Genomic DNA, 72,089 nt, shown 5'->3' with positions numbered 1-72,089 from the left:
AATCTCATGATACATTTGAAAAGTAATTCCACAGATCTCAGAACTGAGAGCCAGGATTCCATGTCATGGTCTTCAACTTGAATAGCCATTGGTCAAACCACTAGGCTGCCGCGTCTAATAGATACTTTATATTCATCCATCAAGCATTCAGAAACACCATAGCGCTCGTTGCTGTTCGTCGCTACACCAAGTAAATATCCCAGGCACCCATACAACACCCGGGTGTGACCCCACCCGGCCGGTTATGCCCGGTTGGCACACGCCGTCGTTTCAACGCACCTGCTCCACGCATTATAGCACATGGCGTGTAAATTTCTACGTTGGCCATTTTCCAAATCATTTGTGTTAAGCTTACAAGAGAGTGATAAGTCGTTTGTTAATATTGAAAGCATATTGCTTAAATAAAACAGTGCGAAGGGTTTTCTACCTTTTCGCATAATTATTTTTTCCCAAATGTTTTCATTCACCAACTGTTTTATTTCCCAAGTCATGATTTTCTGAGAAACCATATTATTTTCGGAACTTTCATCAAACAAAAACCTAACTTTACTGTGGTTTATAAAACCATAACCAACTGAAATATTTACACTGAGTTTTTTTTGGTTTCGGAGAAAATTGAGAGTTGGAAAATGAAACATTTGGCATACAATAGTTGTGCCAAAAGGCAGGATAGCCAGTGGGAAAAGTTTCGCTCGGGCTTAAAACTCGAAAATACGCGTCTTCCACAAAAAATACCAAGCTAGATTGATTGTGCGCCCCTGAAAACCTCTACATGGCGAATTTTATCGCAATCGTTAGATCCGTTTCTGACATCACCGAGATCTTGACCTTGATCTTATCATCATCATCATCTCAGCCGCAGACCTTCAGTTGCAGTTGGCAGCGGCCTGCATCCACCGTGGTCAGTTATCCAGGTCATCCGTCCATCTCGTGGTGGACGTACGTCCTACGCTTCGCTTGCCGATCCACTGTCTCCACTCGAGAACTTTTCGGCCCCAACGGCCATCTGTTCTCCGTGCTATATGTCCTGCCCATTACACATTAGTACATTACATTGATCTCATTCTTTTTAAATAATATAAATCTTAAAAATAATGTATAATACTTTTACAGTCGAAAAAACTATGATTGTGCTACTAATGTCATGTTGACATCTAATATTCATCATCCCAGCCTATATACGTCCCACTGCTGGGCACAGGCCTCCTCTCAGAACAAGAGAGCTTGGGCCATAGTTCCCACGCGGGCCCAGTGCGGATTGGGAGCTTCACACGCACCATTGAATTGCTTCGCAGGTTTGTGCAGGTTTCCTCACGATGTTTTCCTTCACCGCAAAGCTCGTTGTAAATTTCAAATGTAATTCCGCACATGAATTTAATGAACACAATACATATTAGAATCATAGTGGAATTGATTATTAAAAGGTGCCCTGGTACATGAACCAGTTTGTTTAACTCATCATCATCATCACACTCACACTTATTTACAAGGAAAACGTTTTTCAAACTATTGAAGATACCTTGATGTTTATACATCGACGAAAGAACTCCGATGAACTAATATTAAGACTTGTTGCAAGGGAATCGTTTTGTCAACCACTTGAGGCATGGCACTGATGTTAAAGGTTCACAGAAGTTACAGAAATTTCCGACAACTTACTTCTACTTGTTACTTAGTGCTAGTGCTTAGTGCTTGTGCTAAGTTTATGGTGACGAGAATAAAAGCAGAGTACTAACAATTCCGTTAAGTTTTTTTTTTAATAGTGCCTTGATGCTGGATTGGCAAATGGCTCCCATTCTTTCTGCCACTCTTATCTGTTAATTGCTGCTTCTGCCAGTCGATTGCATTACTTATTTTTTATTGATGTATCATCGTAAACCCGGATTGTTGAGTCACTCGCGTCTGTTAATAATTTAGGCGAGTTATTAAACAAACTCGAAGTAAATGTTGTCAATAATAAACCATAGCCAAATTACGCACAATTAGTGGTAAGTGGCTTAACGATCGTCGTCGTCGTCGTCCTGCCATCCCTTTTACATTTTCATGGTATCCTTTCATCATCATCATCATGTCAGCCGAAAGACGTCCACTGCTAGACAAGCCCAACCCAAGGCTCTCCACTCAGAGGGTATCCTTTATGTAAAGGATATTACTTCAAACTGTCTAGATCCTCTCTTTCTTCATATGTGACTAAACTCTTGACAGAGTGGTATTGACCTTCGATTTAGGATCGATAGTGAATCTTCATAATGACTTTCTTGAAAAAATAGGGGTTGGTTCCCTTTGCCTTCCACAACTCTGACGAGTTCGGGGTTCGCAGTGAGCAATAGAGAGAACTGCCCACCTCACATATGGTCCCTCAGTCGCCTTTTATGGTATCTACGGGAAGAGATATATATTACGATATTCTTCTTCTTCTGAAAGTGCCACTCCATTACTGGAGGTTGGCCGTTAGCTACGAAAATATTTTGATTACGAAAAAGAACAACCCGTTGGTGGCCGAGTTGTTCCAACTTACTTGAGGCATCCCTGATTTTATTTTACTTATTATTATTTCATTGTTATTATTATTATTATTTAATTTCTTGTTACTATTTTATTTTAAACCATCTTGTACAAATTTTCACGCATATATATGTTTATAGTTATTTCATTATTTTTATTTATATAGATATTTTTGATATATAATATAGTTACTGTTTTATTTCCTTTCCCGCAATAATTGCGCGTTCGGTTACATGGGTGCACACTCACCGGGGTTCAGCTGAAAACCAGCGCTGCAGCCCTGGTCACAGGGCTACGGCACATGCTGAGCTGAGTCCTTTTGGCATCACACTACAGCACAACGTCTCTAATTTTTCTCTCTTCTTCTATTTATGTTTTTACTGTGTCTTTGTTGTGATGTAGTGTGTTTTTATGTCAATAAATGTTGTGAGTTTGAGTTTGAAGTCATTCTCTATCTTGAGCCATCCGGAACAATTACTCAGCATTGCTGATCCCGGTCCATTCCCTAATACTCCTCAGCCATGATTTTTTCCGCCTTCCAGGGCGCCGCTTCCCCTGTGTTTTGCCCATCAATATTATTTGCAGCAGCTGATATCTGTCATGGCACAAAACATGTCTTCGATTTTGCGCTTTTTGACAGTTTGCTTTTTTCGGGTCATACCAGCACGCCGAAGCATCTTCTCGTTACTAATACGCCATATTCTTAGAAATAAATAAATGATGATGATGATGATGGGCCCGTCCTATTCACAATACAAACAATCCGTGTAGCAGAATAGTCAAGTTTTTGTTGTTTCAATATCTGGAAACGGTGTTTTTTTACGAGTATGTCGTATTCGTAATCAGGTAAAGACAAAACGTAACAAAAAAACTGGTCCCGTTTCATACAAAAAAATAACAGTAGCACAATCTCAATAAATCAAATGTCTAACGGTTAACCTCACTAAGATTTATTTCTCCACACTTTTGAAACAAAAACTTGATTTATACGCCTTTGAAATCATTAACATACAAATCACTGTATCAAACACGGTGTCCATAGTATCCATCAATCATCACCCACACTTAGAACTGACCGCACAATTGTGGCCTATTGTAACATTGTTGTGGTTAAATTGAGCCTTATTGAACTAAGTCTAAATTTGGAAATAAACGTGGGAAGGTCTAAGGCCAAATTCTGTTAATGTCGCTGCATTGTCCATTTGTCCGTTTGTTCGTAAGTTTGTCACAGAGTTGAATCTCAAGAAATGTCTAAATATTGTACATTTTATGATTACTTTCTTTTCACCAGGTTTATGTAGGTATTATTTATTTTAGAAAAAGTTCACTCTTTGTCAGTCCCTAATAAGTGCTTCTCACGACCGCTCAACGATTGACTAGTATGGATCCCTTCAAGGTATATATGTAGGACCGGGAATGCACAAATAAGACCTCGGATGCTCGATAAATCGAATTTTATTAATTTTTTCACAAAATACAGTAAATTGCACATGCAGCTCGTTGGCGCGTGCACACCCATCTGCCCATCTCGCTTTCTCGCTCTTTCATTCATCTCTCTCACACATTTCCTTACGTTCCGAATCACGCTTCCAATCCCACATTCGGTCATCCTGCAAACAGTCTGTCCTCAGACTTAATAACAGCAGAAACAAACTAATAAGTAAGTAATTAAAAGTATAGGAAGTATTAGGTACAACTCCAAGAGTTCTCTACCTATTCCCAGAGGCATGGGAGTGCATGTCCCCTGGCGACGGTGACATAAGTATACGTAAGGGTGGATAGGAACCACCAGAATACCTATGCATAGTTCACTACTACTACTAGTGCTACTAGTTCCTCCAACACTTACATGTGGAGCAATTTACATTAAGGTAGTGAAAATAGGGACATTATCTTAGCACATATGCTATAATAAGAATAAGTACTGTAAGTGACTTAGATATGATCTAACTCACTAAAAGGCATTTTGTTGTTATATAGAGTACATAAACCACCCAAATAACAAGACCAGTTCTGAGCTCAGAGATTGGACACTGCCCAGTGGAATACAGTCAGAAAGACCCATATCAACCTACAACAACAGCAGTTAGGACAACACTATGCAAATGGTCATGGAACACATGTGTGGTGTTACCAACAGTTATTGAGAAGAACAGGTGCGAACAAACAAACCTCAGTCGCTACCAGAGTCGTCATTTGTCGGCCAGGGCTTCATGGAGTCTGCAGCAGAGCTGGTCCTCAGAGGGCCGTCCTGCAGGCTGTCCAGTTTCTCGACTTCATACCGATCGCAGCCTTTTACGGCGACAATCTGGTAGGGTCCTAGGTATTTAGGTTTAATTTTTGTACATACCCCATATTGAGTTTTTCTAATAGCGACGACGTCTCCAACCGCGTAGATTCGACTCGCTTTCCGGTTCCTGTTGTAAGTCTTGGTGTTTTCATCTTGAATTCTCAATATTTCTTGTTTGGCTTTCATCCGCAGCTCCTCTCTGTCTGTCATAAAGTTTTCCACCATCTCCTGCTCCAATAGATTATATATCTCTATATCTTCTCTACACTTCATCTTGGTACCAGTGAGTAGTTCAAATGGTGACATTTTGATGCTCCGGTGGTATGTACTGTTAAGGGCTCGCTGAACACGACTCACATGTCTGTACCAGAGGGTTGGATTTTCAATGCACATCTTAGTAAGTATAGAGACAATATTCTTTTGAATCCGCTCTACCTGGCCGTTACCCCTCGGAATGCCTGTAGTTATCTTGACATGCGATATGCCTTCCTGTTGGCAATATTCTTTAAATTCCTGGCTTGTGAATGCTGTCCCTCTGTCCGAAATTATTCTGGCAGGATTCCCAAAGTGTTGTTGGTGAACTTTCAATTTCTCTATAGCTTCTTTGCTTGTAGTGCTCTTAGTAGGGAAAATCCACGTAAACTTGGTGAAAGCATCCACTACAGTAAAGATGTAATTATACTGCTTTTTCGTCTCTGTCATAGGTCCAACATGGTCAATATGTAGTGTGTGCAGCGGCGTGTCCTGTTTATCTATAGGGTGGAGATATCCTTCTTGCTTTCCTTCTTTTCTGGTTGCCAACAAACATGGAATACAGGTAAGTATGAAATTTTCAACTTTCTTTTCTAAGTGTGGTATATAAAAATCCTTGCTGATGATCTGCATCATTTTTTTCTTGGAGAAGTGGCCATTATCATGAGCTCGTTTAATGATTTCAGTTTCTAGTGTCTTTGGAATAACTAACCGCTTCTCAAACCCTTTGTACAGCAGTCCATTGTCAAGGACATAGTCTTCAAAACTGTTTTCTTTCATTATTTCCTTTATAGCCTTTAAACCATCGTCACAGTCCTGTGAATACCTTATGCCATCATGTAGATCTGCAAATACTGCACCCACATATGAGTACCTGCTCAATGCATCGACATGTCGCATTTTTGACCCTTCACGGTGTTCCACTTCAAAATCATAGTCTTGTAGCAGTATGATCCATCTAGCAACTCTAGTCGACATAGCCAGATCTTTCTTCTTTAATGTCATTTCAAATGCCTTACAGTCTGTCACAATTTTGAAATGAAATCCAAACAAATAATGGCGAAATTTCTTAACACCTTCCACAATGGCTAATGCTTCCAGTTCGTAGCTGCTGTATTTGCTTTGGGCTTCACTAGTCTTACGGCTGAAGTAGTGTATGGGGTGCAAGTCTCCATCTTCAATGCATTGTTGCAGTAGAATAGCAGAGTATGCCACACTAGATGCATCTGTATGCAGCTCTGTTTTCAGTCTGGGATTAAATATTGTTAGGACTGGGCCTGAAGTCAGTTTTTCTTTCAAAATGTTGAAGCTTTTCCTGTGTTCATCGTTAAACTGAAAGACTTCATTCTTTTTTAGCAAGTCTGTCAATGGTTTTGCTATGAGTGCAAAATTCTGAATGAACTTTCGGAAATAAGAGCAGAGTCCAATGAAACTATGTAATTGTTTAACATCTTTTGGTTCTGGATAACGTGAGACTGCTTCAGTTTTTCCTGTTGATGGCCTGATCTCTCCATTTTCGATAAGATGTCCCAAGTATTCCACTCTCCGTACCATTAATTGGCTTTTCTTCCAGTTAATATTTAGGCCATAGTCAGATGCAGTCTGCAGAACCTCATTAAGTTTTTCTAGTGCTTCTTGTTCAGTCTCCGCTGGAATCAACAAATCATCGATAAATATAATGACACTACCTTTAGCAATTAAGTCTCTAAATATTATTGAAATGAACCGGGTAAACACTTTAGGACAGATGGCTATTCCAAATGGAGCCCTCAAAAATTCATATTGGCCTGTCATAGTGACAAATGAAGTATACTGAATGGAGTCCTCATGAACTCGTAGATGAAAATATCCATTTTTCAAATCGAGGGCAGTAAATATCTTGGCATTCTGGCATCTGTCAATGTGGCTGTCAATGAGCGGCAGGGGATACTGATCTTTCACCATTTTTTGATTTAACTTTCTATAGTCTACACAAACACGTAAACTGCCATTTTTTTTCCTAACCAGCACTATAGGGCTCGAATATTCAGAAGTACTCACCCGAATAATGCCTTCCTCCAGCCACTGTTTTATTTGTGCATCTACTTCCTGCTGTTCCTTGAGTGCGAGCCGCCGAGGCCTCTGGGCGACTGGCACATCGTCCTTGAGATGAATTTGAAGCACAATCGGTGCCTCCTTTGTTTTGACGGGCACGTACGACGTCATCATACGCCTCACAAGTTGCTGCGTGGCTGGGCTAATCTCACCACCTATAATATCAAGATCAGACACAAAGCACATAACGTTTCGGAACCATTCTTCATTAGCGGGTAACAAAAACACCTTATTGTTATCCATGACCATTACAGTGTGTTGTAAGAAATTCTGACCAATTATTATCGGGTACGGCATTACATCTTTGGATACTATATGAAAACTAGTGTCTTTAAATGTTTGGCCATCAACACGCACTGTCGCGGTACACAATCCCAAAGCACAAACCTTTTTAGCGCCAAGTCCTGTCAACACAACGTCCGATTTTACACTTTTGGGCGACCCTAAACTACGATAGCACTCAACTGACATTAGATTAACGTCACTGCCCGAATCAACTAAAGCGTCAATGGTTTTTCCGCATATTTCCAGTGATTTAATCGGTTTCTTGTGAAACTTTCCTCCAATGTTTACATTCAATACGTCAGCCGGGTCAGTGTCGTAGACGTCGCGGGCGCCGCCATCTTGAGAATTACCGCCAGTGCTGCCATCTGCCCCATTCGTCGGCGTACGTTCCGTTTCAGAATCGCATTCGCAGCAAAACGTTGCCGAAGTCTGCTTGCTAGGGATGCGCGCAGATGCAGAGTTCGATCGCGCCCTGTTGCCATCTTGCATCCGGCGGAAGTACGGCTTATGTTGACTTGTAGTCGCTGCAACGTCGCTGCGATCGCCGCTCCCTCCTTGTCGCACACCACACTGCGAGGCAAGATGTCCGAAAGTATTGCAATTAAAACACTTCGCACCTTTGTTTCTATGCGGGCATTCTGCCGAAATATGCTTGTTTTCTCCACAATTATAGCATTTTCTCGCTTCGACTTGGGATCATGTTTGCGTGTTTGAGCTTGCTACGTTGCGCTGCCGTTGCCCTTCGACCTCATGCTTCATTTTTTCTTTAATTGCTTCATAAATCTTCAATTTTTCTTTTAAATCACTGTAACTAGTTACGCCGTACAGCATTATTTTGTTTTGTTCCCTGTCCATGATTCCGTCCACGATGTATTTGATAGCCACGTAATCCGCCATTTTACCACGTCTGCCCAGCTCCTTCATGACGAGCATATAATCTAGACACGACTCGTCACGTTGTTTTTTTCTAGCACTCATCATCTCGTGGATCGTCTTCGCATCCATGGAATCTGTGAATTCTTTGATGAGAGCCGCCTTAAGCTCCAACCATGATTTATGCGGTCGCTCCGCGCGTAACCACAATGCCGCGGTCCCCGTTAGCGCTCGCCTCGCCACCAGCAACTGCTGCAGCGGGGTCCATCCGAAAATTTCAGCATGATCTTCAACGTCCTCTATCCATCTAGTGACCGCATAAGTTTTATCACGCCCGCTGAACGCCGGGATTAGGTCCGCCGTCATATGCAACATCGCGCGTCCACTAGATTCACTCTCGGGTTCCTCTGGGTCGTCTTGCCGACTCTGCCGTCGATTTTCCTTCCCCATAATTCGTCGTCTCGTCGTATAAATCCGTCTTTAATTTGTGCGTCGTTCAGATGGGCGTCGGCGTGGCACATGTACCGTTAGGTTAACCGCCGCTGTCGTTCGTCTTCGTCGCGTCGTCGGATGTCTTATTTTGCGAATCCCGGACGAGCCCCCAAAATGTAGGACCGGGAATGCACAAATAAGACCTCGGATGCTCGATAAATCGAATTTTATTAATTTTCACAAAATACAGTAAATTGCACATGCAGCTCGTTGGCGCGTGCACACCCATCTACCCATCTCGCTTTCTCGCTCTTTCATTCATCTCTCTCACACATTTCCTTACGTTCCGAATCACGCTTCCAATCCCACATATATGTACATTTTTGTACATTCTACATTGTACTTTGTACAACTTAAGGAATGTCATTGAGTTTCTTTCTTTATTTCTTTTACTGCAAACTTAGAGCAGATAGTTTCCCTTATTTAAAATCTTCTATCAGGGCAGAACTACCTCAATAACAGTTTAAAAGCAAGGACTCAGTGACAAAACGAACTAATAGATAAACAGACAACAGAGTCTTATAGGATCCAGTAATCTCCACACCACGACCATGGAAACTGGCAACTTACCAACTTTCATCCATATTTAACAAGACACAATTCCTCAGAACAAGCTGTTGTAATCTGGAAAGCCTGGCTTTGTTCACAATCCCCGTCTTTAATATAACCTGGAGTTTGTGAAAATAGAAAACGTAATAAAATGAAGTGGGATTAACTAAAGTTTAGTTTGATGCTGGAGGTGCTGAAGACGTTTTTAGAGTTCCGTTGTCTTGGAAGGAATCCTCATAGTATCTGACCATCTGTCCCACTGTCAGTCCGCGGCTTAGCTTGTTAAATTTGGCAGAAATAGAGTTTAGCAGATTATTTCTTAATAGGGAAATTATTTGTATAATATACAAAAAAAAAAACTTTTTTGAACATGAATAAAAAAATCCTCTATGAGCGATGATAGAGCTATGCCAGGAGTTTCTTTGTGCGATAGAATCCGAAATACGGATTTTTTCCGCAGAACTAAAGTCATCGATATATAGCTCGAAGAATATGCAAGTAGAAGTCTCACGAACCAAAGAATCACGAACCGAAAGATGAAGCGTTAGAAGGGCTGCCCTTAGGTGGATTGACGACTTTGTGAGAGTTGCGGGCATCCGGTGTATGCAAATGGCGAGATGTTATTCATTCTGACGTTTTAATAATGACCAAAATTTGAACAGAAAATTATTTTTGACAGCCCAGACAATCATCAAGCAACTTTAATAGACATTGATATAGTTGATGGGAATTCCCATTAAAAATTTTGACGACCAGATGGCCTAGTGGTTAGAGAACCTGACTACGAAGCTTGAGGTCCCGGGTTCGATTCCCGTGTCGGGGCAGATATTTGTATGAAAAATACGAATGTTTGTTCTCATTTCTTGGGTGTTTACTATGTATTTAAGTATGTATCTATCTATATAATTATATTTATCCGTTGCTTAGTACCCATAACACAAGCTTTGCTAAGCTTACTTTGGGACTAGGTCAGTTGGTGTGAATTGTACCGTGATATTTATTTATTAAAATTGTTAAATACTGAAACTAATAGTTTCCACGAACAGAACCGCAGGTAAAGGCCAGATTGAACATAAAATAACCACTTTACCTCTTGCTTTTGCATACGATAATGCTCAACGATTATCCTTAAGGTGCAACTCCAAAATCCTCACACAAATTCCCGAGCAATTTTATCCCAAGAAACAATCACGAAATAGGAAATCCCAAGCCAGCTCCCGGGAAGTTTTCGCTTCTATTTTTAACTTAATACCAAGATTAATGTCATTAGGATTAACAGGACCTTTTTCTGTAATCTTCTTAACGTCGAGAATCTCGGCTACAGTCAGCGTTGAATATTTCGAGCCTTGTAATAAAAATGTTCTTAAAAAAATCTTGCGTTCTCTTTATCCTCTCTAGAGTCATCATCATCATCAGCCAAAAGACGTCCAATGCTGAACAAAGGCCTCTCCCTTCGAACGCCACAATGAACGACAACTAGCGTCCGTCCATATAGTGGGAGTTCTGGTTCATGGTGCCACTCGAGGACTTTTCTTCCCCAATTATCTGTTATCTGTTCTTTGCGCGATGTGGGCCGTCCATTGCCACTTCAACTTTTGTATTATTCGAGCTATGTCGATGATTTCAGTTTTTAGGCAAATTTCGGTATTCCGGATTCTATCGCGCAAAGAAAAAAGTAACTGCATCCTAAGTTGGACATGCTTCTCCAATTTTCTTCCACTTGGCCCTATTTGCAATTAATCTTATCCAAATTGATCCCACAACCGAACTGATTTCACCCGACCGCCTTTCTAGGGTCTTTATTGTCACTATGGTCGCCCAAAACACGTTTGCCCCTTCTTTAATCATTTTGGGACCACATTATGTCATACGCAGGCTCATAATTAGTTTTAAAAATTGATAAAAATGCAACAACAAAAACAGCATGGTAAAAGAAATACGTAAATTATTACTCTTACCGAGTTTTCTTAGTTATGTTCACCACAAAGTATATATTATGCCTAGCATGTTATATCCTCAAGAATCTTAGAGAGGCGATGTAATTTAATAAGAGCGGTGCTTGGAGCTGGCGTCGTATCCTTTGTTGTCGGCCCTTAAGAGGGATATAGTGGTGTTTCAAATATTATATGTATACTAGCTTTTATCCGCGTCTTTTCTGGCATGAATTTGACAGTTAAATTGGATTTTCCGTAGTACAAAAAACAGCCGAGCAAAATTTTACTTCTCTTAACTTTTTTTTAACACATTGTGTTATTCTAGAGATACCCTAAATATACGAAAAATCTAATATGATGCGTGTGAAGCCGCAGGCAAAAGCTAGTAAGTAATAAAAATAATACGCCTTGTTATTATTTTAACGGTATTTCTAAAATCCCGAAATCTCAATGTTTACTTACACACATGAAACCTTGCACGTTTGTTTCTCATACAACTTCAATGAAGACAATGCAATAAAATTTTGAAATTTTAATTTGATATAATTTGTATTAAACAAAGTAATTAATTCACTCTCAAACAGAGGGTCGTGAGTTCAAACCCCGGCTCGCACCTCTGAGTTTTTCGAAATTCATGTGCGGAATTACATTTGAAATTTACCACGAGCTTTGCGGCGAAGGAAAACATCGTGAGGAAACCTGCACAAACCTGCGAAGAAATTCAATGGTGCGTGTGAAGTTCCCAATCCGCACTGGGCCCGCGTGGGAACTATGGCCAAGCCCTCTTGTTCTGAGAGGAGGCCTGTGCCCAGCAGTGGGACGTATATAGGCTGGATGATGATGATGAATTAATTAACTGTATGTTTCAAGCAATTGTAGCCACTCAATAGTTAGTTACACAGCGATGGGTGGGTCATTTAAGATACCTAACGCAGTTCTCTTAGAAATTGCCATGTACACGAATGTTATAAAATAAACTTAACCTTAATATAATTATCTAAAGATGACGCGGTCATTAAAGTTTATATAATCAATAGTTTCGCTTAAGTCATTTGACCATTATGCATTTCGTAAATTATTTGAACTTTATTTATTTTGACACCTTCCTCACAGCGACACATAGATTACTGTTGGTATAATCATGTTATTTGATACTGGTTTTTATAGTCACTACTGGAGTTGATAGGTCTAAATAATTCAGTAGTCAAAAACATGCTACTTGAGATCATAAAGTCTTGTTCTTTATAGAACGGAAATACCAATGACTCCCAGCTACCTGATGTAAAACAAAATCATCTTTACCACCGGCACTGATGCTCTTTACACGTTTTTTGTATTAAACGACAGTTTGTTATCGTTTTTCCAGCAGTAGTGATAAGTTTGTAACGAATTCCGTTATTCTGTGATGCTCATGTTCTTTTTTATGATTATAAAGTGTGCTGCAATGTTTCTTAGAATTGGTAATGAAATGAATAAGTTTATTATTCTTGGAAAAGTTAAAGTTCTGAGTTAAATTTGCTCTTTATATTGATATGATTGTTTTTATTGTTATTAAATTATTTTCCATGATGGATTTGTTTTGGCACTTGTGCAGTACAACGGTTAAAAATGTACCATCATCCAAGTAAGTGGTCTATTAATTTTAAAACAAGTTCCTATCAAATTGGTTGCTAAAGACGAACTTTCAAGTTGACAGATAGGTAGGTACCTTACGTCTATTGGCATTATTGTTTTGTGGTATGCAAACGATTATCAACTTTATTTGGCAACCACATATTTGGCTGATGGTACATACTTAAGTAATCAGAGCATAAACATGTGTTTGGCCTTCACAGTAAAAATGTCGGATTCATAGTTGATTCATTATTTCGTCATTATTCAGTATGTGTTTGGATATGTATTGAGGGACACAAACAAAAATCATTATCATTTAAAAGCTACCAGATATAACAATAATGCAGTTATAATTATCAATGAAATTCTTTACGAACCCAAAGTTTTAATTCAAAAGCGTTTACTCCTTCTATTATAATAAAATTATACAGATTATCTGTTCTTTTGCTGTTTTTAACACATTTAAAGCGGATTATTAGTATTGCAGATAGCTCGAATGCGTAAATATTACCGGAATTTAATTTTTGCTGGAGTTCCGTCTTGCGATACCATCATCTAAAATTATACTACCAGTTTATACAATGTCACCGAACTTACATTAAACGCAGCCAATTTCAACTAAATGGAACATCAAAAAGTGGTCGAAATTAAGTTTACAAATTTTGAAACCATACCTTGAAAACTTATCTTACATCCAAATGTTACCAGTTATATAGAAGCTTTGAACGAGTAATTCTTGTATATTATTTTATTCATATCAAGGATCTCAAGAAGATGATTATTTGCTTTGTTGGGGTTTTAGGGGGCAATCAATCGATCTGGATCGGTCCTGTCTCTGGGAAAATGACTGTTTTCGAATGTTGTTGTTTTTTTTCTTGATTAAATTTCACGTCCATTAAGATCGGTAGGTAATTTAAATGTCATCAAAGTCAAAGTCAAAGTCAGAATATCTTTATTCAATTTAGGCTATAACAAGCACTCAGCATCAGTGTAGTGTTTCTGCGTTATAGTGTCGGACTTGTCAGCAGGACGTCTAGAGTTCAAATCTAGGTCAGATACCTACATCTTAAATTTGATTTATGATTTTTGTTTAGTTTATATTTCACTTTTGAAGCTTATTTAAATACGTACCTTCTCCAAAAAAAAAACAACGATTAAAAGTTAAAAACAGCAAAGGTACTGATAAAACTCAACCATCGACTGAATTATTCTAAAAATAGTTTGTGATTTTCCACTAATATTCGCATGCGATAGTTTTCAAGCCTGCAAACAAACTAACAAACAGGTTACACTTTTAAACCGCTGAACCGATTTAGATAAAATTCAGTATACAGATATTTTGAGTCCCAGGGAAGGATATAAAATAGTTTTTTATCCTGGAACATTGCGTAATTCCCGCTGGTTAGGTACTGAAATACGAATTCTATGCGCACGGAGTCGCGGGCAATACCTAGTATTTCAAATTTATCTTTTTATAAACTGTTAAACCGGATGCTGTGGTCAAAATTAAAAGTATAATGATCTTTCGTAGTATTTTGCGGTGACGTGATGATTTGGTCAGATGATGACGAAAACCAGGGTGATTCAGAGTTTCGTATGCGTGCGACCATCAACAATCATCAATCATTTGTGACCTTCAACTATTTTGGTAGCAAACTCCAGTTACTTTAGTATCCACGCGTTTGATAGATGCTTCAGTTGGCGACACTAAAGCCGAATTCTCACCATTCATTCATTCTGACGTGTTGTGTTGCGATGGTACCTCTCTCTCTCTCTCTCCCCGTCACAACACACTGCATCAGATAAATGTGAACGCAACCATATAAAATGTATGAAACCGATACCGTTCTGGTGCGTCACAACACAACACTCTTCTCGAGGTCAAACTTCCACAGTGATAACCCTTTGCGTAAAGTTAACAAGTATTTGCATATGAAGAAAAAGTACCACCTTAGGCGCACATGGCTCCGTATTTTACTTCAGTGACTGTAAAAATGAAGATTGGATTTTGGAGTCTTTGTATTTTTTATTTATGTTGTTAGCATCTATGTTTTTTAGCTCTCATCGAGATACGTCAACACTCCCTCGGAACTAACCGCTCACCCGGACAAGAGATGTCGCTATTAAGCAATCAAAATAAAATTGGTTATTGGAGTGCTGAGGACCGTTTACCTTTACTTGCCCGAATTTCATTTGCCCGAATTTCACTTGCCATACCAACGTTTGCCATAAAATATATAGAACTGTGCTGTTTTCAGGATTTTTTAAAATGTCATCATATATAATGCATAGTCAAAATACCATAAACGGGACTTATCACGCGATTTTTACACGAGTAATATTTATGTAGACGAGTCTACTCGTGACCACGGCAACTGTAACGTTGCCGAAACGTCGAGGTAAATATTACTCGTGTAAAAATAACCGTGAAAAGTCCCGTTTATGGTATGTTTTACTTATAAAAATTTATATTTTTCAATTATATTAAAAATGTTAACAAATAAACCACACTCAAGCACCTGCGTTCGGTCTGGGAGACCACGTATGAATATTACGCAACCACCTACCTACGGTCTCTGTTGTCGCCAGTATTATGCTCACTTAATTCAAAGGAATACAATTACTTTATGGCATTGATTGAAAAAGGTACAAGGTCACTAGAAGTTTGTGCGCCGCGATTGCATCGAATTATTATCATTTTTAAATCTGCTAAGGTCTGAGAGACCGCACGTAGGTGGTTATGGGTTAAGCAATCAAAATAAAATTGGTTATTGGAGTGCTGAGGACCGTTTACCTTTACTTGCCCGAATTTCATTTGCCCGAATTTCACTTGCCATAAAATATATAAAACCGTGCTGTTTTCAGGATTTTTTTAAATGTCATCTATGGTAGGTTAGTTGATCTCTTACCATCAGAAAGAACTGCCAACGATACATTCGGGCATATGAAATTCGGGCTAACGATAGAGAACCGCTGAGGATCCGGGTTCGATTGCCAGCGCTGGTTTCTTTTTCTGGGTTTTTTCTGTGCATCCGTGTTTGTGTTTGTAGTTTGTATTTTCGTAGGATAGAAATGGTCATAACTCAAAATCAAAACAAAAACGAATCGACATATACCCGGCAACCCTTATATAACACACCGTTATGGCCCTCTGAGGTACTTTTCACATACTGGTGAAAATAAAAAAATCACGTCCATCCTTCACTCGTCCAATTTAAGGGTCCCATTCTCGCGCTTGTTTCAATCCGTCTGTCATATTTCATATCGCATGCGACTATTTGTCACCTGTTGGCGGAATTTTCCGGGCACTGCGTCGAGTGATCGATAAACCCCATTCGTAAATAGGTGCGTGCGGGAGAATGGGCGGGAATTCGGAGTCTCACAACACACGTGTTGTTATTTTATATTACAAGCTTTACAAAGTACCTATAGGGGAGGCAAATAAGATTTTCCAGTCTTTCTAGCGTCAATCTCACTAATATAATAAATGCGGAAAATTGTGAGTCACCTGCCAAAACTGCCCCCCCCCCTAGGTCAAAGTCAAAGTCAAAATATCTTTATTCAATTTAGGCTATAACAAGCACTTATGAATGTCAAAAAAAAACTACCACCGGTTCGGAAATACCTCTGTTGAAAAGAATCCGGTAAGAAACTCAACGAGGTATATTTTTTTAAACAGATTTACAATATTATTAAATGATATGTATACATCACAAGTATTTAACACAAATTTATTTTTAGGTATGGGCCCCCCTAGGTGCGGGGCCCCCTCCTTAGTCCGCCACTGCTTACGAAATTTTCTGGTAAAATTCAATACAAAACAAATATAATATAAGTAAATAATTATGTAGGCAAATATGTATGTGTATGTATAAGTTAAGTATATTTGTGTATCAATCCGAGTCACAGACGTTCTGACAGAAAATCAGCGCTAATGGTGATTTTCCACCGGCGAGCCGAGACGAGAATTGAAACGTGTAGGCATTCTCGCGCGCCCGCCGCGAGCCGCCGCGGGCGCCGCCATACAAATTTCAATTCTCGTCTCGCCTCGCCGGTGAAAAATCACCTTAATGCCGAGCCAGCGGCCGTTTCACTTTTGCGGGGACACACACAATCGTGTATGTATTTTCATGTTTTTGTTATTTTTAAAATTTATTGTATTTGTCTTCTTTCTTTCTTTATTTCTTTATTTTTATGTACTACAGCCTGTACTTCAGCAATAATGGTAAATTTAGACGCAGTGTATGTTCAAACGACACACAATCCTAAACCAACGCTTCAGTAGGCTGGCCCTCAAATTACAATGTGGGTGATACAATTTGTTGCGCTTTTTATGTTTGATTTTGTAATAGAGTTCCAACCCACACACGGATAATTACAAGTGCGTAGGCTTCATCTGGATGATGTATTCTATCAAGATAATTGATAGCACTATATTTAATCGATCCAATCACCCATCTTGCCTGCATTGGAAACAATGAATTTGTCAATAAATCGAAATTTGTTACTTTTACGGCCATCCCGTGAATTCCAATGAAAATACAAACTGAAACATAGATGCACAGAAAAAACCGACAAAAAGAGACCAGCGCTGGGAATCGAACCTTTTCGTTGAATAAATACATGCTCCGTACCAAGTAGCACGGCACATAGAGAGAGAGAGAGAGAGAGAGAGAGATTTACAAATATTCGATATACAGAAAGCTAGAAGATTTTTTATCTTCGATTTCGTTAAGCGAACATACCTACTCTTGATAAAAACAAATAAAACATAATTTTGACACTAATTAATACGCACACTCATACGCATTACCCGTGGAGAGATCGCAGAAAAAGCAGTGTAAGGGTACCTTTAAGTACCTGATCCAATAATAAAGATTAAATTAAATTTAAGAGAAGGCCGGCAGAAAATAAAGCATCTCATCTCACTTGAGGCATAGGTTTCTCTCAAAGGGAGAGCGAGTAGGACGTACTTCCCACGCGAGTCAAGCGAGAATTTTTTCGCAGATGTGTCCAGTGTTCCTTCTATTTTCCTAAATGCACCGTAAAGTTCCTGATATAAATTCCATTATACTCAGAGGCGCAAACCCAGGCTCAAACCCTTCTGCTTAAGATCTCCAACCACTAGGCTACCAAATCTTTTAATGGATGGATATACTATACTTCCGTAATCTAACAGTGAATCTAATCAAACATAACCTAAACAACAAAAAGTTAGAAAACTCCCGACTTTGAAATAGAAATAGAAATAGAAAACGTTTATTCGCATTTCGCAAATTACATAAACACAAAATAAACAAGTATAAAGTAATTATTAATGAAAGTATTTGCGAAATCGCGAAACGGTCTCAGCTCAGCATAGTGCTGGCCGTAGAGGCCAACGCTGGTCTTCCGCTGTGACCGCTTGGCGACTTTACGGAAGGCGACATAAATTCAAAAAAGTAAATCTACAAAGAAACAAACAGAAAGTAATATAATTTAGATAAAATAATAACAATAATGAAAACTAACAGAACACAAAACCAGACAAATGACTCGTGTGCAATAATAAATTATAAATAACACAGTAAAAGAGTCTACACACCACTCAACCATCCAAAGACCACAGACGTCGATATGCACAATCTGTCAATTGTCATGTCATATCTCATCTGCGGCCTATGCCTATGTCACTGTGTCAGTGTCACTGAACAGAACTGGATACTGCTGCTTTGTCACTTCAAAGTTTAATATCTCAAAAACGGCTGAACCGAACCATCGCTAAAAATTCCATTTCGTTTAAAAAAAAAACCGCATTCAAATCGGTACACTCGTTTCAGCGCTACGGTGCCAAAGACAGACACACAGACAGATAGACACACATAGGGGTCAAACATATATAACACCCCTTTTTTGCGGCGGGGGTTAAAAAAGAGAAACAGAAGGTAGACTACCGTTGGTCAATAAAAACTGCAGCTTTCATCAGTATACAATTAACCTTTCTATTTCATGGCTCTTTGAAATCGATCCTGCATCGACTAACTTTGAAACGGTATCGGCCGAACCTTTCGTAATTATTTCCTGTAATTATTTTAAAATCTTCCCCCTTCGTAATTTAATTTTCTAACTTCAGACGACAAAACTTCGAAGTCAGCCATTGTGCAGAATCGAATTACGGATTATAAATTTCAAATAAGGAGCAGAGTTTGCTGAAAATCAAAGAGACGATGCTCAAAGGGACATGCAACCGTTTGAACAGCCTTGAACTTTGCAACAGTATTCGTAAAGCTAAGTTTTCAGTCAGAAATTGCGTTGCATCACATCTTATTTTGAGTAATTTCCTACCATGTTTTAGCATGTAAAAAATGCGTAGTTTCCGCAAACTTTATGTCTAAACTGAGCTTTTCACTCAACCGAGATTAGGCCAATGTTAAATAAAACCTTCGAATATAGTGACTGCTAAAGCCGTAAGAACGAAATCTATAAAACAATAAAGCCGACTGCAACATAATTAATGTTGCTCGGGAAAGTTTTTAAAGCATCAAAAGTTTGCACCGCGGATTATTCACAGTACCTTTGATCGAAAAAAAGGAGAATTATTAATATCTATTAAAAGGAACGAACTAAAGGAACTACTGCAAGTAACCCTGCACCGCCACTTCGTAGGATAATTTTTAAAGCGCGCAGAACCTTTTTTTATTTACACACAAAATACTATTATTTACAATGCTATGCTTAAGATATTTATATTTTATTACAAAGCTGATCAAAAACCGCAACGAAGGCCGTATTACCTTACGTTTCTGATGCTAGCGATCGCAATCAAATGACAGATTTCTCATAAAAAAGCTGTCATTTGATAGCAGTCGCGAGCGTCACTATCGTTAGGGTAATACGGCTTCTTGTTACATGGCTACATCAACAAAAAAATCAAGTCTGCCGCCGACAGGTGCCTTTTTTTACGAGCCAAAGCGCAAGGCAAAAGGACTTGCGTTAATCAGCCACTGACAATCAAAGAGGAAGCAAAGTTCAAAAAAATATTCTGCATTCAAAATACTTGCAAACGAATAGTTGAAAAGTTCTTACCTTATTAAACACCATACGTCAAACACCATACGTAATATCGATGTTGTCGTTGTATTGTCTTTGTCTATTATCGTAATACGACCAGCGTAGGCAATGTGTACATTATCTTCTGTTTTATATTCAAAGCTTTTTTTAAGTCTTCATAATTCTCCAGCATCTTAAATTTCAAAGGTTGTTCCAGCAATCGTGCTAAATTGAAACAAACAACCTAAATTAGAATGAGTCTGCCATTTTCAAGTGGAGGGGTTACCCGCTTCGTCGCATTTTGCTGGCTTAATAAAAACTGACCCGGCTCCTGATAATCCTTCTGCAATTTTTCACTCTTACCTAGTAAAATGTTTTCAATAGAAAGGGTGGGTTAATTGGCCCTTATGATCAAAATAACGAGCGATATGTCACCTGATAAGTTATTCTAAGCTGTTTAGTAATACCCTGGTAGGTAGTCCCAAATTTTGTGTGATAAAAAATTATCGCGCGCCGCGTAGTGTATAGGCTTTTTTTTCGATACTAAGTTCCTGTGTCGCAGATAATGAATGATTTCTAGCTAATTGTTGACGAATTGTACTGAAAAAAAAAGAAAAATACAATTGACAATTCTTTGAGACGCTTGTACAAAAGTGGACTATCCCTTTTATTCTATTTCTGATGTTTTTTTTCTGTCATTCATTATTTTTTTTACACTGAGATTTGACCACATTCATCTACATTACTCTTAAATTTAAAAAGTAAACTTAACTTCAAAATTGGGAATTTTTGAGCAAATCATGATTTTGAATGAGTCCTGATAACTGAAGTTCAATTTACTTAACATTGTTCTAATACTACTTAACCTTTTCTGCTCCTTAGTTTTTGTTTGAAGTTTTTTTAATTGAGAACATGTTTAACAATCTATTCACCATCTTTACCAACCAATAGCTGAACTATAACTTGGCTCTTATAAAATATTCTTCTAACTAAAGGCTACGGCCATAAATCACAAGGTCGCCCTTCGTTACAACCGGTATAACAAAAATATCGGTCGTGGCAATTTTCAGCAGTGCTCATTTCCTTTTGTTCGGGTCACACTATGTGATTTCTGTTAGGTTCTCGTTATTTATTGAGCTTTGCTGTTAGTACAAAAATGTGGGTTGCTGGCTGGATGTTGATATTTTTAGTGCTCACCGTCAATTAGAAAAATTAAACGGTTCAATTCAGGATTATGAGTCAGGACGGTACGAGCGTTTCGATCTTTTTGGAAATCCTTTTTCAATTTTAACCAGTAGATGTGGAGAAAAATTTCACTAAGTAATTAAGTGTTCTACATGCAAGGTAAAATGAGAAAATTATATAATTTCTCAAAAATTTCCACGGGAATTTTGTTAAACCCTGTTAATTTAATTATCTAACTAAATGTTAACGCGTGCAAAATCGCGGCTAAGGTAAGAGTGAAATTAAAAATATCTGTTGTTTTTCTTTAAACATTTCATATAATGTGAATCTGTGTTACATGGGTAACAATCTATAGCTATGAATAGAACAATGTAGGTCAGCATTATAAAGAGTAGCACCTACTGCCTACAAACACCTAAATCAACAATAGTCGAACAATTGGGTGAGCTTTGCTTTTTTTGGATTCCGTACCATAACAGGAATAAAGAAACCGCTTTTGATAATTTCATTGTTGGTCTACTTATTGTCTCTTTTAATCCCCCTTTTTAAGGGAGACGTGAAGGTATCATCCTGATTTAGAACTAGGTAAGGCCTGTGCCCAGCAGTGGGACGAATATAGGCTGGGATGGATGGAATGGAACTACTTTAATTTATGACCTATATTTTCCCATAAACGCTCTCTTCTACCAACTACAAACCCCAGACTCCAGCAGTGCGGTATGGAACGCAGAAGTAGAAACCATCACTATTTTTCGAAGATTGGTCATCATGAAGATTAAAGACTGAAACCATATTGTCTAATGCGCTGACGTTTGCGATCGCAATCAAAATCTCTTACTGCCCTCGTCTTAACCGTGTGACAGAAAGAAGTGGTAACAACTAACTTAACCAACCAAAAGTTGGAAAACCCCCGACTTTGAACCGATTTTGATAAAACATGTCTAAGAACCATCACTAGAAAACCTGCTTTCAATTAAAAAAAACCGCATTCAAATCGGTCCACCCGTTTAAGAGCTACGGTGCCACAGGCAGACAGACAGACAGACACACACACAAACACACAGACATACAGACACACATAGCGGTCAAACTTATAACACCCCTCTTTTTGCGTCGGGGGTTAAAAACGATTGTGATTATAAGTGTGTTATACAATGAGCCCAATCTTCATCTGACAATCACCACCACTCTATCAGGAGTGTATGTATAGCCTTATAACCTAACCTACAAAAAGTTGAAAACCCCCCGACTTTGTCACTTCAAAGTTCAATATCTCAAAAACGGCTAAACCGATTTCGATAAAACATATCTAAGAACCATCGCTAGAAAACCTGCTTTCAAATAAAAAAAACCTCATTCATATCGGTCCACCCGTTTAAGAGCTACGGTGCCACAGACAGATACACAGACACACATAGCGGTCAAACTTATAACACGGGGGGTTAAAAAGAAGAAAAGCCAAGTGACATTACCAAGGAATTATAACCAACCGCAATATTCCGCAAATGACAATATTTGCCCAGTTGGCGTGCGAACACCCAATATTCGTGACGATGTAAAGAAAACTTTTTCCTAGTTATAAAGCAGTATGAGAAATTCCGTGTCGTGTGTGATTGCCTTTATAATGGTTATTCCCGGAACATGAAAAGGCCCCTTAAATGTATACATCGAAGTAGATTTAAGTGGCTAAATAAGAAACAACACAAGCTGAGATATGAGGTGCATAGGAGAAATTAGTGTCTGTATAGTTGTCCAGCGATGGTGTAGCGGTATAGCACACGGCACGGAATGCCGAGGGCCTGGGTTCGATTCCCAGCGCTGGTTTCTTTTTCTTGTTTTGCTGTGCATCCATGTCTCAGTTTGTATTTTCGATAAAATTCATACACCCTGTTATTTTTCAATTTAAGTAGGATTGATAATTAGACGTCGTGGTAACCCACTGACTACACATCTCTGGTTGAGTTTGAAACACGTCAGTGTAGTGTGGTGGTGGTGATGAATGGGTTTGTACGATTTGTGTGTGTTCTTACATAAACAAAGCTATCATAAGGTCGCGGATGAGCAAAGTAATTGCTTTAGTTAATTAAAACTATGGGATTATGATGATAATCAAACGTACCCCTCAAAGTCACCCCTTAACGGGGGGTTTTTAGAATGAACCACAGATGCTGCGACCTTATGTACAAAGGATCCGGAGTAAGCGTACTGACGGTTGAAATCTATTTTAGCGATTGGAAATCTTCTTTGCCGTACCACTAACGAGAATTCAAAGGGATTGTACAAATAACTTTACTGTTTGATTTAAGTGTGTAAGGCAAATAAGACATAGGTGCTGTTTAATTTTGGTCTGTACATGTTAATTAAAAGGAAGGCTGTCCTAGCTTGGATGTATACACCGAGTATTTTTGCTGTAACTACAAAATTTAAGGCTAAAGATCCCAGAGAGAAATTGTAGTTGGTAAAGATCCTAATAATCATAGGTTTATATGTGTAATATTAAAAGCACGGTTATCTTCTTTATCAAATATTTTTTTATCTTTCTTTCTTTCTTTCTATTGCTGATTACTAACTCCTGCACTAGGGTGTGGAAGGCAAGAGGAAAGAGACCAGTGTCTAGTCTCCGTTGGGTTAGATGCGTATTTGCAGGTGGTAGGAGTTCAAACCTAGACTGTCCTTACTCGCCAAGGTGTAGCAATTAACCACTGGAGACATTTTGATACAAGAGAAACATTTATTATTCGTGACAACGTGAAAAAAATGATCATGTCGCATAATGGTCCCAAATTAGCAAAGTGCTGATTAAATTAACTTTCAATGTTATAAATGGATGTTTATCGACTGGTCGAAAATTGTTAGTCATAATGTAATGTTTGTCAATGTAATTTATTTATGTAAGAACCAACAGCTAAAAACACAATATAGGTACCTAGTAGGAATAGCAACACAGAGCCATAGTTTATTATGTTTAAGCTTAACTTAAACGAGGTGACGCGCACCATATCAGACGTCACACCATGCCAAACAAAACACCACAGAACTCCAAACGGAATTACTACACTCCTCAACACATAGTACTTATTTCCTTTAAATAAATATGCAACAAAGTTAAATATGATAGATCCGCAGGTTGTATCAAAAATTTACATTAGGTTATCACTGCACTAGTTACCCAAAAAGAGAGTATACCAAGACTTAAGCTTAAGGATTAAGCTTTACGGTGCGCTCAATCAAAGAACCTGGTCGCCAATCTTCACCTCACAGATGGAATATTGCAGTTAAATATGTCAATGTCCATCTCTTTCATCAGATTATTTAAATTACCGCTCGCTCGATTGAGCTCGAGAGAGTAATGTTTGACAAACTCGTAACTCTTATTTTCTCGGAAACAATTTAATTTTCAGAATTGTAATAAAACCAACCTAACCTAACCTATAGACCATTTAAAAATTAATGAAAAATGAATGGTTTCAGCGGAAAAAAAATGACAAACAATAAGATTGGTTTTTGGAATCTTTTTGTATTTTTTATTACAACTCCAAAGTTTTGTTACTTTTACGGGCATCCCGTAAAACCCATATCGAAAATACAAACTGAAATATAGATGCACAGAAAAACCAGAAACAATAATTATGACTAACAATAATTATGACAAATAATACAATAATAATAATATAATAATTATTATAACTTATAAAACTATGGCAGTCGAAAGGATTCCGTTATAAATCTTTGTTTCCTTGTTGCAGTACCAACGTCCGACGTCCAAGGAGTGCTTGGGAAGAAGGCCTCGTTGCCCTGCGACATACAGCCTCTGCGGTCAGACGACGCCGTCGTTATGGTGCTTTGGTTCAAAGAGTCCGATGGGGAGCCACTTTACAGGTATTACACGACACAAAACATCACCAAACTTTCTGGTCACATCACTTTATTATTTTTATGTTTTTGTTCCGTATCTATTATTTATAAGTGTGTGTCCGAATAAATCTTTTACTTTTCATTTCAAATCATCAACACACAAATTTTACCATGAGGTGAGGCAGGGGTCAATCACAGCCAGGTTTATGTAAAAAAAAAACAAAAAAAAAAAAAAAAAAAAAAATTCAAATAATTAAATAAATAAATTTTTATTTTTGTAAATTCTATTTCATTTCATTTTATTTTCATTTCATTTCATTTCATTTCATTTAAACATACTGAGCTACGTCACTGTCTTTTTTTTTATACAGCAATAGGCTTGCATTTGACCGCAATCATGCCTGATGGCCGTGAAGCCGTGGTGGCCGAGTGGTTTGACCTATGGCCTCTCAAGCAGAGGATCGTGGGTTCAAACCCCGGCTTGCATCTCTGAGTTTTTCGGAATTCATGTGCGGAATTACATTTGAAATTTACCACGAGCTTTACGGTGAAAGAAAACATCGTGTGGAAACCTGTGCCCTAAGTGTAAGTTTTCGGTTACAAAATACGTACATACATATAAGAACAGCGCCTCTAGCGGAATGTTTGCGATGTTCGTGTTTCCATACAAATTGAGATTTTAACGCGAACGCGAACGAGACGTATTTTGTAACCAAAAACTTACTCTAAGGGTACTGCACAACCTGCGAAGCAATTCAATGGCGTGTGTGAAGTTCCCAATCCGCACTGGGCCCTCTCATTCCGAGAGGAGGCCTGTGCCCAGCAGTGGGACGTATATAGGCTGGGATGATGACGATGATGCCTGATAGTAGGCAAAGATGTACTCACCATGAATGCCCCTTCATCAGGGCAATCAAGGAACACAGAAATGAAATGCTCTGCTACCTTATGGTGGCACATCACTTGGCGTTGCGCGCTATTCTTATCTCCATCGCTCATGCTGGAAATGTACATCTCTTTCGTTCACGCAAATATTTCGGTGAATTTACCAAGTGAAGTGCCAGCATTAGCTGTCCGAATAGTAATGGAGGAGCCAAAACGCTTTGTGCTTATTTTTAAGATGCTCACATCAGAAGGGTGAGTGAAGATCTCTACTTCTGGTCTGCCGGGGAAAGAAAGGTGCCGGTGGAATAAGACCGTGTAGCTCCGACGCACATTTCAATGAAAATGGTTCATGCATACATAGTTATTATATGAAGAGTGGGCTCCATAGAGAACTAGTGTTGCCTGCACATAAGTAAACGTGTGGCAACACAAATGCTGAGTGGATGTCTTTTTACCCGACTGCGAAGATTTTGCCTCGTATGTATGTATGTCTATTCCTATGTCCGTTCGTAACTACTCAACGGCTGAGCCGATTTTGATTGATACGTCATTGGATTTATCTTGATACGTGACACTTGACACTGGGTCCATGAAATTCTTGAAAAATCAAAATGGCGGATTTTTGGCGCCAAATTATGATTTTCAAACCTATCAAGCAGGGTATCAAATGATAGCTAATAATTATATGAGTTGTAATAATTTTACTCTACCATGTTTCACAAAAATATCAAAAAAGTGTAAAATAAAACAATAAATAAAATAAAATAAAAAAACCCGACTGCCTTAAAAAAAAAAAAAAGAAGAAAACAAGTCCAGTGGGCTAGAACTCGGTTTAGTAGCAAACATAAAGTTCAACAGTCGGGACCCATTCAAATCTTGACTAGCTCAAAAATTCTTAGTACCTAATGGGTCCCGACTGTTGAACTTTAAGTTAGCTACTAAACAGAGTTCTAGCCCACTAGACTTGTTTTCTTCTTTTTAGAAATTTATGGCAGTCTCGTTTTTTTATTTTTTAAACAACTTTGTTTTATTTTTAAAAAGCTAAAACAGAACGCACTAAATTGATGTTTTATAGTCCACTGCATTAATATCTGCCACAGCGGAGCATGCAAAAATATCAGACGCGCCCTACCCGCCCTAGAAATAGAGTCGTATCAGATATTTATGCACGCTTTATTTGCCACATATTGGTGCTGGTGACTGTACCGCAACACAAATTACAGTTTTATGAAAACCTTAAACACAGTGTCGCTCTTTTCTTCAATATATCCGAAATGATGCTGATAGCGTGACACCAGTAGAACTACCAGCTTTTCGCAAACAGCTGAGACATGGATGACCATCGCTGGGAATCGAACCCAGGTCCTCAGCAGCTATAACCCCTACACCAGCTGGACAGAATCTACACGAAATGCTACATATCTCAGGTTGCTTATTTCTACTACGCAATAGCAGCACTAGCGACATCTAATCGAGAGACGTCACATTATCGTAAAGTAACATATCAGTTTTCTACATAAAAAAACTGTACTAAAAAAATCCATTGTCACCATGGCTTGAAAAATACCTTTTTTTAAGTTTTATAATAATTTGTAGAAGAAGAAGTCAAAAAAATGAAAAAATCCTTACCGACTATATTATAAACTTGTCTAATGTAACCTTAGCGCGAAACTAACAACTACTGGGGTCCATACTTAGAATTTTCAAAGCATTTTCTGGTAATTTTACTCTCGGTCAAAATTATCAAAGAATAATATGTTATATATTTTTGATATATTATATTTTTATGAAAACAAAAGACAATACAGATGCTTAATATATTCACAGTTATTGTCCCTTGCTTTTCTGTAATAATAACATCAGAAGAAGGTGGAAACATTTGACAAGAGCAATTAATAAGAATATTTAATCATCCACATAACGAGTAAACACAAGACTCTCTGATCATTATATTCATCCTTTTGCAACCGCAATTTCTCAGTATATCCAAGGCAAAACTCGTCATTCCACCTAAACATCTTTCACATCCAACCCATGTAACAAGGGACATGTATGTATAAGAAACAGGAAAAATATCTAAATTTTCCTTGAGGTTAAACATCATTCCGAAGCCTGTCGCTTACAAGCTGGCTGAATTTCCGCAGCATACCGGATACACCGGCAACCTTTCATATAAATATAGTTTATTTTCATCCCATCCATAATAAATAACATGTGAACCATTACGAATAACAAGAATTCATTTTTGTAGGAATAGATAATAAATTTTGTGTTAGATAAGTTGCTTCGATAAAATGAGATTGTTTTGATGTCAGAAGATTTGAACCAGGAATTTTGAGAATAAATCAGAATATTTCAACAACAGGTTTAGCAAGTTTCAATTAATACTTCTGTAAAGATTTTAGTTTGGAATTTTATATTCCAAGGAAGTCACGTATTACACTGTGGATAACAACTTGAGTTACAATTTATGATAGTCGTTAAGGCCCGGATTTCAAAAGGACCATTTCTGAACATGAAACTACCGTGAGACTCACTTATATTAAATTATAGTTATTGTACCGGATAACTCACGTCTGGAAGAGCTGGCAGCGTCCGCGGACAAAGAATTAGCCTAGCAATTCAAAGAGGGAACGCTGCTAGCATCTTCGGAACCTTGCCTAAATAATTCGTTTTAGTTTTCTTTATTATTATTATTTATCTTTTTTATATAGGTATTTTACGTTAAGGTTAGTTTTATTTAACTCGTAATTGATATGTATTCTTTTGGTTACCACTCACGTCTTAAATCAAGTTTCGCTCGATAATGTTTCGGGCTAATTCGTAGCCTTCTGTTTAGGAGCAATGCGACTCGGCGGCTGCCGCAACACGACTCACGCAGTCGCGTTGCTCCTAGTAAGAAGGGCTACGAATTAGCCCGACACATGTCAAGCTAAACTCGATTTAAGACGTAAGTGATCCGGTACAGTACAATATCATTTAATAGAAACATTTCTGTATAAAATCTTTTTATGACTTGCAACTGATTCTTAAAACAAACACATCGTTAATAGACCACATCTTCAAAGGATTATAGTCGTTTTGCTAGGTACCTAGTCTTTTTGACGTGATCTGGAATTTCAAAATTTGATATGAAGCTTTAGCACATGAAAGAAAAGTCTGGAAAATCATATTTTTTTATATCTGTTTGTCTATGTCAGGAAACATCTAAAATTACCTGACACTCCAAACATATTGCTTTGGAGAGGTGTCTGCTAACACTGTATATATTTGTAGATAGGACTACAAATTTGGACCTACAAATTTGTGCGGAAACCTCGGTGCGCGAGTTCGCCTTGCACTTGGCTGGTTTTTATTTTTCTATCGCTGAAGTAAAATTCTATGCCACAGAAGGGAGCTAACAGTTTATATCTACGCTATAAAATCATCAACATAGATGTGCATTTGGTCTAAGCCACATCTTTGTAACATCATGATAACATCAAAGTTACCACGTAAATCTGCTGAATTCGACTAAGGCTGCACAAAGCTGATTTTAGTAGACGTATTAATTCCTTGTGAATGCCTGTTCAGGAGTTTCTTGGCATTAATATTATGTATGTATGTATATTAATGTATGTAAACTCTCTATTGTACAAAATTAGAGAAACAAACACAATTGATTAGCGTTGAGATACAAAGGTGATTTTGTGCCTTTAAGGGATCTCTACCAATTAACCTTTGAGTGGACGAGAGAAGCATACTGTTAGGGAACGATAAAAAGTAAATTTAAACGTCAGAGTTAGTGCTTATAAAAACAGACCTACTATAAAAATACACTACTATTCGCTGGGTGCGAAGTACTAGGTGGGGGAAATGAAATCTATCGCAGCGCTAATAGTGGCCAAAAGTAGAAATAATGTAGGTTCTGTCATCTGTCATACTCATAAAAATCTGTCATTAACAAAGCAATTTGTGTAGACTTAACTGCCTTATTTTAGTAATAGATGTTTTTCTTCTTGAATTATATATGTTTACTATTATTTAAAGAAACCATTAAAGTAGCTTTATCTTTTTGTTTTACAACAAAAGTACGACTAAACATGAAGTAAACAAACCCTGACATAAGCGAAATAAAACACAATTTTTGAATAAATTTTACTTAGGTAACTCATTTAATTTTAATGACCAAAAATGAATTCACAGCCCTTTGTCCACCCAAATCACGGTATCACAGTAATTTTGTATTATAAATTAATACGTGATAGGTTTGATTTTTGTCACAATGTCGCAATGAAATTTCAAAATGTCAGAACCTCAGAGCCGACAAACTTGCGGACGCTAGGTGGCGCTTATGTCGTGCACAGAGCCAATATACAAATACATAAATATCAAGGATAATAAACATTACTGTAAACATAATAGAGAATATTATTGACATGCTGTTTTTGAGAAATTACGAGTAGTACCTATGACTAATTAATGCGGTGTTATCGTTTAAAACGATCTTTCTAAACAATATCAAATTAATTATTGGTTAATTGTGTCATAATAAAATTTATATTTTGTTTCCTTTTTCTAAATGAATTTAACTTCGTTTCTAGCTACGATATTCGCGGCCGCTCCTACAACCAGCCTAAGCTTTGGTCTTCTCCGACCGTCTTCGGGAACCGCGCTTTCTTCAGAGCAGTGGCAGCACCAGCGGTTCTTTTGGTCGACAACGTCATGGCTGTCGACGCAGGAGTATACAGATGCAGGGTAGACTTCAAGAACTCGCCGACGAGGAATCTGAAAGTCAATTTCACCGTTATAAGTAAGAAAACTATTGTATTAATTAGAAATGTACCCAAAATTATAAAAGTAAATAAAAGTTTATAAGTTAGTACGTGGGTATGTTTGTTACTACTTTAAGCTTAACACCTAGGCGGATTTAAATAAAATTAGTATAATCTCAAAAATCTGCGTAAAATTCTAAAATCTCAATGGCTTAGTGCAGAGATAAGAATTTTTGCAAGGGTGTTTTTCATACAACGCTAAGGGAGATCACAATGTAACTTTAGGAATTACAGAATTTAAATTTGACTGGCAGATTTAGTGGTTTACGCGAGTAATTTCGAAGACTCCGTGCGACTATTTTGCATGATGTTTCAGTTCAATCTTTCAATTGTATTCACTTTCGAAGAGTGCGCAGTATTGCTATTTTTTATCCTTCCAGTTATATTAAAAGTTTAATAAATTCAACGTTTTCCTGTCAACAAAAAAACATTTTTTGTAACATTATTTTATCTTCTGTATCATGAACTTAGTTGATTTCATATTTTTACAAAGTTTAGTTACTTTGCCATTTGCTTGGGTTAAATCTTGCAAGTTAATTTTGGCCGACTTTCAGTGGTCGAATTAACTTAAAATTTGGTATGCATGCTTAATTTTGATGACAATGCAAGTACTGTCAACAAAAAAGTATAGTTAGCGAAAAAAGCTTGTATTCAAAAATGTTTTTTTAACAAAATTGTATTGATAATTAGGAATGCCTACAAACTTAAAGATTGTTTGTTGTTTGTTACAGTTCCTCCTAATAAACCGACGATATACGACTCAAAACGGAGAGACAGAACGAAATTAGTGGAACCCTACAACGAAGGTTCAAACGTTCTCCTAACTTGTGAAGTCGACGGGGGTGAGTCAATAAATATGAACCTGTGAGATCTATCTTTAGCACAGGTGGTAACTTTTGTAGTACGTAAAGCTTTTTAAAGGCAAACGTGATAGAATCCAGCAGAATTATAGTTAGAAGCAAACACTTTTGCAATGGAAATGCTCAGAAAATCCCATTGGTTGAATGTACATTACCTAGTGAAGAAGAAGTGCTGAGCACGAAAAAATATTTTTTTATAATTTGGCCACTGAATGGTGGTCAGAGATGCAGCATATAAAACTTGCAGTCCCATGGTTTGTAAGAATATTACAGACAAATTTGTAAGAAATATACAAATGTGTTGCCAAGTTTTTAATGTTTAATAATTTGGTACTTATGTAATTTTATCAAATTATATTTAAAATTAACAGTGCGTGCGTGCTTGTTTGTCACTTTTTCACGCAAAAATGGCTAGACTTGAAATGGTTTAGATAAAGTTTACTATTTGAATAACTGAATGCCTAGAATAAAACATATTTACCTAGGCTTATTTTTTCTCTATACCTACTTCCTCGGGAAATTAAAGTTACAAAATGTCAAGCTTAGAGATATTCAATTTTATTTAGATGTTTTTTATGCAACGCTGATTTAGACGATATTGTACGAATAATACAAATAGTGCAAGTTTTGCGTATTAAGACTAGGTCAAATAGGGATCCATTGTTTCCGAGGTAATTTTCAATTTCTATACCTAAACCGATGAAAGATTTACTACTAAAAACGTTCACGCGTGTTTCATGCCCTTAAAATTCTCTTTCAAACACTAAATAAAATATCCTCCGCCACTTTAAAACGACCCCATATCTTTTGGGCCCAGGTGTATATTTTTTGCTTTATATTCTTAACGAGATGTTTGATTTCGCGGTAATGTTATCGCGCCTTAGCACGCGAGGGTATGGTTACGGAAGTGAAATTGCTTATTTCTATTTTTATCATAAACTAGCGGACCCGGGAGACGTGCTGCCCGAAAAAACACTACCTACATTAAAATTATGATAACATACCAACAACAGCGCCATCTAGCGAGTCTAATTGCGTTTTCAAACCATCAACCAACGTATACCAACCATCAGCCATAAATATTTGACAATCAATAATATATGTCAATCCTTTTTTAGGGTTCCGGAGCCAAAATGGCAAAAACGGAACTTTGTAGTCTCGCCATGTCTGTCTGTCTGTTCGTCCGCGCCTTTGCTCAGGGACTATCAATGCTAGAAAGCTGTAATTTTGCACGGATATATATGTAAACTATGCCAACTAAAAAATGATACAATAACAAATAATAATAAAAAACCATAGACGTAAAGTGGGGGTGATTTTTTTTCTCATCCAACCCTATAGTGTGGGGTAACGTTGGATAGGTCTTTTAAAACCAGGGGTTTGCTAAGACGATTTTTCGATTCAGTGATTTTTTTGCGAAATATTCAACTTTAAAGTGCAAATTTTCATAAAAAAATTAGAATGGTAGTAAGGATGTCAAACTTACAAGGAAAACTATAACGGTTAAGTTTGCTTGAGAATTATTAGTAGTTTAAGACTAACTAGCAGCCTATGGTATAAAATATACCTAAACTTGGAAGATTCCGTATTTAAAATACAAAGTAGAAAAATATGACTTAATTTTTTCGTAATGGCTACGGAACCCTATTTTGGGCGTGCCCACACGCTCTTGGCCGGTTTTTCACTTTTCATTAATTAGATAAAAAGATTCAGAAGTTAGTTTCCGGAGGTCCATATAATTTAATTACGAACATGGTTTTTGCTACTATTAAATCATACATAGGCAGTACGCACACTCAATTATTCACAAACAGGTTTAATTACGGCAAAAGTTACAAAAATATGTATACACGGCTTTATTGCGTTACAGTTGATTAGGCATACTGAAAGCTTTAGTCGGACTGTTGATTGTGGTAGCGACCTAATTCTAAAACCGGTAAACCTAGGTAATCATGTCTGGCTGGAGCTGATTGAATCCTTAGACCTTGTTGACGTAGTAAACATAAGGGTAAGTTGGCTTACTGGATTACAGACTATAGTTAGCGTTAATGAGCTATCTAAATTGACAGACAAAACCGGCCAAGTGCGAGTCGGACTCGCGCACGAAGGGTTCCGTGCCATCAATACAACATGCATTAGACATTAGCCAAAAACGGCAAAAAATCACGTTTGTTGTATGGGAGCCCCCCTTAAATATTTACTTTTCTCTGTTTTTAGTAGAGGGTGTTATAAGTTTGACCGCTATGTGTGTCTGTGTGTCTGTGTGTCTGTGTGTCTGTGTGTCTGTGTGAACGGTCTGTCTGTGGCACCGTAGCTTTAAACGGGTGGACCGATTTGAATGCGGTTTTTTTTATTTGAAAGCTGGTTTTCTAGCGATGGATCTTAGATATGATTTATCAAAATCGGTTCAGCCGTTTCAAGATCATCAGATCTTTTGTTCGCTGCAGGAATCTTAGACGCATAATGGATATTTTACTTTACTTTCAAACATATTTGGGACCTAAAATTTGAAAACACCATGTATGCTATATAGCTACGCAAATTATGGAATCTCGGCCTGATGCTGCAGCCAGATATCCAGAACACTAGTAGGTACACTCTTAATAAATATAGCAGATATATCGTGTTTGGTTCGTTTTGTTCAGTATTTGATTCTACAAACAATGCAATGGTGGCAACAGGATGAGCTGATGCTGCAGCCAGGATATCCAGCACAATAGTACACTCTATTAATAGCACATTTGTCGTGTTTGGATTCGTTTTGATCAGTAATTGATTCTACATACAATGCAGTGGTGGCACGACGAGCTGATGCTGCAGGTTCAGCACACGTATCTCTTGAAAAAATAATGCAGATATGTCGTGTTTAATTCCTTTTGATCAGTATTTGATTCTACATACATGCAATGGTGGCAACACGATGAGCTGATGCTGCAGCCAGGATATCCAGCACACTAGCTCCATATGTCGTGTTTGGAATCGTTTTGATCAGTAATTGATTCTACATACTCAGTGGTGGCAACACGACGACTGATGCTACAGCCAGGATATCCAGCAAACCAGTATACTCTTGAAAAAATAATAGCAGATAGTCGTGTTTGGATTCGTTTTGATCAGTAATTGATTCTACTATAATGCAGTGGTCAACACGACGAGCTGATGCTGCAGCCAGGATATTCAGCACACAGTATACTCTTATAATAGCATGTCGTGTTTGGAATCGTTTTGATCAGTAATTGATTCTACATACAATGCGTGGTGGCAACACGACGAGCATGCTGCAGCCAGGATATTCAGCACACCAGTATACCTTGAAAAAAAAAAAATAGCAGATATGTCGTGTTTGATTTGTTTTGATCATGATCACATACAATGATGGCGATGAGCTGATGCTGCAGCCAGGCTATCCAGCACACTGAGTACATCTATAAAATCTCTGCACATGTGTGTTTTCGTTTTGATCAGTAATTGATTGACCAAGCAGTTGGCAATACGACGAGCTATGTTACAGCCAGGTCCAGGACGTATACTCTGTAATACTCGTCATCAGTATTTGATTCGCATACGGGCATTCGAGCTGCTGCGCATACCAACACCTAGTATAGTTTATATACTTTTCATAAAAAACATGAAATTGGGCTTAAATTTTTAAAAAAAAGGCAGTACCCTTTCTGCTTTATTGAAATTTTGTAAAAATAATTATGCGCTACCTTGTTCTTCATCTGCAGAATTCGTTTATCTCTATCCCGCGCTATGCTGATTAAAATTAGCCTAAGTTAATTTAGTATAAAGTATCTAGTAACATTTTTTTATCTAAGCGTCGTCGTGTGGGCCCGCTAAGGTTAACATGAAACTTAAATGATACAGAATCGATTGTGCTCTTGATTCTGACTAGAAAAAACCATATTTTTCCCAAAATTTAAAAAAATAGAATAGGTACACTTTTTTTGAAAACACTTATTTATGCGATGCAGTGTGACCCATCTTTACTGATGACTGACCCCAGGTTCCTGAAATGGTCCACTTCTTTTAGCTGGGTGTTCTGCAAACAGATGGTGTGTTTGCTGTTGACGCCACTAAAGTTGCAATGCATGTACTCGGTCTTCTCTGTTTATTCGCAGACCTGATGTTTCCAGAGCTTCAAAGTAATTTTATGAAAAACCTTTTTTTTACGGATTGAGTGAAATGTGGGTGTGTCAAAATGACTGGCTTATTAATAATAAATGTACAACTTACAATACTGAATTTAGGGACGCTGAAGATAGATATATACCTAGTTAGAGCATTATTGCTTCAGTACTACGAGTACAGGACTAGAAAATAGTTTTCGAAAATGCCTACTTTTTCAAACGTCAATGATACAACTAGTACCAATATTGACTCAATTAAAGCCTAGAATAAACATAGCTTATTCCAAGAAATTTGACCTAGAAAGCGGTGTTATTCCTATATGTAATTTGAAAACCAATTTGGTCCGAAGCCACGTAAAAATTAAAATAAACATTGCAACCATCAATTTCAAATGCATCGACGTGCGATTGCATCGCGCGGTTTTGCATCGAGATAGGGTTTTATAGGATTGCTTGGTATTTTTATGGGAAACCTTTGTTTAGCTTCACCGATATTTTAGTTGCGAACTTATTTCCGAGACTAAAAACAAAAAGTCTAAAGATTGTTTCAACATCTCGACTATTAAAAAGAAAATAAGGGCCACTTGAGATTCATCGATAAAACGAAATAAAAACTACGAACGAAAAATTTATGTCTGCTTTTTTATCTGAATACGTTTAACCGATTGAAAAGTATTTTTAACTAATGTGTAATGTTGTTATTAATAAAACCATTTTTGACATGGGATATTATAAAGAATTAAATATATTTATTAGTATTTTCGTTTTACCACCCAAACTCATAAAATATGATAACGTGGGTCATGTGGCAGCTAAGCTATAAGTAAGGATTATGTTAAAGATACTGAATCCCTGAAGAGTTCCAACGATTCAACGTGGAGTTAATTGGCTAAAAGCAAAGATTTTGATGTATGTTTTAATGTTAAGGAATGAATTTGAACAAACACGTGGCATACTTTTGCGTCAGACTATATTTTTTCTTAAAAATCAACGACAAATTAATAATATTATTGTTATTAAGAAATCATACTTGGAAACCAGCAAAATTAAACTAATCACCAATACAAAATGGGTCGTTGAACAAGCCAGCCGTCCTTAAAAACAAATATTGATGGTCCTTCGTGTCCTGATCGCGATAACAGGTACAACACTAAATACAATTTAGCATCGAAATGACAACTTGTCAGCAAGATTAATGATTGAAGTGGAATTAGAGTTCGGTCGAATTTTGATCGGGGCGTTCGAAAAGTGGAAATTGTATTTTTTGCGTGCGCTAGTTCGTTAACGTCACAATGTGATAGTTATCGGGGAACTGGAAACAGGTCAAAGTTAAGTTAAACCCTGACCAGGAATATAAAAAACCTTGCCATATTGCGGCAAACCAATAGAACTAATTTCTTGCACTGGTAACACTTAATTTAAATATGTCATCTGTCTATTGCTGTCAAAGTATGACGTTGTTTACGCGAGGTATTTTAAAGTGTTATTTTGTGTTTTTGTGCGTTAAAATGCCAAAGATTATTCATAGCCTCGGAAGGAAAATAATTCACAACGTATAAGTATTTGTCATAGTAAAAGTCTGTGGGATTACAAAATATTCCTTTAAATAATATCACCTACACCGTATACTACCGGTATAGTAAGTGTAAAGAATGTTGCAATATAAAACGCAATATAAAAAAAAACAATAATCAAAAAATCAAAATGGTTTATTAAAAGCAAAAACAAATTACAAGAAGGGTTTCCGTTGGTTCCACACTAGGCTAAGCCTGTCACGTGGAAACCTGATTGATATAAAATGCAATACAATCAAAAATGGTGAAAAAAAATAAAAGAAAACAAATAAAATTATATCGTAGCCCAACTTTTAGCCTAATTTTATAATTAAATATCAAGGAAAAGTACTCCGTAAGTTTTTCTTTTCACGAATTAAGTATTTAAGGGTCTTGTTAGTTTTTATGCGGTGGATATGAAATTGTCATCCTAACTTATAATTATTGTCTATTCTCTAGCGTAAGCTACTGAATTTAATAGCATTATCATTTTCCATCGAATATCAACACAATAGGTACGAGTGCCATGATTACGATTTTGTTCCACTTTGTTCTCCCATAAACGTATTGTTCTATTTATATCGCCATTATGTCAGTATTTTAATGAGCCAATTTGATACACTTTTGTATAGTATTGTTATAGAGATAATACGGTTAGGACGTATTGTAATTGTTACGAGTCAATTAAAATTTAGTTAAAGGGCTGTCTTTGTCAATTTTATTGTAGCATTTAGTCATTTATTTGGTTACCTAATGATTCGCCGATGAATTTGTACGCAGATGTATTGTATTGTTTCGCAGGCTAACGTAATTCAACCTTTAGTAGACTATTCAGTTCGCTTATGAGTCAGTAAGCCGTTTAGCCGATTAATCACTACACATTTTGAACGTTTGGTCGAACAATTTTTCACTTTCGAATTTGTGTTTATTTTATATTGAAGTCGAAACAAACTAAGTCACGACGCCAGCAGTTTGGTTCTGGTAACAATTCTACCTAACACTCCTCGTCGCTGACGCTCGTTGTCGCCCCTAACTATATCTTGATGCCATGTGATAACTCTGCTTATCGAGTTTCGGCGAACAGTTGTTTGATTAACTAAAACAATAACGAAACAAACTATCGACTAAACGTAAATCTGTATATCGTTATTCTTTCTACCAACGACACGGCCAAACGAATAATAGGCGTAACGAAATTATACCAAAAGTTGCTCGGCCAAAAGAAAAATCTGCCAATTTTTGTCGGCGAAACGACAGGTCACCCATTTATTTAGATCACTTACAAAGAAAACTAAACCCTTCATAATAAACTTATTCCATCCTACTGCTAATAAACCTCCTTTCAGTGTTAAATTGTAAACTTATTCTTACTAAGTAAATCGCCATCGACAGTAAAAGAAAAAAAAACAATATGAATGTTAACACCTGTAAAAAACTGTTTTCGTTATTTAGGTCAAATTATGTTAGTGCTTGAATGTTAAGATGTTGAAAACTCTTTTAAGTGCTAATCTATAATTTTAAAAAGTTAGAAACCTTTATTTTAATGCCATTCAGCTCTGATGAAGACAAAGCGCGCATTCTACAATAAGCCAATCATTGTCTGAAAGTTATTTAAATACCTATTCTGGCAAAATTTTACAAATTAACACAAAATTCTCCTAAACTAAATAAATAATTTATATAACAAACCGCAAACAAATGGGCATAAGGAAAGTAGTAACCAAACTCTAACAGTTCCCTTGTTTACAGGCCGCCCCAGACCCTGGGTGACTTGGTACCTCGAAAACGTGGTGATAGACGACTCGTTCGAGCAGCGAGCTGACGGTGTGACAGTCAACACCCTGACGTTTCCAAATGTAGGCCGGCAACATCTGAACGCGCGACTGGTCTGTCAAGCCGCCAACACTAACCTCGCGCCACCACAGACCAAGGTCCTCATACTGGACATTAACTGTGAGTATTGCCTACAGATTAATACAATTAAACGTTTCACGAACGTTCCGGTGACTCAAGAGACAATAGTGATATAGTAAAATGCTTGTAATATACATACTACCAGCATACTTAGGAGATAAGTTATGAAAGAATTGGCTATTAACTGTCACAACTCATAACTTTTGGTTGACCCATAAATTCATACTTTTAATTCAACGACGAGCTAAAAGTCCCATGTTAGAGCAAGTTGGTATACTTGTGACTAGTCGAAGTTTTTTTTGCTCGTGTCTTGCGACATGTTTGCGAATCTGATCGAATAACACACGAGCGAAATGGATCGCCGAGCTACAAGAACGCGAACTTGCTTGTACATCAATCTTGCACTTTGACTCCTATACAGTCTTGAGCTTACTTTAGCTAACCTGATGTGATTGTTTGATTAAGTAAGTGCAAGTGTGCAATGTATTCCGGGTATTGGACTCCAATACATTTAACATTTTCATTTTGTATCTTTTGGTTGTTATTACATTATTTATATTTAATGTCTTCCTTGTGCTTATTTCTGGCGAAGTCGATGGAACCTAAAATGGTTTCAAATCCACAAATAATGAAAAAAAAACATCATTATCATCATATCAGCAGTAAAACGTTAACTGTTGGATATAGGCCTCTCTCATAACATAAATAAATACAATATTGTTTTTGTTACAGTGAAACCAATAACAGTGGCCATAGTCACGAAAGATAAACACGTGTCAGCCGACAAGCGATATGAGGTGGAATGCAAGACCACAGGCTCGCGGCCCGAAGCATACGTGACGTGGTGGAAGAACAATCGACAGCTCAAGCGGATGGCAAAGAACGTAAGTTCAAGGGTTAAGCCAGACAAGCATAATTCTTTGAGCCGTAAGTCGCGTATTTTTGTTCGCGTTGTTTCTGCTGCATTTTAATTTATAATAGAAAGTCTAGTTTGTGCCTCACGGCGACTCAAAATGAGTTGTACACATAGACTTATGTATGATACTAAAATTACGCGACCGAAAATATGTGACTCACACCTCAAAAAATTGCCCTCGCCTGGCTTCAACTTAGCTACTTTTAAAATCACCGACATAGCTCGAAGAATGCTAGTTAAAGTGGCAATGGGCGGGCCACATCACAAGAAGAACCGATAACTATTGGGGGAGAAAAGTCTCCGAGTGGCGACTACGAACCGGAAGACGAAGCGTTGGTAGGCCTCCCATTGCGAGATTGCTTCACATTGCGAGAGTTGCGGGCAACTGGTAGCTGCAAGTGGCGAATTGTCGTTCACTGTAACATTAAGAAAAAAGGTCTAAGCTACTTTAAATAAAATCAAATTTACTTTAACAACTGCCGACTGCCCATACATTTTTCGATGCAGTTCGATTGCAGTTGGTATAACTGCACTCTGACTGCAATTGAAATATATGGGCAGTCGGCAATTGGCAGTTTTGGCAGTTAGGGTGCAGCTGGAATGCAATCCGTCTGTACTGGCCCTAATTTACTTTAACTTTTTAACGTAAAAAATCCCGCAACTTGTCATCTGGAGTCAATTTAAGTAGAACAAGGAAGCAACGACATTTCCTGCAAAGATAAAATACCCTGCTAGTATAGACATCAAGGACTGTGACAGACAGACAAAGAGAGCGTTTTTGCCTTTTGAGGTACGATCCTCTAAAAAGAATCAATTAATTAAAGCACAAAGGAAATGAACGTGAATAGCGCCACAGATGAAGGGAACAGCTTTATCATTCGCGCAAAAATTTTTGGGTCGACCCCTAATGTGGGTCGATGTTGAACTTTTTGAGAGTTTAAATGTGGGTTGATAGCTCATTTAAATAGAATAAAAGTGGAGCTAGTATGTTTATAGATATGTGTAACTAAAGCACAGTTGCAGAGTATTTTGAAGAAGAAACGTTAGATGATATGCATAAGAGACTACATTCAGCACATTTTGCGCTTTGTATCTAAGCCCGTAAGCATGAAAATACCTAAATATGAATTTCTATACAAAAGGCCGTTGCCGAATAACCAGTTCTTCCAGTTGTCCTAGAAATTTTAAATTTGGTATAAAACTTTTATAGCACAGCGCATAAAAAAAGTCTGTAAATGTATTCTTTTTCGTCTGTATTTTTAACATCTTCATCACAATACGTAACACAATAAAGATTTTGGTTATGTCGGTCAGTAACCATATAAAAAAATATAATTTACAATGCGTACTGCTTATAAGATGCTAACACTGGATTTTCATAGATACCTACATAGTAAAGCACTCACGTTAAACGAGTTCAACTCGCACTGTGCCACATTTTTTTTCATAAAATTATTCCTCTATTTTTTTACAGTTTTCCGAAAACAACGAGACTCTCAGCGTCCTCAGTCTAGTACCAGCGGTGGAAGACGACGGCAAGTTCCTGATGTGTCGAGCTGAGAACAAGCACATACCAGACTCAGCGATAGAAGACAAATGGCGGTTGAATGTGCATTGTAAGTTGATGATGTTCATATTTTTATCTGATTGAAGTGGCAATGGGCAGGCCATATAGCACGGAGAACAGAGATGGCCGTTGGGCCAAAAATTTCTCGAGTAGAGACCGCGGATTGGCAAGCGCAGCGTAGGATGTTCACCAATAAAATAGATGTATGACCTGGTTAATGCCAAAGATATCTGGAGGAGGACTATGTATGTACTATTTCAACCCTTAATAGCCTAGTAGATTGACCCGCACTAGCCTCTGACTGTTTCCGAATTTAATGTGCATTATACTTTAAATTTAACATGAGCTTTTTGGCAAGTTAAAATATCTTGAAAAATTCTGCATTAACTTGCGTAGCGTTCAGTGGTGAGAGGTTTCCAATTAGCACTGAGCTCGTGTGGGTACTACAGCCTAACATCTTTCAATATTATTGAAGGCCTGTGACATAAAAATAGTTAACGATAATTTGAGGGGTACAAGGTAAATTAGATTCATTACATTCAATTTCTGCTTTCATAAATAATTATTTATATTGTACTCGGATGTGCCTTGTTCTATTGACTATGATAATAGATAGCCCAACAAAAAGTACTTCAGTTGCTCCTCAATTTATACCCTGCTGTATAATAACAATATTTAGTTTTGGGCGTCCTGGAAAAGCAAATCAGGTTCTATTAATTGAGCTATAGCCATAAAAGAACGTTAAGGAAAATACCCCGTAAAATTGTACAAATAAATTTCAGCTCAACATTAAATTATAATTCAGCGGCAGTAAAGGGTTAACATGGCATTGAGCATTATTTAAGCCAACGAACAGTTATCGAAGCATGCTCCGTTTCACCCTTTAACCCTTTGTCCGCAGACGTCCCCATAGTCAATCTCAAGATGGGTTCGAGTCTCAATCCAGACGAGATAAAGGAAGGCGATGACGTCTACTTCGAGTGTACTGTGCAGGCCAATCCAAAGGTGCATCGGCTCGTTTGGTTCCATGGGGTGAGTTGAGTGATTTGGAGATGCGGGCTAAGGGAGATTAAGATGTTTGGTGCACATTCGGTTGGGCTTGTATGTTGACGACATGATTATTAAATGGTTGAAGATTATTAATACTGTTTTAAATTTTTACATTTTTTATCCATAATTGACTATACCAGTTATTAAATCACCAACATTGATAAACGATAGTTTTCAGTGATCAGGACTTCAACATATTTAATACCAGCTAAAATTTAATTCAAAAGCTGAGACTTCAAGCAATTAGGTACTTCTCTGTTTAATCAATTACACTCAAGATTATGATATTATAACACCAATAATCAAAATAAAAAAAAAACGTATACAATATATTATTTGAGGAATTACTGGACAAATTAAAAATCAATCTTTCGTTAAAAAGAAAGATACCTACACTATCCCAGTAATATAATAAATGCGAAAGTGTGTCTGTTTGTTTGTTTGCTTGTTAATTCATCACGTCTAAACCGCTGAAGTGATTTAGATGAAATTCGGTAAACAGATAGTTTGAGTCCCGAGAAAGAACATAGGATAGTTTTTATCCCGGAAAATTGCATAGCTCCCGAAGAAAACCGAAATTTTACGCGGATGATGTCGTGGGTAACGGCTAGTTTTACATAAGTGGCTTTTTATCCCGGAAACACTCGAATGAAGTCGCAAGCATCAACTAGTGATATTGATAGACAATAACGCAATGTTATTAATAAAAAGAAAGTATCAAAAGCATCAAAATTATCTTTTACAAGACTAAAGTGGCCCATTTAACAGAAACAGTTATTTTGGGAGCTTAAACACATTTCAATAGTTATACCATCAGTACAATTACTAGCTTTTCTGGACAATAGAATTTTCGCTTGACTTGACCGAGCTGTAATCGAGAGCTTTGCTCCCTAGAGAATTCAGACACCAATCCAATTCAAACAATACCTATAAGTGAAGCTAAATTCCTTTGGGACAGTGGATTGATTCTAATGATGTTATAGCATTGGTACTTTAATGGAGGAATGAGGAAATGTTAGAAAGAAAGTAATATGGATAAAAACTTCAATGCAATGTAGAAGTTTTTTATGTGAAATCTAAGACGAATTTTTGATAAAATTTTGCTCAAAACAATATCAGTTTGAATTAAAAATTCAATTAGTTGACAAAATTGATAAGAACTGTACTTTTCCACTACTCTACCCGTAATTCAAAACAGTACAGATATTTTCCTTTTTCAATTAGTATTTTTTAACAGATGCAATCACGCACATGACCGTATTTATATTGGTCTAATTTACATTTAAGGGTAAAGTTCCAGATATAAAACTTTAACCTTTTAACCAATCCCTACAGCTAAAATAAAGCATTGGTTCAATTAACTTCTGCACAAATTCAAATGCTACTCCTACTAGCCAATCATAAGTTCAATTACAAACTCGTACGTTAGCAAAAGTATCCTATTTATCCCGTCGGAAAAATGACACTCCCGCAAGGTCTTACGAGGCCCATAAATTCTTAGCAAAAGACGCCTGCGAAGAATTGCCTTCTATGAAACTCAAAGGGGAAGTTTTTCTCCAAATTAATGTTGTTTCTTTTGACGATCCGACTGACGAGCGTCGCAAGAATTCGTTTTCTTATTTTTTTTTAGATACGTTTGAGTGACTTGTTTATTTTTTGCAATGATCGTAATATTTGAGCTTTGACATAATCTACGTCGTTTTCTCAAGTATGTTACTTGGATTGGTGTTATTTTGAAGAGTTTTTATCGATTCCTTTTCTACTTTGCGATAAGATGTGATTACGACCAACTCAACTAAATACCTCAGTTAATATTTTGGCTAGCGCTACGTGGAAGAAATAAATGAGATTAGTAATCTTTAATTTTAGTTTTTGAATGATGTAATTTACTAATTCAATAAACTAACTGTTGCCCGCGATGTTGTCTGCGAAGAATACTTTTGTCGCGCGTCCTCAGGAACAAGTGATTTTATAGGGATAAAAGACACCGACCGACACCGACCGACCGACGGTTGAAAGAGGCCGCTCTTCCAAACCGTTTCCATGGCAATCCGTTTAGTATTTAAGGCGTAAAAGCAGAACAAGCAAATAAACGCACTTTCGCATTTACTTTAGAAGTGATGATTACTGAGGGTTAACATAAACGCGTACTGTGATAATTATATCGTTAAATAACAAAATACACGTAAATACCAGTGCGAGGAATGTGTTCTTCATGAACCAATAGAAACGCTTCATTTACCTCGCCTCGCTCCGCTCAGCTGTTTTTACCAGAACGGTGCTATACAAGGGTAAATACGGTAATAAGCGTAAAACAGTATACACCATTTTTCAAGGTTTCGCGTCTTCCTCCACTCCTTTTCGGCAATTTTGACCAGATTAAAACAATATTTATCTATACTTAAATGTCTATTTGATAGAACACGGAGATATTCCACAACGAAGCTGACGGCGTGATCCTGAGTGCGCAGAGCCTGGTCCTCCAGAAAGTCACCCGGTCTGCAGCAGGGGACTACACCTGCATGGCGGCCAACAGCGAGGGTAAAGGCACTAGCAATCCTGTCTCGCTACTGGTTCGATGTAAGTATTTGAATCTCTATAATCTTTCTTTCTATTTCTTTCTCTTTCGCTGTTTCACCACATTCTGTTGCACTGCAACATCGTGCGCCGTCGAATCAATATTTTGGAAGTAGTTAAGCGAAGCAGAGGTGCTAAAAGCGGAGCCGCTCAGCTAGCCAGTGATATTCACATTATCTTAGTACTCTATTACATGGGTTGAATTTATGTAAGTATATTTATCTGTTCAGTAGTACACAAAATACAAACTTTGATCAGTTTGGGACTAGGCTGTCATAAATTTTATCATGATAATTAACCTAGTTCAGAAAACAACTTATATCCACCAAATCATCCACAAAAAAGTTTCCCTACAGAACACTGCAAAAGCCACCAATTCACGTGAAATTAAACCACTTGCATTCACATGTGCAAGCTGACAGTTTAAGTCGACGAATCCTGATCTCTGATCCCGGAGTCTGGGTGCAGGATCCGATCAGGCTTAGCACTGACACTGTTTGAGTTTAGAATGTCAGATGTATGTTGGATTTGTTTTGTGAGAGTTTTAGCTTCACTGTGTAGAGAGCGAATAGTGGTTTGTTGTGAATCGTTTGAATAAGGAACGATCGTGTTGTGTTTTTAATTTTTAAGAATAGGTTTGTTTTTCGAAGTTTTTAGCGATTAGTGTTTTATTAGTTGGCGTGTAACATTTAATATCTTCAAAAAAGCATTTTTTGTATATTTATTTCATTTATTTCGACGATTTCGGTTAGTAAGGGCTTTTAGAGGACGCACACAATCAATCTAGCATGGTCTTATCTCTAAAAAAAACGCGTTTTTGTAGTGTTTTTAAAATCATTTATTATTACGGCTTAGGGTTTAGACTTGCAAAGCGGACGAAGGTCATTGAATCAAATGCCGATCAGGCACGGCTTAGTTTTCTTTTATTCTGCCTTTTAAGTTTATTTAAATACTAGCTGTTCCCGTGACATCGTCTGCAAATAATTCATTTACCGCGTGCCCTCAGGAATATAAAATTCTTGCAGGATTAAATGTATCATATTAGTTATTTTGGTGTTCTAATATATGAGTATGTAGGCACAATTTGATGGCAATCCTATTCTTCACTTAAGGTAAGCAGAAAAAACTAATAAACTCACCTTCACATCTCGGTCACCCAAGTATAGTTGGGGCAGATTTTTGCAAACACACTAAAGATTTTTCAGCAGAATTTTTGATTAGAATATAAGTAGTCAAATCTTTGACAAGGTACGCTTTGAACAATGATAATCATGAAATTTCATTAAGTATTAGGCATTAAGAAATCTTACCTAACCTTCCGAAATATTCCAAATTTATTTGAAAATTACCTTGCATACTTATTTAACTTCGCAAGTTCCTCTAACAGTTTCATTCTAACACCCTTCTTTACCACAACACACTAGTTTTCACTCAATTTCCCGAGCTTAATAAGTTATTAAAAACTTCATGAATTTTCCCCGCGAAAGGCTTAAAATTTCTGAGCGTTATTCCGATCTTTTGTCCCGGAATGCAGACTGAAATGCCCGGGGCAAATGTAATTTACCTGGAAACGGATGAGGGACCCACACTCCGCCTCATCGTCTCTTGAGATATTAATTTTCTCATTAAAAAGCCTCCACAGTAATTATCTCTGTAAACTTAGCGTAGTTGCCATCAATCTAGATTAAAAATAAATTTAATAGTTTTCTTGAGTTGAAAAGTTTCAGCTCAAGTTGGTCATTTTCTTTATTAAATTTTTATTGAATAGTTATGTGACTCGAAAAAAAAAATGAGACGGAGAGAGAGAGAGGGAGAGAGAGAGAAAAAGAGAGCATTAAAAGGCTGAATAAAATTAAACATCAAATAGTATAGTGTGCTCAGTGCTACAAATAGTATTTAGGTAAATATTAAGATACACGGCCCCTTGAATCCGCAAGGATCGCCTAAAATAAACTCCTAAAAGATTTATTTATGTACTAATTTTTTTTATTATAAATTGCACCGATTCTCTTTCTTTGAAATCGCTATATACACACTAGATCGAGTGGTCGTCAGTTGGAGATTTACTGTCATTCGGTGTAAATGGAAAGTTGCCCACTTGAATTAACCATTTTGAATTAGGACCAAAATGAATATTATCCAAAGTGAATTTTGAAAAAATGTAATTGTGCTGAAAAATATTTAAAACCAAATTTATTTTTGTTATAAAATAATTAAACCCAGGTGGATTATTGTCCATTTTTAATTAGGAACTATCGCCTAATAGACACACAAAAAAAAAGAAAAAAAAAACATACATACGAATTGAGAACCTCCTTCTTATTTACAATTATAATACTGTTTCGTTTATTTCATAACAGAAAAGCACAGAGTTATTTGAAGTCGGTTGATAATTATAAATATCATACTTAAAAACTACATCCTTGGCTTGCATACCGCAGAGCTGGAATGCGGAGTTCGTAGTTGACAATAGAAAGCCGACTTCAGATCCTTTAGTCGTATTTGACGACACTTTCGGAAAGAGATGGATTGGTATCAACAATCACTTTCTACTTATTGATTAATTTGTCAATATTGTCAACAGATGCTCCAGTTTGTGCAGAACGAAGAGACGGAGAACTCTTCGGTGCTCTAAAGCATGAGACTGTGTCGCTCCATTGCTCGGTGGACGCTAACCCAGCACTGGTCTCCTTCCACTGGACATTCAATAACTCCGGAGAACAAATAGATATACCACCAAGGTGAGAATATTTCGAATTTACACTGAATCGCCTGGCTTTATGCAACGTTTAATTGACTTAAGTCCTCCAACACTTACACACATGGCCAACACAGCTGGCCAACTCTGTCACACATGTAGGAGAGTATTAAGAAGAGAATTCGGCCTAGCCAGCCATATCAGAGCCCGCATTAGACGTCATCCATAGAATAGTTTTTTTAGGGTCACCGTCATCGAAATTCTACTTAATTTTGGCTCGGGCCAAAGCAAACTGATTATTTTTGTGTTTTTTTCAAAGAAGCGACAATATTTTATTATCTTCTTCAAATACGTTGATTCTGTTAAGGTCATCCACCATTCCAATGACATTATTAAAACTTGACGTCTGATCTTGCCTTGATTGCTTATTTTAGAAGTATTTTCTACAGGATACAGACTGCAATCATCTATAAGCAGCTCCGATATTTCGATGCATTCACTCATGATAAAGAATATAGTTTTTGGGGTTCCGTACCCAAAGGGTAAAAACGGGACCCTATTACTAAGACTCCGTTGTCCGTCCGTCCGTCCGTCTGTCTGTCCGTCGGTCACCAGGCTGTATCTCATGAACCGTGATAGCTAGACAGTATAAATTTTCACAATATTCTATGAATATTTCAAGTGTCTATCGGTTGCCGTTATTAACATCGAGTAAAAAACCCTTAAATATTTATTTTATTCTTTTTTAGTATTTGTTGATAAAGCGGCCACAGTCTTAACTGTCATACTGTATACAATTATGACAGTTATGACTGTGGCCGCTATAACAACAAATACTAAAAAAAGAATAAAATAAATATTTAAGAGGGGCTCCCGTACAACAAACGTGATTTTTTTCTCGTTTTTTACTCGATGTTAACGGCAACCGATAGACACTTGAAATATTCGTAGAATATTTAGACGTACATACACTTTAAAAATAAATAATTAAAATATAATAAATATTTAAGGGGGGCTCTTATACAACAAACGTGTTTTTTTGCTAATTTCTAATGTTGTATGTACAGAACCCTTCGTGCCGCGAGTCCGACTCGCACTTGGCCAGTTTTTTTCATAATTCTGTTTTGTTTTTAGATTGTACAGCAGCAACGGCCACAAGTCTACTCTGAACTACACACCAACGACTGACATGGAGTATGGGACATTGGCTTGCTATGGGAAGAACGCCGTCGGACAGCAGAAGGACCCTTGTCTCTTCCAGTTGGTGGCTGCTGGTGAGATTGGTCCCATCAAAAACATAAATGTGAAATGAGAGTCAAATTCAGAATATGCGTCGTTGTTGACTTCGCCGACAAAATAATTGAGATATTTTATTTTGTATAGGTACAATCGAGTTCATAAACTTGTGAGCAAAGATGTTCAGATATTTTTGATCAAACTCGACTGTACCAAGTTTTTGGGTAGGATGTAACGCAATTTAAAGATTTAACTTGGCTAGTTTTTACTAAAAAACCAAATTTTAGAAAAGTATCATAGACAAATATAATAATTACCTATAACCTCTAAAATCTGTAAAATAAATAAAGTATTTTCCGAAATTCCTACAAGATAAGCTAAAGCTTTTATAATTAGGTAGTGGAATTAATTAATTTAACAATATGGGATTACTGATTTTATCTGTCGAAAAGTGAAAGACTGACCCATTTCTTTAAGCATGAAATGCTGTGCTGTCTTTACTAATCTTGAAGGATTTATCCCTCAGTCTTGACTGTGATGTTCACGTTTCCCAGGTCGTCCATTCCATTTGCAAAACTGTACGGTGGCTAACCAAAGCATAGACTCGTTGTACGTCGAGTGCGTCGAGAACTTCGATGGTGGCCTGCCCCAGACCTTCCTCATGGAACTGTTGGAGCTGCCGTCTTTGAAAGTGAGTGCGTCCTTAATTATTATATCCAGCGACACAAAATTTGGCAAAAAGGATTACAAAAGTTATACCTACTTTTACGATTACATGCATTTAGTACTGATGGTCCCAAAGGAAGACGAGCGCCGTCCGTAAGGGCCGCATTATACTGATTTTGTTTTATTCGGTTTTTTGATGTTCTGCCCCGAATAAAGATTTTTTTCTTTCGTTCATTTTTCAAACTTGGAAATTTTACTTTGCGATGTTTGAGCATTTCGTGACAAAAACACATTGAGAAATTTCGAGTACCTAGTGTCATCATCATCATCACAGCTTACCATTTTTTTTTTTTATGTGTTCTAGTCACGATAAAATATATTTATAAACAAAAAACATTGAATTAAAGTAATCAAAAAACCCGACAGCCAAAACTAAAAGGAAGAAAATAAGCCTAAGAGTTTACTAAGAGTTTTTGAGCGTCACGATTTAAATGGGTCCCGACTGTTGAACTTTAAATTAGCTACTTAACAGAGTTCTAGACCACTAGGCTTATTTTCTTCCTTTTAGTTTTGGTAGTCGGGTTTTTTGATTTTTTTAATTTAATGTTTTATTTTACACTTTTTTGATATTTCTATGAAAACGTTAGACCAAAGTATTATAACTCATATATATTTAGAATGGGCTAATTATTAGCTTTCATTTGACACCCATATTGTTACAATACAAAATATATTTTTTCATTCCACCGCCAAATTTTTTGTCGCGGACGCCATATTGAATTACTATACAGCCCATGTTACTCCGACAGTTATGACGAATCCAATGATACCAAATATGATGAAATCCGCTTAGCCGTTTAGGCTGCAGCGAGGACCAAAGAAATGGACATACATACCCACATACATATATTCATACATACATACATACATACATACGCTCGAAAAACATAACCCTCCTTCGGGCAGTCGGGTAAAAAGAAATGCAACGAAACAAAATTAATCTACCATTAAAATCTGAGCATTTTATATTCAGATAAACCGGTAGGTACAAGTAATATTCTTTGTCATCCTTGCTACACTAGACTTGACTTGATTATTTTATTATTTTTTGTCCCAGCTCGGATAAGCTGCAGCGTTTGCCTCTTGCATAATATCACTGTTTGATTAAATTTCAAAGAGCTAGCAACATTATGCTACTCACTTTGTGAAATTAATTAAATTTCAACAGCATCTGCACTTATATTGTGAGAAGACAATACCACTCTGCTACGTATAAGTGGAGCAAAGGAGTTTTATTTAGAAAATATAGAATTAGCTTTCGTTTATGAGTGAAGACCAAAAAGTTGAACACCTTAACGCAGGTAGTTAGAATTACTATTTTTATTTCCATTGTGACTTGAAAATTATCCTTAAATATTGATTAATTTTCGTGTCGTAATGAAAATAAGTTTTCGGTGAAAAATTAATTTTTCATACAAGATTTTTCTGCTAACTGTATTTTTTGTTGACTGTACTTGCATTGTAACCCAAACAACATTTGCATACTGTTGAAGAGTCTGTCCTGAGACGATCCTGGCCGGACTACCAGGATGTCATTATCAGATTATTGTATTGTCACGCAATTTCCATAAGTGTATACATGCCAAATTTCAAGACAATCCGACCACTAGAAGTGGGGCAAATTTAACTTGCAAGATTTGACCCGCACATAGACATAGGTACAAACATTGCAAGTTAAAATAAAAGCTTTTAAAATATAATTTTAACTAGGTATTTGCTAACGCAGCTTATCAGTTGTGTAATTTTTAGGTCTTCACCCTTAATCCTACAGTGAAGAAATAAATTTCTGAAATATAGCTTACGATTTCGATTCTTGAAAATCAGTGTGCTTAGATATTATGATTTCAAATGAGAAATTCTTATATATTTATTTCTCTTATATATTAAAAATGACTAAATCATATTTAAGAAAATTAATATAAAAATAATGTATACGTAATTCACAATGGGTAATAAAAATGTACAAATTGAATTGGCTGCGACGATAAAAATAGTCAATTACTTATTCCAAATTTCACAACAAATCCTGCAACAAAAATGGCCAAAAGTAAAGTTAGCAAACATTTTGTTATAGTAAATTTAAACGACATGGCCGAGATTTTATCGCCACGAAGCCGATAAAACATGAAGCTACACTGACGCTATCCGAACACTGTTTTTTGACGGCAATACTGCGATGTGTTACAGCGATGTGACTGCAAATACAGTTTTATTTGCATTGAAACGAAATCCAGTATTGTGTTAGTTTTAATCTAGATGTCGAGCCAATTCAGTAAAAATGTCTGGCAGTTGTACAGTCAAGGGCAAAGATATCGACAAGGCCAAAGTTGCAAAAATATGTGTACACGGTCTTAATATTAAGAGCATAAAGTCGTGTATACATTATCTTTGTAACTTTGGCCGTGTCGATAACTTTGCCCTTGACTGTAAATTTATATTTTTTAAATTTACATTTTTTCTTCAATAAAACATCTTGCTCTAAACATATCTCTTAGAAGGTTTTAAACTTTCGTGACTTTCACTCATAATCAAAATAGCACAAACGGTACTTATCACGCTAAAACACATGAGTAATATTTACCTCGGCGTTTCAACCGCATTACAGTGGCCGTGGTCACGAGTAGACTGAAGTGTAGGGTGTCAAGTCTGCCTAGCAGCGCGAGTCCTTCGAACTACCCGCACTTGATCACAAAAAGTACCGGCACTCGTATCTCGAACTACCCGCACTTGGTCATTTTTATTTGTCACCCCATCAATCATGTAATGTAATAATGTAATGTGTCATGTAATGTGGTTCAAACGTCGAGGTAAATATTACTCGTGTGTTTTGACTATTGTTTACTCTTAGAAAATACTTAATTTAGAAAATCTGGTATTTAGCTTACAGTAAATAAAGTTTATTGCCTATCAAATGCTCTTTTTTGTGCATTTTGTTTTTATAAATATTATAAATAAATAGTCCCAACTAATAAAATTAAATGTGAGTGAATATCGCGAACGTCTAAAACCAACCCAACCTTCATTTCATCCTCAGGTACGCTACAATGTATCCACAAACCGGACGCCGCCGTACTTTGAGATCCGAGGGCTGCCACCAGGAGTCAGTTACCGGATCGACTTGTACGCAGTCAATGCGAAAGGACGCAGCGATGTGTCAACCATAGAGACTGTCACGTTGAAGGGGCAGGCCAAGTTTACTGGTGAGTCGATTTGCAGTGAGGAAAATATCGCTAGATGGCGTTAGTATGGTGTTGACATTTCGCTGCACCGGAAACAAAACAGGACAGGACAATTAAAACAAGTTTTTGACAATTGCTTTTAAACAAGTCGACCTTGATGACAGCTGGTGTTACGGAAAGTTAATTTTGAAGAATTACTTTCAGTTACTGAAAAGTATGAGTTTTAATTTAGTTAATTATCATTAATCATTCCCGCTTTGTTTAAATTTATTGTAAGTATTCTATGATTTCTTTATTCATTTTATTGTACTACTATCTATACGTTCCGCCGCCTAACTTTGCCTAAAAGTTCATTGCCACGACTAGCACCACAAAAACTATAAAGGTATAATCCCTCTAATAATTTAACAGACGCTATACCGTTAAGCGATTCGAACACAATCCCAGAGTAACGTAAAAACGACGCATAAAAAATGTATCTCAAAAATACGTCAAAACTGAGTATTAAGTAATGAACTTTTAGGCAGATTTATATGGCACGTGATATAGCTGTTGCCCACGACTACGTCCGCGTACCGATCGCGTCCGCTCGTTTATTGCTATCCTGCGGGTATGCAATTTTCCGGGATAAAAACTATCCTATGTTCTTTCTTGGGACTCAAACTATCTGTATACCGAATTTTATCTAAATCGGTTCAGCGGTTTAGACGTGATAAACTAACAAACATCCAAACATCTTCACAAACTTCCACATTTATAAGTTTAGTAGCATTAATTACGGTGCGAATGCGATTTTTTTTATGATACGGTCACTTTACTCTTGTATTGGGTAGTTTAAGTTTTTAGGGTTCCGGAGCCAAAATGGCAAAAACGGAACCCTTATAGTTTCGCCATGTCTGTCTGTCTGTCCGTCCGTACGCGGCTTAGCTCAGGGATTATCAATGCTAGAAAGCTGTAATTTTGCACGGATATACAATATATGTAAACTATGCCGACAAAATGGTTCAATAAAAAACTAACAAAAAATTTTTTTAGGGTACGTCCCATAGACGTAAAGTTTTTTTTGCGAAATATTCAACTTTAAAGTTCAAATTCTCATTGAAATCGAGCGACCCTCTAAAATCTAAACCGGTAGGTGGAAAAATTTGAAAAAATTCAGGATGGTAGTAAGTATATCAATCTTACAAGGAAAACTATAACGGCTAAGTTTGCTTGAGAATTATTAGTAGTTTTACTCTTAAATAGCAGCCTAAGGTAGAAAATATACCTAAACTTGGAAAATTCTGTATAAAACACGAAATCCTTAGAAAAATATTACTTAAGTTTTTCGTAATGGCTACGGAACCCTATTTTGGGCGTGTCCGACAGGCTCTTGGCCGGTTTTATTACACGTCAACTAGTTACTACGTTTTTCGATTTATTTAGAATGAATTTGCACCAATTAGGTAGACACCGACAGCGAATAAAAATTAAAACAATAATAATACAATAATGCATAATATCATCCATTATTATAATGTACATGATTTTACCATGAAATAAATACAACTACATAATTCCCAACCATCCCACTCAAAATCATTGCTCGCTAGCACACGCCAAATAATGAGCCAGACCATTGACACGAAAAGCACCGACATTTTAAAGTCAATTGACCAATTTCCATGTAATGAAGTCCAAATACATGCACTCTATTTTCCCACCATTATACTCAAAACAACCCTTTAAAAAGTTATGGCAACCAATTTCTGACTTGAAGTAGGTTTATTGCTACTTCAGGTAGTCGAAGTCATAGCTTTAAATCAAGCTATTGCTATACTTGGTGCAATTGTTGATATTTTTTTATAAAAACACTATTTGTGCAAGATTGCACAACTTAAGATTGTTTTTTTTGGAATCTTTTTGTATTTTTTACTTCAATTCCAATTTTACTTTTACGGTCATCCCGTAAAACCTAAATTGAAAATACAAACTGAAATATAGATGCACAGAAAACCAGAAAAATAAAGACCATCACTGGGAATCGAACCCAGGTCCTCGGTATTCCGTACCGCGTGCTATACCGCTACACCATCACTGGGAATCGAACCCAGGTGCAGATGGTCATCAGTGGTGTAGCGGTATAGCACGCGGTACGGAATACCGAGGTCCTGGGTTCGATTCCCAGTGATGGTCTTATTTTTCTGGTTTTTCTGTGCATCTATATTCAGTTTGTATTTTCAATTGCACAACTTATTAGTATTTCAGTTATTAATAATTGTTTTAATGTTTGTTGTTGGCTAACTAACTGTCCAAGTCGGGGTTGCCATACAATTTAATAATAAGTAAGTTTTATTTTTGTTTTATCTCTTTTTAGGCTTCTGTAGTCAACTAAGAACCCTTATAGTTTCGCAATGTCTGTCCGTCTGTCTGTCTGTCCGCGGCTCAGCTCAGAGGCCGTTACCTAGTACTAGAAAGCTGCAATTTGGTATGAATATACTCACATATTAGTCACGCCGACAAAGTGGTAAAATAAAAAACATAAAAATTTTTTTTAGGGTACCTCCCATAGGGGGAGATTTTTTTAGGGTTATAATATAGTGTAGGTGTAGTGTGCGTGATAGTATAGTGTGGGGTATCGTTTGATAGATGTTTTAAAACTATTGGGGGGTTGCTTAGACAATTTTTCTATTCAGTGATCTGTTCGCGTAATATTAAACTTAAAAGTGCATATTTTCATTAAAATTGAGCATCCCCCCCATCTCTAAAATGTAAACTGTTAAGTGGAATAAATTGAAAAATTCAGAATGGTAGTAAATATATCGAATTTACAAGGAAATTATAACGGCTAAGATTGCTTGAGAATTATTAGTAGTTTAAGAGTTAGCAGCATAAGGTATAAAACATACCTAAACTTGGAAGATTCCGTACACAATACAGCTTAGAATAATATTATTTGTTTTTTTTGTAATGTCTACAGAACCCTATCCTGGGCGTGTCCGACACGCTCTTGGCCGGTTTTTTTCATGAGTTGTTGGCGTGAGTGCTATCATTCGTTTAGTTAGTTAGTTTTAAATTAGTTCCTCACTGAAAATCAGCGCCATGGCTTGCCGCGGCATTATGCTGAGTGGGGTGCTATTTAGCGTGGTTTTTTTTCTATTGTTATGTCAATTGTAATGTTTTTATGACGTTAAATAAATTTATTTTCTTTCTTTCTGACTAGTACGATAAATTCACTTTCAAATTATAAAACAGGTAGCAAATAAACTTAATTTCAAGTAGCGATTAAACTTTGAGCAAATAAACATTATATCAGCATCTTTATGTCAGGAAAACATTCGCGCTCCTAATAACCCCGTAATATCCACCGTGGAAAAAAACGTAATATCACATCAAACGACTTTAATTTAAAGAATTTTTATTTCTCTTTTATTAGAGTTTCAACGAAACCGGAAGACGACTGCATTATGAACTGCATACAATAATAAACACGTGACTTTGCCCGGACATTTTCTGCCTTATTTGGCTGTGCACAAAGTTATAAATGCACAGTTTCGTTTTTGACTTTCAGTATCTTCATAGTGTTTTATGAGTTGCCGTAACTGTGTAAAATATACAGATAGCGGTCAAGTGTGTGTTGCGTCACGCGCAGTGCAGAGTTCTGTACCAATTTGAGGCAAATATTCTTTTTTTTTTTTTATTTGACTGGAAGGCAAACGAGCAAGTGGGTCTCCTGATGGTAAGAGATCACCACCCCCATAAACATCTGCAACACCAGGGGTATTGCAGATGCGTTGCCAACCTAGAGGCCTAAGAATGGGATACCTCAAGTGTCATTAAGGTTTGACTGTCTGTTACTCGTTAATTAGAGAAGCCTACTAAACTGAGAGAGTTTTGCTTTTAAATTCATTATGTTTTACGTGTAAGAGAGGTACAATCAGAAGCAGAAGTGGATGAGTGGTTCCATCCATCCATCCCAGCCTATATACGTCCCACTGCTGGGCAGAGGCCTCCTCTCAGAACAAGAGGGCTTGGGCCATAGTTCCCACGCGGGCCCAGTGCGGATTGGGAACTTCACACGCACCATTGAATTGCTTCGCAGGTTTGTGCAGGTTTCCTCACGATGTTTTCCTTCACCGTAAAGCTCGTGGTAAATTTGAAATTTAACTCCGCACATGAATTTCGAAAAACTCAGAGGTGCGAGCCGGGGTTTGAACCCACGACCCTCTGTTTGAGAGGCGATAGGTCAAACCGGATGAGTGGTTACCATGCTCAAAATAATCTGCCGGTTGTGGCCTGTAATACGAGCAAATAATTAAAACATAGATCATACTCGTCAAACTAAACAACATTAGTTCAGCGACTTTTAAAAATAACGGAGTCTTTAGATTCTCCTTTTTTTCATACAAATTAAATACTGCTATCAATGTACGCCATCCTAGAACACAAGTGACATTGCCTGTCACGGGATCCCTTTGTTTCCCATACATTTTTTGTTCCGAATTTCGAAGGTCAGAAATTGATATCCATATAATTTATAAAAATAAACATCACTAGTCATAATTTTTGTTCAGAATAATGCTTATTAGCTCTAATATTAATGGCACATAATATTAAATTCTATAATCACAAAAGTCATATTTTTTTAACTATAACGTTCCAAGATCTAACGATAATTATTCAGAAATAGTTTTAGCCATATATTTCACCGTACTAATGGTTGTTACTCATATCGTTTTAATGCCTAAAGCGTCTAGGTCTAAGAAACCAAATCCATAATATTGATAGGCATATAGATATTTTCTTAGAAACATTTCCAGGCATACATTTGAAAGTGCTAATTCATTTAACTACGACTTTAGATAATATGAGTAATAGAAATTATGTTGAAAACAATTTGATTTGTGCGAGCGAGCGAAGCGAGCGAGCAAGATGGTTCGGAGCAGAAGCATTGCCAACCTAGGTTGGCAATGCATCTGCAATACCCCTGGTGTTGCAGGTCTCTATGGGCGGTGGTGATCTTTTAACATCAGGAGACCCACTTGCTCGTTTGCCTTCCAGTCAAATAAAAAAAAATGTAAACTCTTGATTGTACGAAAGAAAAGAAACAAAGCACAATTGACAAACTTTGAGATACTTTGAGGTACAAAGTTAATTCCTACGGAATCCTAAAACTACAGAGTAATTTGAATCGCGTGCGCCGCACGTTTATCGTAAGGTGTAGTCAAAACGCTGTTTCTATTTTTAGGGTCCCATGACTCAAAAGGAAAAGGAACTCTCATTAGGACTGTGTTGGCCGTATTTCTATGAAAACCTACCTACCCAATAACGCGTTGAGCTATCAGACTAGCGTTTTGCGCGTATAAACTAGTTTTTAGAAGCGCGTGTACTGTGTGCGGGTGCGGTTTTGTTTTCTTCGAGTGTTTAACATTGAGAATGAGCGCGTCCACGCGCGTTCGATTAAATCTAGCGCGAGTGTAAGCGCGTATAAAACGTTAGCGTAGCGTAAAAACGCTGGTCTGAAACCGCCTAAGTGCCTCCGCTAGCTGACGCGGATCACCTGGAACGGACGCCCGTCTAATAAGAAATTGTATGAACGGCGCTAACTGGCACGGGCGCGTGCGACGGACTTTAATACGGCGGGTGTCCGGAGTGGGACCCGCGAACATGCGCACGCGGCGGGCAGCCGCGTCAGCTAGCGGAGGCACTTAGAATTCACATAGACTTATGAAATATGACAAGCCTTACAGCACAAGTAAAAAAAAGTCTCAAAAAGAACTGATCCACAATACAAACGTTGAGTTTCTTGCAGGATTCTTCTCAACAGATTTTTTTCCGAACCGGTGGTAGATTTTTCGACATTCATGTGCTAATTACAGTCAAAATTGAATAAAGATATTTTGACTTAAACTTCGAAAAACACAAAATAATTTGTATGATTTTAAAATTGTACGGAATCCTCAATGCGCGGGTCTGATTTGCACTTGATCAGTTTTTTGTTTGGATATAATAGTCGTTGTAGAACTATGTGATATAGTAATACAGTTATATTCCCAGTAATAGAGCAGTGAAGCTATAATAAGCAAGTTAGCGTGTTTGATATATGCATTTAGCAAACGCGGGTGTTCAAGCAAACATTTCTGCAGTAACTGTATTTAATATAGTAGCAATATGCGCCAGCTATGCAAGACGAAATACATAATACGCGTATATACGTAAGATATCCATCTTGTAACACATTATGTGCCTAAAAAGGCATACAAACGGTCTTCTTTTACCCGACTGCGAAGAAGGAGGGTTATGTTTATTTTATATGTCGCTACACAGTCTTGAGAGTGGTCGTGGTCGTTAGTTACTGTTGAGGAAAGCGTCCTGAAAAAAAGCTAAATACGGCCAGTACTATAGTATGTTATCAAACGTTAAAACAACTTAATGTGTTTGTCTATATATTTAAGCATTAATATTTTCAATTATGACTACAAACTTGAACTAATTATTCGGTACCTATTAGTTATTTCATGTCGTATTAAATATAGAAAGCATTATTATTAAAGTAGGCATAGGAAAACTGAGTGGCCTTTGTGGGCTATGAAATCTTTGGCTGTTGAAAAAATTCAGTATATCACCATTTCGCAAAGTTAAGTTCATACATCGGTTGCGCGCCCGACTGCTTTCCTACGGTTTTCCTACAATGAGATGTGGGGTATTTACTTAGATTTTTGAGCTGGTCGCGATTTGAATGGGCCCCGACTGTTGAACGTTAAGTTAGCTACTTAAACAGAGTTCTAGCCCAGTAGAGTTGTCTTTTTAGTATTTTTTAAGGCAGTTGGGTTTTTGATTTTTTCAATTTATTGTTTTATATCACACTTTCTGTTATTTATGTGAAAATGGTAAATTAAAACTATTATTACTCATATATATTTAGAATAGGCTAATTATTAGCTTTAATTTGAAACCTTCTTCGATAGGATTGAATAAAATAAAAAAAAAAACAATTTTCTCGTAAACCAATTTTTTTCTGTTTTTTTTCTTATGCCTTTCGAAGAAAATCCTGAGTTGGCAAAACAGTTTGGCAAATGAAACATTTGGGAAACGTGAGTTGAGAAAAAGCATAGAACCTCAATAACAGTATCTCTTTTCTTCAAGGGGAGAGCAATAGCCTCGGTGTTTCTCCGGTCTTGGTGTCCATCGCAGCCATGTCAGCGTTGCTGGCCACGGCTGTCTGCGGAGTACTAGCCGTACTGTACAGGAGGCACGCCAATCGACACCGCCATCTGCCGGCGAAGCATGCGCCTTTGAGGTAAAGAAAGCTTTTACAACCCCTGATGAAAAAAGGTGTCTGACTGTGTGGCAATAAGCTTCCAAACGGGTAGAAATTTTGATGCGGTTCAGCTAAGGTTCATTAAAATCAGTTCAGTTATTTATGGGATGTTGTACTTTAAAATGACATTTCAACTTTTTTTAGTTGTTCATAAAGTATAAATCTGAATTCTATAAAGATATCCTCAAAATAATTTAATTGACTGACAAAGTTTATATTCTGTCCAACCTGAGTAAACGCTCTAATAACATTTTCTAGAACAAACTTTTCAAAAAAATATTTTTTTCGAAAATTAAGGATTTACAGTGTTGAAGTTACGCCCTATCACAATTTTCCCCTTGTCCGGTCCGCTTACTCTATCTAGTAAATCTTCTGTAACCTTCAAACCATAAAGCGAATGGTTTCCTTACCCAGCGAGGCCATGTACATGGAGCGTGCAGCCCAAAGCCCCACTCCTGTCAAAGAGGCGGAGTCCAGGGCGAGCAGTACGGAGCCGAGGGGGGAGACGAGAGGGGCGCGGGGGGCGCTACTGCATGCGCCTGACCCGAGAGAAGACGACGCCGATCCTGACATCATACCTTCCTTATACGGTAAGCCAAAGTGGCCTAGTGGTTCGATCTATGGTTTCTCAAGTCGAGGGTTCAAACCTAAACACGCACCTTTACCTAAGTTTTTTCAAAATGCAAATGTGTGAAATTGCATTTAAGTTTTATGACGAGCGTTACGATGAAGTTGAACACTGTGAGACCTGCACATACCTGCAAAGTAATCCAATGGTGTGTGTGGAGTTCGCAATTCACACTGGTCCGTTGGAACTATGGTCCACAAGCATTATGACAGGCGGTCTGAGCCTAGCAGTATGACGTTTATAAGCTGGAATGATGATGATGATGATTACAGTCTTGCTCACCCGAACACAGGAGTACCAATATACAAACAAATATATTTTCCCTTCTAGAGCGGAGGCCGGTCTCCAATGGCTATATGAGCCTCCAGCGGCCTCCCTCCGCCTCCAAGGTCCCGAAGATCGAGGAGGTCCGCGTCGACCCCGACGGGGCTTACTACGCGGACCTGCGGAAGAAGGATTATAGGATACCTTTAACTAGTGTGAGTTTAATAGAATAAATTTTCAGTACAGTACAAAATATTAATTTTCTTTCTTAATATTTTTCAGTTTTTATTTTTTTATAATAATAATAATGTTTGGTGTACTTTACTTATAGCGTCGTGTCACTAAATTAATGTTTTTTGAGAAAGGGTAACAATTTTATATTTTTGAAAATTAAGTTTTACACTTTATTACCTGCCTTAGTGTCTAAAATCTATTGCGACAGTTTGGAAAAAAAAAACAATTTTCGGATATTAATGCTTCCAACCGGTTGCTTTTTTTTGTTGCATTGGTTGTTTATAACTGAATAGTGTAAGCCCGATAAGCCGGTGGCCGGCATAACATATTTGGGTTTAGCAAAAACATTCCAAAACGTTATCAGGTTATTATTTAATTTCACTTTTGATGTTACTGAAATTAGTTCTAAAATCAAAAAAATAATTGCTGAGGCTTGGAACGCTTTTGATAAAATACGTCTATTATACATTCAGTTCTTCATGGTCTAGCGCTAACAAAAACACATTGTTACAGTCGTACCATAGTTTAGGGCGCGTCAACAAAGGTGTGAACGCGTGTAGCCCGTCCTCCGCAACCGGCGTGACGTCATCATTGACGGCCCACCGGCTCCGACCTGAGGTCGTCACGACATCCCATCGGGTCCAGGAGAGCTGTATATAAAAGTAGCTTAGGTTATATAGTAACTGGAAGACAAGATAGAATTGAGATAAGGAGGTTTCAGCAGGTGGATTGATTTGACTGGATACTGCTAAAATGTTTTTCAGGATGGCCGAGTGAGTGCAAAGTGCAAAGCTTGGGGAAAAAATGGAAGAAATGCTTCTTTATTGGTTGTCTGGTGTTCTTCTTTGATTGTTTGCTGTGTCAGACGTCCGGATGTCTGGTTTTTTTCATTAACAGTGCATTTCTCAACCGATTCTCATGTAAATTTGTGAGATTTTTTTTAATAATTATAAGGATTATTTCCATCAATTCGTCCAGTTTTTCAAAATGGTGGAAACGTGAGAGATGAGACCGTAAAAATAGACTGGCGTGGTCTACAGTTTACCACTACCAGCAATTATGAGTGTTTAAAATTTAAAATTTCAATTAGAAACCTTTATAGGAGAGTTCAGTCAACTAATATATGCTGAAATAATCCAGGCTCATTTTAAAACACCTAGAATATCCTATGCGATGAAAACAACTTATTGTCATCGCTTTAAAACGTATACTTCATTTATAGTTGAATAACTCGAGAAACTTATAATAATTATAAATGAAAGATCGTTTTATTACCTGAATCGAGTTCTTTTCTAGCGAAAGATAGTTGGCGCAATGAAGTTTTCCCATGTACCAATAAGTTTATTGGAAATAAGACTTCGTTCATATAGATTTGATTCAGTCGATATTGTACGCTAAAAATGCTCTTTAAACTTTTGACTAAGCAATCGTCAAAAATGCTCAAAACGATTTTTTTTAACTAAAAATTTGACAACTTAGATAAATTTGTACATTTGAGAAAATAAACTGACTTGCGCCGACTGTCCTCAATCTGTAAGTCTGCAGTCAAATCTTGGATAACCGATTTGCACTAAAACTGTGACGTCCTTTTTGTTGACTGTCTACTTTGTCATCTAAATCTTTTTATACCAAAATTCAAGTAAGCCACTGGAAGTAGGTCAAGTCAAACTTGTAATAATAAACAGGAGTACAGGTGTGACCAAATAAAATTTTATAAAATTCCACTATATTCCAAATCGTATCCAAAATCTGACTTTAGACCAATCGAATGTAAAGCATCTTAGTGATAAATATTTGACTGTGTTCCTTTAGTACTCTTATTGTATTAACTTTCACGAATTTTGTGTACAAATATTAAATGTAAGAGTGTGATACGTTTAATTTCAATGCTATGATAGATAATTTTTATAATAATTCTACAATGTATCACCAAATGTATCCAGAATGAACGTCCAAGGAAATATTTTTCAGTTAACGTGCGATGCATCAATTTCAAATTGGTCGTCAAATCTTCGGTTTTATTTCTGCAAGCCGAAATTTAGTTTTATTTTAACTAGCCTGGTATAGTGTCCCACTGCAGGATCGTCATGCGTTGCGTTACCGTTATAGTAAATTGGTGCAACACAAGTTGAATCTTTATTTTTGATGCTGTCATATGTCATAAAATAACTAATGACTTAATAACGCGTTACACACTTCGAATAACTACCAAATACACTTACTGAAATTATCGACTTCGATCAAAGCTTGTTACATTTTTAATGGGCATTCATTTGATATTACCGAACCAGTAGCTAAAATGTTGTGGATACATTTGGAGATACTTTGTTATTACTTCGAAATAGTGGCCTAAGATTAACATAATTTATTTGTTTCTTGAAATAATCGCCAAAGACCTAGATTTCGATTTGAATTCACGACGTTGTTTTAAAGATTTTAATTATGACTATTTTTATTAAGGTTCATCATTTTACTAAAAATGGTATAAACAGTTACTTTTAGGTATTTGACATAGTTATTACTACAACTATAATATTAATATTCTTTTCCGTAATTGAGTTCTATGATTTTTTTTTATTCATAATCATAATATGATATTGTACTGGATATATTTGATTATGTCTATAATTAAGCTTTATTCATCGGTATTGTTATTTTAATGATACATTTCAACACTGTCTCAAGTCTACATGTAACATTTGTTTAGAGGTTGTTCTTTTATGTGTCTGTATTTGTTACAAAATAACAAAAGCATACATTTTACATGCCAGTCATAATCAGTTTTTATTGTTCCTCAAATCTTTATTTGTAAACACAACACTAAAGTAAACCAATTTACGATTGTAACTACAAACAAAAGAATTTTCAAAGTATCTCAACTTCGGACAAATGAAAGTGGAGCCCCGACTTTCTCTAACGCAACACTAACGAGATAGTTCGAGATTGGTCCAAACGTGACGGATAATAAATTGGACAAATATTTAACACCGGTCAAGGCTCTGTTACTGGGAAGGCCGAAAATGTAATTTAGTTTAACACCCTGTGGGTCGATCTTGAAGGAGACGGTGGCGCCACGAAACAAGCGAGAAATATCTTTAGAAAAAAAAACTCTCAGATTCAAAATGGAACAATTAGTTTAAAGTTACTACTAGTCTTGTAAATAGATAAAACAGTGAACACAGAAGCTACCGTGCAACGACTAACCGATAGTGTCTTTTTCAACCTCGACATTGGCGGAGTCATCGATAGTATCGATGGAGCTATTTTTTTTTAATAGAACCAGTGGAGAGCATAAAAGAAATCGGCGTCGATTGAATCAATACTTTCTTTTGATGTACTTATGAAAATGTCGCTGTGTTAATAATTATTTATTAGTAAAGATAATAAAAACTAGGTTTCACATAAAAGATAAAGAGATAAAGATAAAGTTTATTGCAGAAAATGGGTACATACAAGATGGTACATAATACATGTTATTCACTGTGCGCCAAATTTGGCTTGGGTAAGCATGCAAACAATAAAAACCACTTGATTTTGTTCAGCTGTGAAACTTATGAAGCAAAATAAAGCGATCTAAAAGTTAAAACTAAGTTTACTCGTTTTTGGGCTTCATATTTAAAAAATCTTTTATAGAATAAACACACAGTTCGCAGATAATAATACTATACATAATAATAACACTAAAGGCAACTGTAAAATTAAAGCTACTTACAACTTATTTTGTGGTAATTTAATTTGTTTCTCTAAAGGACTGCATAGTTTGCATTTCCTCCGTAAGTGAAAAAATGAAAATGAAAAAATATTTATTGTTGTTAATTAAGCCATCTAATGTACTAACATGTGAGATCTCCTATTAAGTTTACAAAGAAACCTGTGCCAGGAGATCCCGCTCCTCCCCAGTCAGACCTTTTAATTTTATCTATTATGAAAGGGTACTTGTTTGTTTTTTAAAAAAATATATCTTTAACCTGAACCAATTGATAGTAAAGCCATAATTACCCGCTGTCTCGGTGGCCACAACGCCGCCTTGGCGGCCACACGCGGCGCGTCGTTAAATCGAACGACAACATTTATCTACCAGTTAACCCAATATCTATCAGTTAGCCTGATTGCCCTGTTACCACGTTCGGATAACTCGCGTGAAGTTATGAGTTTCTCGAGCAAACGAAATCTTAAACGATAGTTACAGATTTTATGGGGTTATTTGACCCGACATTGATGGGTAAACTGTCAAGTTTTCTAAAGTGGTCTTGGAAAACAGTGGTTTTATTTAAATTTATTAAAAATATATAGTTTCTGCTTTTAGTGTTCGGTCCGGACACCAATTTTTGCGTAATAATCACCTGTGAGAGAGTTTCCAGACGGTAGATGACTTGTACCATTTGTCGTTGAAATTTGTTTGAGACTCTGACCTGAGAAGAAGAGTTCTTGGGGGTTGGGTTTCCATGCAGAATGATTATGGCCAGGTCAAAATGATAATTATCTTATTTTGGTTCGATTCGCAGCCCTACTTGTTTTATCTGATTTTTCAATGTTGTGCAGCTTAATTTTTGTAAATTATCTTCCGTCCATTCACAATTATTTTATAATGAAATAGTGTTTTACAAATAAGTAACAATGTTAAAATGATTTGAGAATTAATAACTGAGTCAATTTGCTTAGAATTTAATATTGCCGCTAAACATCGAAAAACAATAACGAATTTTCGTTTTTCCTTACTTTCATGACATATCTCGATATGTTTAACTGTAAAAAACTCAAGGTGGCGACAGTACAAAACGACTATTTGTCATAGTTTAATATATACTTAGCGGCACAAAATTTGGCCAACTCTTCATACCAAATTAGCTATTACTGCAAACATTTGAGAGCCAAATTTTTTGCTGCTCGGTGCAATAAACTTTTTTTTACTAATACCGTAACAAAAACACATTTAAAACAAAAATATATAAAAGGCCAGAATCCTAACCTGAAGCCGTATGGCCTAACGTTTCTGACGCTCGCGTTCGCAATCAAATGACAGATTTCACATACAAAATCTGGTCCCTTTTACCAACTCTACAATACAATAACTCTTTATTGCACACCAATACAGTAAACAGTACAGAAAACACAAGTATATACATAGAGATTTTCTAAGGTAAGCAATAGGCGGCCTTATCGCTCCAGAGCGATCTCTTCCACTGGACAGAAATAAGGAATACATTTTAGCAGGTGGTGCAATTTACAGTAGATTAGAGCAGTATCAAGAATACATAAAACTAACACATACAATACACGTACACAACAAATCTAAACAGATAGATAAGTGCTGCGCGTCTAGCCTAGCCTTTAGTGCTGCAAAATGGGGAAATTTCACATGTTCTTGAGACAGTGACTTTATTTTAATATTTATATCTTCTGTCGTCAAGCTATCGAAACAGAGAATTTCTTTTGAGAATAAAGTTTTGTAAAGTTTTAAATGCGTCAGAATCTATAGTGACATTCATCATCATTGTCATCTTTGTGACATGTTGATACTTCCTAAGTATACTGATGTAACTGACTTCCGTACGATATTTTGTATTGATTTGTATGAAAGCTGTAGATGGATGGAGTTTTTGCTGGATAACATCAAGTGTCGCATAGACGTTACCTAGACGTAACATGTAAAGTCACGGAGTTGCAAGGTTTTAGCGCGAAAGGAATTATTTGATAAATCAGTTTTATATAAATTAAATAACAATCCATCTTTAACAAATTCTGAAATGTTTTTTTAATAATTTTGAACATATATAAAATGCTCATCATGTTTCATAATTAAGTTTAGAATATAATTAGGTATCACTAAAATAACTTCAACTTTTTTAACCCAACTAATAATTTTGTACGAATGTAAATTTGTAAATAAGTATAAATCTGTAACGAAATTAAAACATCTAGTCTAATTTAGGTCTAAAGGTGCTAAGAATTGTATATTATTAATTATGCACACTTCACTTTCCTTAGTAACACCACGGTAATCATCACCACAAGAATGAGAAATCATGTAAATTATGTCAAAAGTGAAAAAAGATGAATCATTTATAAAGAGTTATTTTGTATTTTTTTTGTTTTTTGTTATTCGACTGAATGGCAAACGAGCAAGTCGGGTCTCCTGATGATAAGAGATCACCACAGCCCATAAACATCTGCAATACCAGGGGTATTGCAGACGCGTTGCCAACCTAGAGGCCGAAGATGGGATACCTCACGTGCCAGTAATTTCACCGGCTGTCTTACTCTCCACGCCGAAACACAACAGTGCAAGCACTGCTGCTTCACGGCAGGATTAGCGAGCAAGATGGTGATAGCAATCCGGGCGGACCTTGCACAAGGTTCTACCACCCGCAAAATGCCCAATAGACGACACCTTACTGTCACCTCTATTGCTAATGACATATAATTAAAGATGCCAACTACTGGCACAGAATAAGTAATAGTACAAGTACAGAAGTTTCACTGCCGTACAAGTGACGTTTAGGCATAAGAATCGTGCCTACTGTATGCTTCTCTGTCTATCGCATAACTCGTGTTCACTCGCACGCGTTGAGTCGCACTGAATCGCCTCAACGTTGGGAGGCCCGGTATGAACTTGTAGCTTGGCGGCGGAATGGCCTAGTGACACCCCTGCTACTGGGGCAGTAACGAGCACTCGTACGTTTACCTTAGAGGATTTTTAATTCTTTCCCATCTTTTGCTCGAAAAAGTTTGCGTCCTGAGTATTGCCTAAAGAATTCCGAATCACAATCGCTTTCACCACTTCTTTCTGTCAAAGGGTAGATGAAAGCAGAAAGAGATAATGAATGCAATAGCGAGCGTCAAAGCTTGTTTAACAAGCCTGATTTTATAATCCGACTGTACCTAAGTGCAGTTAAATTGTATTTAAAATGTTTTTTTTTATTCGACTGGATGGCAAACGAGCAAGTGGGTCTCCTGATGGTAAGAGATCACCACCGCCCATAAACATCTGCAACACGAGGGTTTTTTTTACATAAAATCTGACCCATGAGTGACCCCTCACTTGGTAAAAAGTGCAGATGAGGCCAAAAGTGTATCTCACAAGTTCAATAACAGCCTCACTCTCACTCTAGTCTTGAAGAGCCCTAGGTTGTATTTATCCGAAAAAACAGACGATGGGAGTGAATTCCATTCCTTTGCAATCATCATCATCTCAGCATATATACGTACTATTGCAGGGCACAGGCCTGCTGTCAGAATGAGAGGGTTTAGCATGAGCGGTAATTTATCGTGGTTTTACAATGGAAAGTGGATAAGTGTCCGTTTTTAGGCTAGCGTCAATTGCCGATCATACTGAGTATGAAGCAGGAATATTGTTGATAAATAAAGAGATCGTTTCTTGTAAATGTTTCCAAATACAATGTCATGCATTTATTAATTGCAGTTTTATTCATAATCAATCCTGAGGTATAGTTGAGGAAACTGAATCGCGTTCCATGGTGGAACATTTATGCTAGGTTGATGTATAGGATTATACATTTGCCAAAGAAATTATAGCGAAAAAGGTTAGGAAAAGGTTCCTGCCTGGTACGAGATTCAGTTTCTTCGATTGCACCTATTACTTATACATGTTGATACGAAAAATATTTCTGAGTTTTAACTAACTTTTTGGCCAAATCAAAAACATTATTTTCATACATAATAAAAATTCCTTCACAGCCATTGTTAAAGATAAAATTACAAAATTCATAAACTTGACGAGTGGCTTTGTTGTGACTCATAAAGCAACTGTCTTTTTTACCTTCTTTTCCTAAAGTATTACAATTTGTACGCGCACTTTAAAAAACGTACTAAATTAGGACCTTTACACTCTTATTAATAATCTTAATTCTTGATTATCTCTTAAACATTAACTTTAGGCTACTAGTATCTCGGAGAAATTAACTTCATTTGATCTATTAAATGTTAAATTGAAAATACAAACTGAAATATAGATGCACAGAAAAAACAGAAAAAGAAGACCATCACTGGGAATCGAACCCAGGTCCTCGGTAATCCGTACCGCGTGCTATACCGCTACACCACTGGTGATTCCCAGTGATGGTTTTATTTTTCTGTTTTTTCTGTGCATCTATATTTCAGTTTGTATTTTCAATTTAGGTTTTACGGGATGACCGTAAAAGTAAAAATTTGGAATTGAAATAAAAAATACAAAAAGATTCCAAAAAACCAATCTATTAAATGTTCCCTAAAAGTTATCGGAAATTTGAAAATAACACGTTGTGCATTTGTTTAATGCACTTGCAATCACAATCGGTTTCACCATTTTATTCTCGGACACGGTATAGCAATAAGCTAGAGAGAGAAGGTTGATCGGAGGTCGTGGGTGATTACAGCCACTGGTACTTAAGATTATGATTGGTTTTTTGGAGTCTTTTTGTATTTTTTATTTCAACCCCAAATTTGTTTTTTTTACGGGTATCCCGTGACACCATATCGAAAATACAAACTGAGACATGTATGCACAGAAAAACCAGAAAAAGAGACCAGCACTGGGAATCGAACCCAGGTCCTCAGCAATCCGTGCTGCGTGCTATAACCCCTATACCACTGCTGGACCAGTGGAGCAGTGGAGTAGTGGAGTGGAGTGGTGGAGTGGAGTGGTGTAGGGGCTATAGCACGCAGCACGGATTGCTGAGGACCGGGTTCGATTCCCAGTGCTGGTCTCTTTTTCTGGTTTTTCTGTGCATCCAAGTCTCAGTTTGTATTTTCGATATGGTACTTATTACAAAAATTGTGTTGGTGGAGTGTGCTACAACGCTACAGTTATGGCAGCTCAGTAGCGTGGTACCGTAACAACTTATTTTCCACCGGGTTCAAAATTCTATGTGACATCTGTGACAAAAGATGTTTACAACTGTGTTGCATTATCAGGGAGTCCACTTTCTGGCAAGTCAGGGAAACTCAAGGTGGTCAAGGAAAGTCAGGGAAAAGTCAGGAAAGCTTAAGGTGGTCAGGGAAAGTCAGAGAAAATCAGGGAAATTGGCTAGAAATCCAAAAAGACAGGGAAACAATTCTTGATTTCCCAAAACTTAGTTCGGTGTTTTGACACCAGTCATTCCTTCTGGGCAACGTATTTAAGAGTTGCACTATAAAAACAGTCAACGAAAAAGTGAGCACGTTCGGTGTGCAGTAAATTTTCATCATCGGGTCTAACTTAGTATCTCGGGCAGTAAAAAAAAAACATATAACCTGCTTTGAAATGTACATGATTGGTCAGGGAAAGTCAGGGTTTTTTTTAGGATTTGTAGTCGACACCCTGATTATGAATGTAAGGGATTTGATGATGTTTTGATGAAATATATGTAAACAAGTGGGTTTGTTTATTTCTAGTGAGTAAGAATGAGATAGAAATAAATGCATTATGTCGGAATCTGAGTTTCAATCCTTACACGAAGACACACGCACGTCTAAGACACGCGTATCAACGCCACTGCCACAGTTGTAACAAAGGTAAGTTAGCTAATTTTATTTTTCTACTCCTATACTGTTATCTGTGATTTACTTAATCACGAACAGTAATATAAGAACATATATAACAAGATTCTCGAAAAGCACTGTATCGTAATGATGCTAAAACGATTCTGCGACACTTACTTTTTATTTCTTAATTCGTTCGTTTGGACAGCCATGCAGCCACTTACTTAATCATATGGTTTTTATACATAACAAAAACTTTCCGAACATTATTCATGGCTGCCAACATAAGTAAACAAAATAAGTATGTTTTTGACGTCGTCAGTTGAAACATGTCGGGCATACCTCGACTAGATACTAACACGTGACCTACCACTGTATCTATTTCAAATAATTATAAAATGTAACTTATCAAAGACATAACGTCTGACCTAATTACTAAAATAACCTAACCAACTTAGAAAATTTAAAAACCTCCGACATTATAATTTCAAGGTTCGATATCTCAAAAACGGCTGAACCGCTATTTATCAAGCTAAAAACCATTGCAAAGAAACTCGGTTTCACGTAAAAAACTATATCGAAATCGGTCAATCCGTTCAAAAGCTATGATGCCACAGACAGAAAAACACAGACATCGGCGTTAAACTTATATCACCTCTCCTTCTGCGATGGGGGTTAAAAAAATAATTTTGATGATCATGTCATTGTAAGAAAATTACATAAAATCAATTAAAACCGGAGTCAAAATTATCATTAACTAATTGATCAAGGTTTCTTGTTATTTATAAACAATACATCAAGAACCTGTCTGAAACCAATTAGCTTTTCCCACTGAACCAAAGTACTATCTTTAAAATTTGGTTTACCGAAAATTTCACCTTAAACTAACACAAGAGAGAAGAAATTGGGTTGCTGTTACAGTCTATTTAGAACCTGAACACAATAAAGTTGTTCTGTCATCTGTGTTTGTTGCTTTCGAATTAATTTTACAAAACAGATCGGATGGAACACAATTTGATTGGATTACCGTTGGGATCAAATTATAACAACAACTTTTAAACAAGTGCGAAGGGAATTAGATAACTTATAAACGTCAACCATTTTGAATTTAGTGAAAAAATGGCGACGGTTGTAAATTTACG

General features: G+C 36.9%; 2 protein-coding genes across 2 annotated transcripts; one reads left to right on the top strand and one right to left on the bottom strand.

Annotated features, from left to right (window-relative positions):
- Positions 1-6,213: 6,213 nt before the first annotated feature.
- LOC141433025 (uncharacterized) lies at positions 6,214-8,950 on the bottom strand. The gene is given in 2 exon segments (XM_074094856.1): positions 6,214-6,696; positions 7,088-8,950. Coding segments are annotated over 2 exon segments (1,686 nt in total). The 5' UTR covers positions 8,750-8,950; the 3' UTR covers positions 6,214-6,672.
- Positions 8,951-24,851: 15,901 nt separating this feature from the next.
- Positions 24,852-68,905, top strand: side-IV (sidestep IV transmembrane protein). Its single transcript, XM_074094730.1, has 16 exons — positions 24,852-24,981; positions 30,426-30,634; positions 31,388-31,498; positions 38,949-39,152; positions 39,846-39,997; positions 41,504-41,645; positions 42,498-42,628; positions 45,067-45,226; positions 47,808-47,964; positions 49,056-49,195; positions 49,712-49,848; positions 52,918-53,083; positions 60,188-60,341; positions 60,777-60,952; positions 61,321-61,469; positions 62,002-68,905. The coding sequence occupies exons 1-16, from the start codon at positions 24,938-24,940 to the stop codon at positions 62,146-62,148; spliced, it is 2,379 nt and encodes a 792-aa protein (XP_073950831.1). The 5' UTR covers positions 24,852-24,937; the 3' UTR covers positions 62,149-68,905.
- The last annotated feature ends 3,184 nt before the right edge of the window (positions 68,906-72,089 follow it).

The sequence above is a fragment of the Choristoneura fumiferana genome, chromosome 11, assembly GCF_025370935.1.
Source record: "Choristoneura fumiferana chromosome 11, NRCan_CFum_1, whole genome shotgun sequence".
NCBI lineage: Eukaryota > Metazoa > Arthropoda > Insecta > Lepidoptera > Tortricidae > Choristoneura > Choristoneura fumiferana.
The sequence above is the reverse complement of the archived record's forward strand: the minus strand, read 5'-3'. Positions and strand labels throughout refer to the sequence as shown.

Excerpts from the sequence above, each read along its gene's own strand:
- side-IV (XM_074094730.1), top strand. The coding sequence starts at position 24,938 with ATGGTGCTTTGGTTCAAAGAGTCCGATGGGGAGCCACTTTACAG. Across the intron at positions 47,965-49,055 it reads CAAATAGATATACCACCAAG|ATTGTACAGCAGCAACGGCC; the intron begins GTGAGAATATTT and ends TTTTGTTTTTAG. Across the intron at positions 60,342-60,776 it reads GCGAAGCATGCGCCTTTGAG|CGAGGCCATGTACATGGAGC; the intron begins GTAAAGAAAGCT and ends TTCCTTACCCAG.